General features: G+C 46.2%; 6 protein-coding genes across 6 annotated transcripts; 3 read left to right on the top strand and 3 right to left on the bottom strand.

The window, feature by feature from the left end:
* Positions 1-6,585: 6,585 nt before the first annotated feature.
* On the bottom strand, positions 6,586-7,548 carry LOC132583235 (olfactory receptor 4Q3-like). Its single transcript, XM_060254903.1, has one exon. It carries the CDS (start codon positions 7,534-7,536, stop codon positions 6,586-6,588), a length of 951 nt encoding a protein of 316 aa, XP_060110886.1. The 5' UTR covers positions 7,537-7,548.
* Positions 7,549-19,708: 12,160 nt separating this feature from the next.
* On the bottom strand, positions 19,709-20,656 carry LOC132583234 (olfactory receptor 4Q3-like). The gene has a single exon (XM_060254902.1). It carries the CDS (start codon positions 20,654-20,656, stop codon positions 19,709-19,711), a length of 948 nt encoding a protein of 315 aa, XP_060110885.1.
* A 12,451-nt stretch (positions 20,657-33,107) lies between these two features.
* LOC132583233 (olfactory receptor 4Q3-like) lies at positions 33,108-34,046 on the bottom strand. The gene has a single exon (XM_060254901.1). The coding sequence runs from the start codon at positions 34,044-34,046 to the stop codon at positions 33,108-33,110; it is 939 nt and encodes a 312-aa protein (XP_060110884.1).
* A 12,741-nt stretch (positions 34,047-46,787) lies between these two features.
* Positions 46,788-47,738, top strand: LOC132583231 (olfactory receptor 4D5-like). Its single transcript, XM_060254900.1, has one exon. The coding sequence runs from the start codon at positions 46,788-46,790 to the stop codon at positions 47,736-47,738; it is 951 nt and encodes a 316-aa protein (XP_060110883.1).
* Positions 47,739-55,544: 7,806 nt separating this feature from the next.
* Positions 55,545-56,474, top strand: LOC132583230 (olfactory receptor 734-like). The gene has a single exon (XM_060254899.1). The coding sequence runs from the start codon at positions 55,545-55,547 to the stop codon at positions 56,472-56,474; it is 930 nt and encodes a 309-aa protein (XP_060110882.1).
* Positions 56,475-65,133: 8,659 nt separating this feature from the next.
* LOC132584089 (olfactory receptor 4N5-like) lies at positions 65,134-66,069 on the top strand. The gene has a single exon (XM_060255883.1). The coding sequence runs from the start codon at positions 65,134-65,136 to the stop codon at positions 66,067-66,069; it is 936 nt and encodes a 311-aa protein (XP_060111866.1).
* Positions 66,070-70,955: the final 4,886 nt, after the last annotated feature.

The raw sequence follows: 70,955 nt of genomic DNA, 5'->3' as shown, positions 1-70,955 counted from the left end.
GCCTTTCTGGCGTTGGCTTCATGATCAGGAACTCCATTGCCTCCAAACTCGAAAACCTGCCAACAGGTCACTCAGATCGCATCATGTCCATGCGCCTCCCACTTCAAAACAAGCAGCATGCAACACTCTTCAGTGTGTATGGCCCAACCCTTCAAGCAGATCCTGCAGAAAAGAACAAGTTCTATGCTGATCTACGCAACCTCGTACGGAAGACCCCTACAGAGGACAAGGTGATCATCCTTGGCGACTTCAATGCCAGAGTAGGTAAAGACTCGGAAGCCTGGAAAGGAGTACTTGGCAAACACGGCATTGGCAACTGCAATGACAACGGGCGCCTCCTGCTAGAATTCTGCATGGAGCACCAGCTCACCATCACCAACACTATCTTCCAGCAGAAGAACAGTCTGAAGACAACCTGGATGCACCCACGGTCCAAGCATTGGCACCTTATTGACTACATTCTGGTGCACCAGAGAGACCTTCGAGATGTCTTACACACCCGAGTAATGCCCAGCGCAGAATGTCATACGGATCATCGTCTTGTACGCTGCAATCTCCGTCTTCACTTTAAACCCACACCCAGGAGAGGAGGTATCCCTCGGAGGAAGTTTCAGGTTGGCAGCCTCCAGTCAGCCGAAGTTAAAGCTGCCTTCCAGGCAAAACTCCAGTCAAGAATTGAGGACCCCAGTTGCCCCACAGACCCTTCTCCAGAAGCACTCTGGGAACACCTAAAAACTACCGTCCTGCAGATCTCTGAAGAAGTCCTCGGGTTCTCCACAAGGAAGAACAAGGACTGGTTTGATGAGAACAATCAAGAGATCCAAGAATTACTGGCAAAAAAGAGATCTGCCTACCAAGCACATCTTGCTCAGCCCTCCTGTCCTGGGAAAAAAGCAACCTTTCGCGCTGCATGTAGCAACCTCCAGCGCAAGCTTCGAGACATTCAGAACGAGTGGTGGACCAAGCTTGCAGAGAGAACCCAGCTGTGTGCAGACACTGGTGATTTAAGAGGGTTCTACGAAGCCCTGAAGGCAGTATATGGTCCATCATATCAGGCTCAGAGTCCCTTGCATAGTGCAGACGGCCAAGTGCTCCTCACAGACAAGGCATCCATACTGAACCGGTGGTCGGAGTATTTTCAGGTTCTCTTCAGTGCCAACCGCGTAGTTCAAGATTCAGCAATCCACCTCACCCCACCTCAACCGGTGAAAACAGAGTTGGATGAGATCCCCACCCTAGAAGAGACTGTTAAAGCCATCAAGCAACTGAAAAGTGGCAAGGCAGCGGGAGTTGATGGAATTCCACCAGAGATCTGGAAGCATGGGGGCACAGTACTACATAGCTCACTTCACAAAGTACTTGTCACCTGCTGGGAACAAGGCAAATTACCACAGGACTTTCGCGATGCAATCATCATCACCCTATACAAGAACAAAGGGGAAAAGTCAGACTGCTCCAACTACCGGGGGATAACCCTGCTCTCCATCGCAGGCAAAATCCTTGCCAGAATACTCCTGAACAGACTGGTGCCCACCATTGCAGAAGAACTCCTCCCAGAGAGCCAGTGCGGCTTCAGAGCTAACAGGAGCACCACTGACATGGTATTTGTTCTCAGGCAGCTCCAAGAGAAATGCAGGGAACAGAACAAGGCTCTGTATGTGACTTTTGTCGACCTTACCAAAGCTTTCGATACCGTTAGCAGGAAAGGCCTGTGGCAAATCTTGGAACGTTTAGGATGTCCCCCAAGGTTCCTCAGCATGATCATCCAGCTACACGAAGACCAGCGAGGCCAAGTCAGACACTGCAACGACCTCTCGGAGCCCTTCCCAATAGGCACAGGTGTAAAGCAAGGCTGCGTTCTCGCGCCAACTCTCTTTACGATCTTCTTTAGCATGATGCTTCAAAGAGCCGCAGTAGATCTAAATGATGACGATGGTGTATACATCCGCTATCGCACCGATGGCAGCCTGTTCAACCTGAGGCGACTAAAGGCACACTCCAAGACAATGGAAAAACTCATCCGAGAGCTACTGTTTGCTGATGATGCTGCACTCGTCTCCCACTCGGCATCAGCTCTGCAGCATATGACGTCCTGCTTTGCAGAGGCTACCAAGCTATTCGGCCTAGAAGTTAGTCTGAAGAAGACAGAAGTTCTCCACCAGCCTGCACCCCAGGAAGATTATCACCCTCCCTGCATCACTGTGGGTGAATCAGTTCTGAAGACAGTCCAGCAGTTCAGCTACCTGGGGTGCATCATCTCCTCAGATGCCAAGATCGACAAGGAGATTGACAACAGGCTGGCAAAGGCAAACCGTGCCTTTGGCCGACTGCACAAAAGAGTGTGGAGCAACAAGCATCTGAAAAAAGGCACAAAGATCAATGTTTACAAAGCGGTTGTGATGACAACCCTCATCTACGGCTCCGAATCGTGGGTTTTATACCGTCATCACCTGCGACTCCTTGAGCGCTTTCATCAGCGCTGCCTTCGCACCATCCTCAACATCCACTGGAGTGACTTTGTGACCAACACTGAAGTCCTCAAGAGGGCGGAGGTTACCAGCATCGAGGCACTGCTGTTGAAGACGCAGCTGCGCTGGGCAGGGCATATTTCTAGGATGGAAAACCACCGCCTTCCCAAGATTGCCCTGTATGGCGAACTCTCCACCGGCCATCGAAATAGAGGGGCACCAAAGAAGAGGTACAAGGACTCCTTGAAGAAATCCCTTAGCACCTGTCACATCAACCATCACCAGTGGTCTGACCTAGCCTCAGATCGCAAAGCATGGAGGCACACCATCCACCAGGCTGTCTCTTCCTTTGAGAACGCACGCATAGCTGGTCTTGAGGACAAAAGGAGATTGAGGAAGAATCGCACTGCTACAGGACCAACCCTAAATCAGACTTTTCCCTGCAGCCGCTGTGGCCGGACCTGCCTGTCCCACATTGGTCTTGTCAGCCACCAGCGAGCCTGCAGCAAACGTGGACTATTGCACCCTTCTTAAATCTTCGTTCGCGAAGCCAAGCCGAGAGATGAATGACATGATGGTTTGTAAAGGCACAAGACAAGGATGTCCGCTCTCACCATTGCTGTTTATGACTCTTGAAATTTTGTTAAGGCAAATACAAGATGATAAAGAAGTAGAAGGGTTGAAAAGTTAGAGGATTTTCTTACAAATATAAAGCATTTGCTGTTGACATTGTGTTTATAACTGAAAATCCTATACAAGTAATACCTTTCTTGCTGGCTAAGAGAAAAGAATATGGAGAACTGGCAGGACTTTACATTAGTAAAGAAAAATCGAAATTTTTATGCAAAAATATGCAACCAAAGAAACATAAGGAGTTGCAGAGATGGACGGGTGTGCCTCTAAAGTTAAGTATTTGGGCTTGGAGATAACAATGAAGAATATTGATTTGTTTAAAAACAACTATGAAAAGTTATGGCATAAGATGGATGAAGACATGTTGAATGGAATAAACTTAATTTGTCATTGTTGGGCAGGATAGCTGCAATTAAGATGAATATTTTGCCAAGAGTAATGTACTTGTTTCAAACTATTCCGATTGTGAAAGATAGTAAACAATTTAATAAATGGCAAAGAAAGATTTCAGAATTTGTATGGGCTGGGAAAAAACCAAGGATCAAGATGAAAATTTTAACAGATGCTAAAGAAAGAGGAGGATTTCAGTTTCCAGATCTAAGACTATATCATGATGCAGTTTGTTTAGTATGGATAAAGGATTGGGTGATGCTGTCAAATAAAAAACTTTTAATGCTGGAAGCTCATGGAAATAAATTCGGCTGGCATGCTTATATGTATTATGGGAAGAAAAAGATGGATGGTCTTTTTTCTCACCATTATATTAGAAATAATTTGCTAAATACATAGATAAAGTACAAGAAATATGGTGATGAAAGAAAGCCATTATGGATAGTGCCAGCGGAAGTAATAAAAATAACGGCTGAAACTGATGAAGAGAGAGGGTTGTCGTATAATCAGTTATTAAAAATACAAAGTGGCAAAATAGAACTGAAATCTGCTGAAGAGCTGAATAACAAATATGATTGGTTTCAAATGCAACAAATAAAAAGTCTGATGGGGAATGATATTAAAACTGAAGGAAATAGACGTGAATAAACAGAAATGGAAAAGGTTTTGCTTGGAGATAATGAAAAATTAATTTTGAAAATTTATAAGTTATTGCTGAAATGGTCTACAAAAGAAGAGGTAGTAAAATCCCAAATGATTAAATGGGCAATCAATGTAAATAAGGAAATACAGATGGACACATGGGAATATCTTTGGAAGAACTCTATGAAAATATCAATATGTCAGAGTATTAAAGAGAATTGTTTTAAGATGATGTATAGGTGGTATATGACTCCTAAAAATTGGCAAAAATGAGCAAAAAGGTGTCGGATAGATGTTGGAAATATAAAAAACACGAAGGTTCTTTCTATCATATGTGGTGGACGTGTGAAAGGGCGAAAAAGTTTTGGCAGATGATACAACAAGAAATATAAGATCTTGGGATATGAGTTGAAGAAAGTAGCAGAGACTTCTCTGTTGGGATTACAAATGGAAAAATTTCCAAAAGAAGACAGAACTTTGATCTGGTACTGGCTTTCAGCGTCTAGAACATTATATGCGCAGTTATGGAAGCAGGAAAAAATACCAGAAAAATGGGATTGGATTGTTAAAGTTTTATCATGCAGTGAAATGGACAAACTAACAAGAATCTTAAGAGACTATGATTTGGAAGTGTATAGAAAGGAGTGGAAGAAGTTTAGATGTTATGTAGAAAAAGAATGGAATGTAAAAAGACATTGGACAATTTTCTAATAATGATTAAGTATTAGAAAAAGGTAGAATATGGTTTTAAGCTTTTACAGTTAAGGGTACCCTTAATAGTTAATTTTAAGTATATAACTTTGGTGGGAGTCAAGTAATGGAGGGAGGGGGGATTAGAAAATAACATATGGGATAGAGAAAGAGAGGATTTAAATGGATATTGTTACCATATGTTATCAATAAAAATTGTTTTGACAAAAAAAAGGGAGATCCATCAGTGAAGCCATGGAACTAGAAGCCCTCCCAGTATTGCGCCCCCCCACCCCAGCACCAAGAATACAGAGCATCACTGCCTCAGACAGAGAGTTCCATCAAAACATACAGTGGCTAATAGCCACTGATAGACCTCTGCTCCATATGTTTATCCAATCTCCTCTTGGTGCTTTCAAAGCAGAACCATAAATAAGTTGAAAACCCTCAGCCTTGAGAAATGTTTGTGTGGAGAACCTACAGTCCACCTTGTTACTCCAAATGCTATGCGTTTCCCAAAATGGGCTGCCTCCTATTTTTGTTGGGGGAATTAGCAAGGAGACAGAACTTGCAAGAAGGTAATCTAGCAACACCCTCCCATCAGAGTTTATGGGGATCTTTTCCTTAGGGAAACTCTTAGAAATAAACCAGGCAGTTGCTTAACCATGAAAAGGCTGTTTTATTGAAAGAGGAAGTAACAAAATAATGCACACATATGGAAATAAATACACACTGGAGGGCAAACACACAGAGTAATAAAAATATAGGAAGGAGCAGGAATCCAGGAGGGCTTTAGGGGGATTGTAGTTACCAATCCAGAAAAAGATGTCCAGTATCTTGGGTGTGTGCATATGATACAGAGCACTCCCTCATGTCCCTGCCCCCCACCCCAATCCTGCTGGTTGTCAGGCATGGACTGGAAATTCTAACCTGAGCATGCTTGCCCACTCAATCTGAATGCAGTTCAAGTCACCCAGTATTGCAATATCCTTCCTTCAGTTACCTCCTTTATCTCCTCGTCCATCTCAATATCTGAGTTTTGATCAGAGGAGTGACAGTACACTCCGACTTTTAAGTAGCCATTTGGCGATTGGGGTCTCCACCCATCGAGATCTTGAATATCTGACTGAGACAATTGATGGTGATGATGATGATGACAATGACGACGGTGATGATGATTAAAAACCAAGTTACATTTTATGGACACATGAAGCTGTCTTATACTGAAATCAGTCAGGCAGTAGCTCTCCAGAGTCTCAAGAAGACAGAGGTCTTGTGCATCACCTACTGCCTGTTCCTTAACTGGAGATGCTGGGGATTGAACCTGGGACCTTCTACATGCCAGGCAGAGGCTCTACTCCTGACCTATTGCCCCTCCATATACACTAGTTAATTTTGTGTCATTTTTATTTTGTTGCCCTGATAAAAAGACTATTTCTTCAAAAAAACACGATTGACTGCAAACAGATACCACGTGGTACATAGCTAGTGGTGTTTAGAAGTACTACTATTTGTACAACTTTTTAACACCAGGCCTGGAAGACATTTCCCCCCTTTCTCCCTCTCCCTGTCATCCTTGCTCCCTCACTCCCTCCGCCTCTCCCCACTCTGTTATTTTTCAAACAAGCACTTTGCTGATGGTATTCAGCTTATAAATATACCCTACAAAGATTCTACTGAAAACCAACTTGTGGCCTTCAGCCCCATGACCAATTGGACATTAGTTAGGTAAAACTTGGGATATGGTACAAGTCACTTTGATTCATCCCTTTTGTTCTCCCTTCACACAAAGACAGGAGAAAATCCACTTGTTCTTCAACCGCCCCATAGCCTCCTTCATTTCATGATTCCTTAGAGTATATATGATTGGATTGAGGGCAGGTGTGATGACTGTGTAGAATATGGAAGCCATCTTGTCCACCCTGGAGCTGGAGAATGGTATGAGATACACAAAGAGGCAGGGGACAAAAAATAGGCTGACCACCATCAAGTGAGAGCTGCAGGTGGACAGGGCCTTCCCTCCCCTTTCCTTGAAATGGCCCTTAAGAGTTGCGATGATTACACCATAGGAGACTAGCAAGATGAGGAAGGAGACCAGGGAGAGCAGACCACTGTTGGCCACCATGAGGAGTTCTGTAACATAGGCATCAGCACAAGCGAGTCTGACCAGCTGCGGAACATCACAGTTAAAACTGTCCAGCTCGTTTGGGCCACAAAATGGAAGCCGGAGGATCAGAACCAACTGGGTCGATGAATGAATGAAGCCTCCAACCCAGCACAGAGCGAGTAACCTGACACAGCGTGGGCGGTTCATTGTGGCCATGTAAGTCAGCGGTTGGCAGATGGCCACGTAGCGATCGTAAGCCATGAGTGTGAGGAGCAACATTTCTGAACCACCCAAAAAGTGGAGAAAGAAGAACTGGGCCATGCAGCCCCCAAATGAAATGGTCCTGCCACAGGTCACAAGGTCAGCCATCATCTTAGGGATAGCCAAGCACCCTAGGGCAGCATCAATGATGGACAAACTGGCCAGGAAGAAGTACATGGGGGATCGATGGAGGCGGGGCTCTGTGTTCACGGTTACCATGATGAGAAGGTTGCCACACAAAATGGTGGCATAGCAGACCATGATCAGGATGAAGAGAAGGATCCAGATGGTATGGGAGCAGGAGATACCATGGAAGATGAACTCAGTTACAGTGGAGTCATTCATGAAGATGACAGAACCTAGAAAAGAGAAGACGGTTAGAGGACTGTGGTGGTCTGACTAGCCGTTCAAGGGCAACACAACAGCCATAGGGCATTCGGAATACTTAGACACTGGAGAACAAAGTTCACAAAGCTTATTTTATGACATTATGAGGCCATAGATGCTATTGAAATGAGCTTTAATCAAAATTTCTTTCTTTAAAGACATTCTGAGTCAAAGAATTGGTTAATCAAAGGCAGTATTGTCTATTCTGACTATGTTGGTTCTTCAGGGTCTCAGGCAGATGTCTTTCACATTACCTTCTGCCAGATCCTTTTTATTAACTAAGAAGGATTGAGCCTGGGACATGCAAAACAGATTCTCCACCATTGAGCCATAACTCTTCCCTAGATGGTGGACTGCGGAATGAGATGTTCTGTTTCTACTCAATGGGACAAGAAAGAAAGAAGAAAGGATTAAGGAAAGAAATTATTTCCAAAGACTTGATAGACAAGGATGGAAAACCAAATTGCCTGCCCATGATTGGTTAGTAGTTAAGGCACAATTTATCTCTGTTAAATGAACCGGAGAGTTTACACTCTCGCATAATAATGGATTGGATTGGATTGGATTTATATTCCACCCTCCCCGCCAAAGCAGGCTCAGGGCAGAATGCAATCCCAAGCAGGTCTACTCAGAATCCTACTCAGCAGAATTTACTCCTAGGAAAGTTTACTTAGTATTGTACTGTAAGAAATAGATTGCTGGTTTAGTCCAAGATTCATCTAGCTAGCATGTTTCAGAAGAACCCCGGTACTGGGTAGACCAATGACCCAAGAGCAGACTGTGGTCTGCCTTCCACCAACCTTTGTCTTATACTCCTGATGATAGGTTCCTTAGAACACAGTATAGATGAAAAAGAGAAAATCAATCTTCGGCTGTCCTAAATTCTGTATGAGGAATGATACTCATCCTTAACTTCTTGCTACAAATCTCAGGCTGTGTTTTGCAACTGGATCTCCAGAGGTCTTTTTCAAAACAGGAATCTGACCTTCAGTCAGGGCAATGTTGAAAACACTGCCATGATATCAGTTTAAACAATCCCATATAGTGAGCTCTGAGGAAATCTCCTCTCTGACCAGAATAGCTCAGCCTAGCCTGGCTCATCAGAGCTTGGAAGCTACAGAGGGTTGGCCCTGGTTAGTACTTGGATGGGAGACCACCAAGGAAGCCCAGGGTTGCTACACAGGGGCAGGCAATGGCAAGCCACCTCTGTTCATCTCGTGCCATGAAAACTCGACAGGGTCACCGTAAGTCAGCTATGACTTGACAGCCTTTTCCACCACCAGAAAATTGGTGGTACTAACCACCAGTCCCCAATCTATAGCCTCACCAAAGCAGCTGCTTTTAAACATACAGTGAAATCTCTGTTTTCTTCCCTTGTGAAACTCAAGGCAGAGCATGTAGGGCTGCAAGGAGATGGCTCATATAGGAATTGAGTAGACACAAATTGGAATGGCTTGAATGTTTTAAATGCCACTTTAACAGTTTAATTTTTTTGATGTTCACTGCCTTGCGGACCCTATTTGGTTGGAATGATTTCATAGAAATATTTTATGACAGACAGACAGACAGACAGACAGACAGACAGACAGACAGACAGACAGACAGACAGACAGACAGACAGACAGATAGACAGATAGATAGATAGATAGATAGATAGATAGATAGATAGATAGATAGATAGATAGATAGATAGATAGATAGATAGATAGATAGATAGATAGATAGATAGATAGATAGATAGATTCTGGAATCTGATGAGCTGCTCACTAAGGAAAAAAGATCATAAAATCCTAGAATCATAGACTTGGAAGGCCCCACAGCCTGTCTAGTTCAACCCCCTGCTCAATGCAGGATCAGCCTAGAGCATCCCCAACAACTGTTCATCCAGCCACTGCTAAAAGACTGCCGGTGAGGGGGAGCTCACCACCTCCCTCAGTAGCTGATGCATCTCTTGATGCTTTGCTGCCCACAAGAAAGCCTCAGACTCATTTCCAGCTGCCTGAGATCCCTCTCTATCCAGGTGTGATGCAGACCAACTATGACTGGACAGCCCAACTCTCATTTCTTAAAGTGGGTATAGTGGCTTCCATAAATTCATCTATGGGAAGGGTTTAAAACTTCCACCTTTTCATTCCCTTTCTTAATTCCCCACCCAAACAGCCAAAATAAATACAGATAACTTGTACCATGCTTACTTTCCTCTTGTAGCTCCTCCCCAGCATCCTTGGGTCTCAATGTTTTCTGTGGCAAAATGCCCCATTATCTATCAGACTTAACCATTCCAAGTCATCGCAGGGCATTTCAGTTTCTTTTTGATTTTATCTTCAATATTTAAATGTTTTATATCTTGTGTATTCTGATTTGCAACTGTTATGCTATTAAAGGTTTGGTATGGGTGACCTCTTGTGGAGCTAACTGAGGATTTAATTGAAATCAAGCAAATAGCATCAGAAAGAAAAGATAAGCAGTCCTGCCTCAACACTGCTGCTCTGATGGGAACGGAAGCCCCCAGCAGCTTCTTTAGAGTGACTCTCTCCATAAAAGTTGGAATATTCAGTTTCATATCTCTTGAAACAGGTGTGCTTTATACCTAAGAGCCTCCTCAAGCTGGACAGATACAGAGTTGAAGACTCACCTTCTGTCCCCTGTTCAACCAAGCTCATTGCTGAATTCTTGGGTTGTGAGGCAGCGTTGGTCTGTCCTAAGAGGTCCTGCAAGTTTGTTGGTCTTTTGAGGTTTCATAAGAAATGCAGAAACCAGAGCAAATACACTAATAAAGAAAAGCTACCTCCCCCACTCCCATCGTTGTCAGTATGGGACTCACTAGGTCTTGTGGAAGAACTGTGGTTCAGTAGTAAAGCATCTGCTTGTCACGCAGGAGATCCCAGATTCAATCCCCAGCATCTCCAGTTAAAACATCTGGCAGTAGGCTATGTGAAAGACCTCTGCCTGGGACCCTGGAGAGCTGCTGTTAGCCTGAATAAATAGTACTGACTTTGGTGGTCCAACGGTCTGATTCAGTATAAGGCAGCTTCTTTATATGAAGACTTTTTTTCTGTCTGTAGGCAGCTAGATTCGTCTGGGGACCTCAGAAACAGAGCAGGAAAGCAGGGATCTCCTGGAATACAGTCTCAACATATCTTACAAAATCTCTCTAACTGAGCAACCCATAGCTCAAGACCATCTTCATTCATGGTGCCAGGTCAACCCCAAAAGCTATTTCTGGAGAGGCTGGCAGGAACTCTTACCCTTCTCTGCTTGCGACAGTGAAAATCCCAGCAGTCTCTTTGATAAGGGAGCGGGTTCTATTTTCGCACTTTTTCTTTACTGCAAGCCCTGGACTATTTCATTGTCTTGTCCTTGAGCCTTAGGGGAAAAGGGAGTCGCAGAAGCTCTTCCCAGATCCCCATTCAGATAATTATTTCCTCCTGCTCTGAATGGAAAATGTGGATAAGGGGTTACAGCCTGGAGAGACTTTCTGGTTAGGATGACTTCAACAAAACTTCCGTAAATGTGCATAAGTCGAGCTGATTCACCTGATATCTCCAATGCCACCATATTCCGAAGTAGGGAAGCTTCCAGGGTCCAGAACCTCTAGCAGGGCCCACTGCTGCCAACTCCCTGCTCACATGTCTGCATTGCCACCTATTGGCAGGGGTCGTTTTAGAACATAAGAGAAGCCATGTTAGATCAGGCCAATGGCCCATCCAGTCCAACACTCTGTGTCACACAGTGGCAAAAGCATATATATATATATATACACACACACACACTGTGGCTAATAGCCAGTGATGGACCTCTGCTCCATATTTTTATCTAAACCCCTCTTGAAGGTGGCTATGCTTGTGGCCGCCACCACCTCCTGTGGCAGTGAATTCCACATGTTAATCACCCATGGAATTCTGTTTTGTAGAGAAATATGTGGCAGAGCTTATAGGCATAACTCATTAGCAAATGCCCCCCGGCCAAAAGCAACCCAATGCAAGAAAGGAGAGCCCCAAGTTAGCAAGGTCTGCTTGGGCTGGCTAGAAATTCAGGCAGCCAAAGCAGGCCTCACTCACCTGGGACTCTTGTGGGTTGCCCCCCTCAGTCAAAGGATCAGCAAGCCACCCGCTGCCCAAAATCACATAAGAAGTGGAGAAAGGGTTGTGCAGGCTTCTCCAGGGGTTAATGAGGGCTGCTGGGGGCGTGGCAAAGCCCCAGGTGGCTGGTTGGCTACCCGCTCTCCTCATCCAGGGATTGTTATGCAGCTGCACCTACTATTCAATGGACAAGGTCGGTAGGCAGGGAGGATGAGGGAGAACCGTCAGAAAGGTTCAGGAGCTGTGCTTCTGTGAACTCCTGCTGAATTTGAGACCTGCCTATCAGTACACATTTCCCCATCCACTTAGATTTCCCCTGCTCTTGGCTGCATGTACTTCCCAGTGCTGTTGGAGAAGGTCACACAAATGGCACATGGGGTTATGCGTTGGGCAGCCACAGCGGTGGCAATCCTAGTCATGCATTGCTTTGCACCATTGGGAAAAGGGACTCCGGGCAGCTGTGAACAGGCACAGTGGGAGGGGTTGTGATTAACACATGGAATTCACTGCCACAGGAGGTGATGGCAGCTACATGCATAGACAGCTTCAAGAGGGGATTGGATCAACATATGGAGCAGAGGTCCATCAGTGGCTACTGGTGGAACTCTCTGTCTGGGGCAAGTGATGCTCTGTATTTTTGGTGCTGGGGGGCAACAATGGGAGGGCTTCTAGTATCTTGGCCCCACTAATGGACCTCCTGATGGCACCTGGTTTTTTGGCCATCATGTGACACAGACCGTTGGACTGCATGGGCCATTGGCCTGATCCAACACGGCTTCACTGATGTCCTTAGTAAGCAGTGTTGGAGCAAGAATCTACATAAACCCAGTCCGACAGCTACAGTATGACAGCTGGTGATCTAGCTGCCAGGCTAGGTCACAGTGACCTGATCAGCAGACCGGCTTGAGCCGGCAGAAGCCAAGTGATGCAATCTGCTGAGTCAGCACGGCCAGGATTGGCTGCTTGGACTATATATGATCTGTGTGTGCATCACACAGGTCTCTCCCTGTGAGATGGTGGTTAGGCGAAGCACTTTGTCCGTGGAGGTGATATTGTATAGACTGCACAAGAGAGCACTTGTCGTGTATATATGTTAATACACCTTTTGGCACTAGTTGCACGTGTCTGCCTGATTTTCTTTCCTGAAGCCCTGTGTCGGGCAAGTCATCTCCCTCACTCTGCTACTCCCGCTCCGACAGGGTTATGGGCCCAGGGCGCTTCCGCTGCGCGGAGGAGAGAGTTGAGAGTTGAGCTGACTGTGAGTTTGGAAAGAGCCGGAGGCGAGGAACGCCGGTGAAGGACACAGAAGCACCACCGTTCTCTGTTTGAGAGCCAGAGGGACGTCGGCAGCCGGCCGTGAGGAGGAGTCGGCACGATGGCTCAGCAACAGCTTGGAGTAGCCGTTGAGAAGCTCACCTCAGCCAACTACGCGGTGTGGAGCCTGAGAATGCAACACTACCTCAAGCGTGAAGGGCAATGGCTGTTCGTGAGTAACCCCCCTGCTGACTTATCTCCTGCCGAGACTGTGTTATCGGATAAGGCACTGGCCAACATAGTGCTGTCTATAGGAGATGACCAGCTGGTTTATGTGCGAGGGAAGGACACTCCCAAGGCTGCCTGGGACGCGTTGAGTGCGGTGCATGTTAGCACCACTGCTGGTTCCCTCGTGGCCTTGACAAGGAGGATGTTCCGCACCGTTATGCCGGCTGGAGGGTGTGTGAAAGATCACATCAAACGGCTAACGGACTGTTTCGTTGAGCTGGAGGCAAGAGGCAAGACTGTAGCTCCAGACGACAGAGTGTACATTTTGCTGTCGTCGTTGCCACCTGAGTACACTCCCCTGATAACTTCTCTGGAGACGGTGGACGTAGCGACCCTGACCATGGAATACGTCTGTGCCCACCTGCTTGACTTCCAAGAGAGAATTGCGGCCGTGAGCTGTCCGGGGGTGTCGGCCGGGCAGCGTGCTGTTATCGGTGTGTCCGGGAAGACAGCCAAGAATGAGCCAGCTTTTGCTGCTGGCAGGCGTCCGAAGGTGGAGGAAGTGGAGCCGACTGCGTTTGCAGTCCGTCGCTGCTATGGATGCGGGTCGTCGCAGCACCTGCTCCGAGCTTGCCCTGAGAGGGAGAAGAGGCGGGGGCGTGTGCGGCGAGAGCGGAGGACCGCCAGCCCGTGTGAGGAAGCAACCCGGCTGGTCACGTCTGCAGTAGAGAGCACAGGGTCTGCTTGGATTTTAGACTCCGGGGCAACGAGCCATCTCTGCTGCGAGAAGGAGTTGTTGAAAAACATTGACAGTCCTGAGCATAAGTATGTGAGATTGGCTGATGGGACCACTGCCAATTCTGTTTGCTCCGGCAATGTGGAATTTCCTGCACTGAAATGTATGTTGCAAAATGTGTTGTATGTACCCTCACTGCAGTCTAACCTGTTGAGTGTTAGCACACTGTTTGACCAGGGATACCAGGTGAGATTTGAGAAAACCTGCTGCAAAATCCTGGGAGGTGGGGGAAAGTTGCTTGTGACAGGAAAGAGGGAAGGTAAACTGTATGTGGTCCAGAGTGATTGTGCCCAGGTGGCTCAGGTGTCGAATGAGCCTGTGCACAATAATTGTATACATTTGCTCCATAGGAGACTTGGGCACTGCGGATTTAGGGCGTTAAAGAAAACCCTGGAGCTTGTGCCTAGTTGGAAAGTAAATCCTTGCAAATGTTACTTGGATTGCCAGGTCTGCAAGAAGACCAAAAGCAAGGCGTGTGCTGTTGCTAAAGAAAGCTCAAGGGAAAGCACACGAGCCCTGGAACTAGTCCATTTAGACGTTATTGGCCCATTGCCAAAGAGTCTGTCGGGGAGGAGATACTGCTTGGTGGCCACCGACGACCACACGAGGTACGCGTGGGTTTTCACCATGGTGCATAAGTCTGAGGTGTATAAGACATTCACCAAGTGGGTCAAAGCAGTGGAGAGACAATTAGGGGTTAATCTCCTAGCTGTACAAACCGACAGAGGGGGGGAATTCTTATCTAACCAGATGAAACGTTGGCTGGAGAACAAGGGCATTGCCCACCGTCTGACGAACCCGGCAACGCCCCGAGAAAATGGGCATGGGGCTGTATTGCAGAATGTGATGTATTGCATGTTAGAGGATGCACAACTGCCAATGACCTATTGGGCAGAAACCATACATGCAGCTGTTTTTTTACAAAATAGGGTTTGGTGTAATACTGTGAAAAATGTGCCTTACAGGTTACTGTTGAACAAGACCCCAGATTTGAGTTCTTCAAAAGTCTTTGGGTCACGGGCTCGGGTTGGCATCCACTCCACGAGTAGCGGGGAGGGGGATGTCCGGGCAGAGAGCCTAATTTTTCTGGGCTACAAGCCAAGGGCCAGGTGTTATCGTTTCTGCAATAGCAAAAGCAAGATAACACTTAGTAAGAGTGCCCAGTTCAATGAAGAAAGCAGCTGGCCAAGGTTGCACTCCTTGCAGAAACAATTTGTCCTGCTGCCAAGTAGCGATAACGATGTTGGAGCGCAGCCCAGAACTCCAGCCCAGGAGGTGGCACCCAGTGGGGCTGGAGAAGGTGAGCCGAATGCTGGCACAGAGCCTGACGAGCAGAGTCAGGAGGCAGAGCCTCAAATGCAGGAACTGGAGGTAAAGTGTGAGAGTCAGGAGGTTCAACACCCAATTACAGGGGCAGAGCAACCAGCCCAGGAGGTGGGAACAGAGCAACCCGAAGAAGACAAAGCTGGTCCAAGCACAGGGCCACGGGTGTCTGCCAGGTCCACCAAAGGCCAACGTCCCGCTAGGTACAAGTGTCCCTATGTCACTCTGACTGTCAATCCAGACCCACCCGGATTTGAGGAAATGTTAAAAGAAAAGGCTAAGAAATGGAAAGCCTGGGTGGCAGAGTGCGAGGCAAGGGAGAAGGAGGCTGAAGCCAAGCGTCTGAAAGAGCTGGCTGAACAGGAACACGATGATGTGTTTTACAATCATGATGAGTTCCTGAACGAATTCCGGAAAGGGTTCCGAGCTACGTAAATATGAACTGTAATGTTGCTGGTGGACATGTATGTAAACTGTGTAAAGTGTTTTGGTGCACTGGGTTTAAATAGATTAGGAGGTGTGTTGGAGCAAGAATCTACATAAACCCAGTCCGACAGCTACAGTATGACAGCTGGTGATCTAGCTGCCAGGCTAGGTCACAGTGACCTGATCAGCAGACCGGCTTGAGCCGGCAGAAGCCAAGTGATGCAATCTGCTGAGTCAGCACGGCCAGGATTGGCTGCTTGGACTATATATGATCTGTGTGTGCATCACACAGGTCTCTCCCTGTGAGATGGTGGTTAGGCGAAGCACTTTGTCCGTGGAGGTGATATTGTATAGACTGCACAAGAGAGCACTTGTCGTGTATATATGTTAATACACCTTTTGGCACTAGTTGCACGTGTCTGCCTGATTTTCTTTCCTGAAGCCCTGTGTCGGGCAAGTCATCTCCCTCACTCTGCTACTCCCGCTCCGACAAGCAGAGGAAGAATTCAGAGGCAGGGCATGAAAGTAGGTGGGTAGGAAGAATGCTGTAAGTTGGAGGCTGTTGGTGGACAGAGAAGGGGAGAAGACCTTTGGGGGCTTTTTTTGCACACGATCCCCCCAAAGCTGGCAGTAACATAATGAACATGTAGGTTTGGTGTTGGAGTGACCCATCTGAAAAGAAGATTATGAAGCTAGTGTGAATTTTCTAAGCTGTATTCACCTTCCATTTATACTTGAGCATCACTGGAGACAAAGATCCATCTTTTGGGTCGCCTCCTATCACACACCTTATCCCACTGAAGATACTTTCAGGTGGATAGCCTTCTTGGTCTGCAGTAGAACAGCAAGTAGCACCATAAATAACTACAAGATTTCCAGGACAAACGCTTTCGGTTCCTCAGTGGAACAGGCTTCCTCGGGAGGTGGTGGGCTCTCCTTCCTTGAAGGTTTTTAAACAGAGGCTGGATGGCCATCTGACAGCAATGAGGATCCTGTAAATTTAGGGGGAGGTGTTTGTGAGTTTCCTACATTGTGCAGGGGGTTGGACTAGATGACCCTGGAGGTCCCTTCCAACTTTATGATTCTAAGAGTCAAAACTCTGATTCTCAAAAGCCTCTACGCTGAACATCTTGCTGGTCAGGTGCTACCAGGCTCAAATCTTTTAATTCAATGGATATTACTTAAAGTGGAATTGCTCTCGAGTGCTTTTGCAGTGGCGGGCTAATCTTTCTTGGGGCTGCTACAGTTTAGTGTGTTGTTCTTGTCCTCTGCCCAAATTATGTTGAGTTTTAATGATGTAACGTTTGGTTTTTATCCAGCTTCAGACCAGTTTTCTCAACTGGAACCAGATAAACCCCAAAGGATGCTGTCTCGCAGAGCTTTTTATGTAGCAGGAACTCCTTTGCATATTAGGCCACACCCCCGTGATGGAGCCAGTCCTCCTGGAGCTTGCAGGGCTCTTAGTATGGGGCCTACTGTAAGCTCCAGGAAGATTGGCTACATCATGGGGGTGTGGCCTAATATGCAAAGGAGTTCCTGCTACAAAAAAGACCTGCTGTCTCCTCCCATGAGGTGCTTCAGATTTATGTTCAGGCCAAAGTTTGGTTTTGGCTCAAATCCTTTCTAAAATGTTTTCACCACCACCCACCCCACAGCCTACTTTTGGCTTATTTGGACCTCACGTATATCAGAAGAACTGACTTTTGCATTTATTTAAATTTGAATCACTCAGTTGAGTTCTATGTCCATATTATGGCACAGAAGCCAGTGAAGTAACCAGTGAAACTGGACCAGGAGCTTTTTGTTGTGTGCTCTTTCTCAGTGCTACAAATCTTTCCCGAGCTCTGTTCGTTCCCTATGAAAAATGCCCATCAGCCTTTGGGGTTCTTGCCGCTGGAATCTGATTCCCAAACACTTTGAGGGAACTCTGGGGAAGAATTGTTTTAAACATGTTTGGCCAGAGCCTTGGGCTTAATTATATGACTTTGAAATTAATGAAGGAGATTTATCATACACATAAAAAGCCAGATTTCAAAAACAAAAAATGAAGACCCAAAATTCCCCCAAAGAATTGGGAATTTAGGAAACTGCTTCTCACCTGCTTCGTGTTGTCACAAATGAACACACACAAGCTGCCTTACATTTAAGAAGATAGCTGGGCCATCGGGGTCAGAAATGTGTACTCAGATTGGTTTTTCAGGGTCACATGATCTACTACTTGGTCCTTTTAATTGGAGGTGCTAGGGATTGAACCTGGAACCTTTTGCATGCAAAGCAACAGCCCCTCACCTATCTAAGGGAGGTTGGGATAAATTAGCTTGGTCCTTGGAATGGTTAGACCATAATTAGGATGGTGAGAATAGGATAAGATGCTCATTATAGGTAGGGTGAATCAGAGATCACCTTGAGGCATCACACAATAATGGTCCATTTGTGTAACAGACCATCATTCATTGTACAGTGGGACAGGCTGGAACAACCTTGGTGCTGAGCAGCATCAACCAGATCTTTCATTGTGTGTGCAGCAGGCTAGGGAAGGGGAAGATTGCCATTAGCAGTAGGCTACCTAGCACATTGTGTCGTTAATTTGGCTAATAGCTTCTGATGTAAACCATCTGTTTAAATAAACCAATTAAACTCATGTATGGTGGTCTTGTGTCTTCATTTGGGGAGGGTGTTGAGGACAAGCCCTTCTTACATCCCAGAATCTTGCAATTTGAGGTAACCCGCTCTGAATATTGAGGTTTCATAGCTACAGTTGACCTTTCCCCACAAGGGTGCCCAAGTTGTCCCACGTCTTTGGGAACTGAATTCCACAAGTGAATAATATCTTTGTAACTTTTATGTTGCGGAACCTGCATCAAGAACGGCCTCCTGTTCATAGCCATATGCACTTGAAGCACCATTATATAGATAGAAAGTTCTTTGACTTTGTTGTGAGGGAACATAAGAGAAGAAGATGTTGGATTTATATCCCACCATATACTCTGAATCTCAGCATCTCAGAGCGGTTACAATCTCCTCTACCTCCCCCTCCCACAACAGACACCCTGTGAGGTAGGTGGGGCTGAGAGAGCTCTCACAGAAGCTGCCCTTTCAAGAACAACTCCTGCCAGAGCTATGGCTGACCCAACGTCATTCCAGGAGCTGCAAGTGGAGGAGTGGGGAATCAAATCCAATTCTCCCAGATCAGAGTCCGCACACTTAACCACTACACCAAACTGCCTCTGAAGTCCTTGTCCTTCATTCAAGAGAAGATTATGTATAAAACAGGATTATAGTTATGTACTTAATGGGGTACACCGCTTTGAGTCTTCAAGGGAGAGTGGTTTATAAATTAAATGAACAACAACAGACCCAAAATCTGATGTCCAACATTCTTTTTTTTACAGACATTTATGTACCACAACTGCTAATATATATTTTATCCTGGCTTCCCTTCAAGTAGCCTGGAGCCGCATGCTTTGTTCTTTCTCCGTTTTATCCTCACCATAGTCCTGCAAGATAGGTAAGGCTAAACAAAAGCAACGGGTCCAAAATCATTCAGTATAGTGAGCCCAGATTTCCTAGCTCCAGCTCTCTAACGGCTATACTGCTCTGGCTCTTGTGGTGAGGGCCAGCAATTTCTGACTGTCGTATTCATGTCCATCACACACTCAGTGGAAACAAAGTTTTCATCCATGGAAGCCATTCAGTCTGATGCTACTGAACTCACTTGCCAAATATATGGACAGTACATTCAAGATGCTTAAAGGGCTCTGGCATCTTGTCCATGAACTTAGAAATCTCCTAGGATTGCCTGATTCAGGTTGGCAAACTCCTGGAGATTTGGGGATTGAACTCAGGGAGGACAAGGACTTCAGTGAGGCACAGTGCCATAGAGTCCACCCTCCAAAGTAGCCTTTTCCCCCAGAGGAACTGATTTTTGTAGTCTGGAAATGAGCTGTAATTCTTGGGATCCCTAGGCCCCACCTGGTGGCTGCCATCCATACGAACAACAATTTTGACATTGGAAGAAATGTCACACATGTACTCTATTTGCAGCAATCGGGAATAGTTTTTGCTTGCTCTTCCATTTCCCCATGGCCTCCTTAATCTCTTGGTTCCTCAGAGCATAGATAAGGGGATTGAGGGCAGGGGTGCCCACCATGTAGAACACGGAGGCTATCTTGTCCACCTGGGAGCTGGAGGAGGGCTTCAGGTACACAAAGACACAAGGCACGTAGAAGAGGCTGACCACCATCAAGTGGGAGATGCAAGTGGAAAAAGCCTTCCTGCCTGCCTTCCCAAAGCGGCCACAGAAGGCGACCAAGATTGTGGCATAGGAAACCAACAAGGCCAGGAAACAGGGCAGAGTTAACAGGCTGCTATTGACCACCATGAGAATCTCAACAGCGGAAGTCTCCGTACAAGCTAGTGCGATCATTTGTGGGATGTCACAGTAGAAATTGTCCAGCACGTTGGGCCCACAGAATGGTAACTGGGCAACTGCCACCATCTGAATGGTGGAATGAAGGAGGCCTCCTGCCCAGCAAAGCAGGAGGAGCCTGAAGCAGAGTTGCCGGTCCATGATGGCCATGTACCTCAGTGGGTGGCAGATGGCCACGTAGCGGTCGTAGGCCATGAGCGTGAGGAGGAGCATCTCAGCACCCCCAAAGAAGTGGAGGAAGAAAAGCTGGGCCATGCAACCCCCATAGGAAATGGTGTGGCCGCAGTTTAACAAGTCAACTGCTAACTTTGGAGCAGCCACTGAACCCAAGGACACATCTAGGAGAGACAGGTTGGCTAGGAAGAAATACATGGGGCAGTGGAGGAGCCGGGGCTCGGATCGCACCGTCACCATGATCAGGAAGTTGCCCAGAAGAATGGTGATGCAGCAGACCAAGACCAAAGAGGAAAGGAAGAAGTGAGAAATGCCGGAGCAGGAGAAGCCCAGCAGAATGAACTCTGAAATGGCGGATCCATTCATGATGATGGCTGGTTCTGGCAGGAGAAAAAGAGTAGGGATAGTGTTTAATTTTCCCTCAGGCCTGCTCTTCTATCCTAGTATACTACGTTCTACATTCAACAGTCTGAAGAGCCCAGATGAGTCCAGGTTGCCGGAACTTGGAAGCTATACAGGGTTGGCCATCATGAGTACATATGAACATATGAAGCTGCCTTATAGTGAATCAGATCCTGCGTCCATCAAAGTCAGTATTGTCTACTCAGACTGGCAGCGGCTCTCCAAGGTCTCAAGCTGAGGTTTTTCATGCCTGCTTGCCTGCACCCTTTGTAGTTGGAGATGCCGGGGATTGAACCTGGGACCTTCTGCTTACCAAGCAGATGCTCTACCACTGAGCCACCGTACTTGCATGGGAGGCCACCAAGGAAGACCAGCATTGCTATGTGGAAGAAGGCAAACCACCTCTGCTTATTGCTTGCCTTGAAAGCCCCTTGAGGGGTTGCCATATCAGTTGCAACTTGACAATATTACATCCTTATGCTACTTTAACCTCGGGGAGCTGTGAATGGAATCCAAGAGTTTTCTCCTTCATTTTATTCTGTTAAATTGTAGAGCTCGCTCCAATCTGCTCTCCCATGTTTCTTTCTACAAGTAAATGTTTCTGGGGGAACCCACCTCCTGTGTTAACGAGCTGTATAGATCAGGCAATTTCATTTCACACAGTTTTTATTGAGCTACTTTTATGGTTCACCTAATTATAAAGGAGAGGAGGCAGGGCAGAGTACAGAAGCATCGCACCCCGGCTACATCCTTTCCAACTGCAGCTCCTGAGATTTCAGTAAGCATTTCAAATCTCTCCATAACCGTAAGGACAAGAGACTTGCTTTTGTTTTTAAGGAAAAGTTTATCCAGGAGCTGAATTCTGTGCCTAGGCTGAAATTCTTATGAAATGTGGGTATTTCACAGCAACTGGCAGAAGAATAACATGCCTTCCCGCCTGGCATCTTCTAACTGGTAGACTTTCAGAGGCGGATTAAAACTATTTTTTAAGTGATTTCTGGATTTTAAGGAGTTACTAGTGAGCAAATGATATCTTGCTGTCCTTTGCTGATTGACTTCTTTGTTTTAACAATTTTAATTAATTGTGGTGTTTTATATTCAGTTTTGACTTGGTTGTACTTCACACGGGGTGCTCACTGAAAAGTGGCTCGGCTTTTAGAAATGCTTGCTACAGCAATTTCATCTACACTGATCTGAATCATGACTAATTGTTGCAGATTTTGATCTTAAAATAACTAGGAAATTTGCAAGAAAAAGGAATACAGTGCTAGGGGGAATGGAGATTAAAGAGCCATTCATAGAAGTAACTGTTCTAGTCAATATAAAGCTGATTCTTGACTGGTACCTTGAATCTCAGGCTACTGAAATGCCCTTCCAAGACAACCCTGCATCATTCAGGCTTTAGGATCTTTCAGAAAAGTCAAGCAAAAGTGGGAAAAGGAGAGGAAAAAAAATCCAGATCAGCAAAAGGAGAAATATAGGCAGGCTGTGATCCAGTTATCCTTGAGAAAAAATGAAAACAGATAGCTTGTGTGAATAGGTTCTCTGTGCAGAGATGAGAATTGAGTTCGCTTGGACACTTCATCCTCTTCCCCACCTAGTTCCCCTCAGCTTCTCTTGAAGCCAAGAGGGGGCAAACCTTGCTGTTCCACTTTATATGACTTCTGCATCAAATGCTCGTGGATCCCAGCCTTGGCAAACAAAGCCTACGGCTGTTTGTCTTGTGTTCACAAGGGTTTCAGGACCTTGGAGAGCACCAGCTGCTGTTCTGTCTCAAATGGGGATTATATCAATCCAAAGGGGTTCTGAACTTGTTTTACGTGGCAAGGGATCTTTGCAAAGGCCCATGCGTCATCAGGGAGGAAGGGAATTTTCTTTCTCAGAAAGAAAGGCCTATGCCAGCAGAGGTTAGTGCCATATACGAAACTATGGTAAGGCCACACTTGGAATACTGTCTACAGTTCTGGTCACCACACCTGAAAAAGGTATTACAGAGCCTGAAACAGTGCAGACAGGAGCAACTAAAATGATCAGGGGCTAGAGTAACTGTCCTATGAAGACCAGTTAAAATATTTAGAGCTGCTTAGCTTAGAAAAAAAGGAGAGCAAGGGGAGACATGATAGAACAACCACCACCACCACCACCACTTTTATTGGCATAACAGCATAGATGTGCACAATCAGCAAGGGAGAAAACATATTTTACCCCAACATTTGAGACATTCCTCTCCTCTTAGAAGCACAGCACAGATGTTTAGCCACAGTCTCAATAATCTCAGGGTTATGAGAGGACAATAGGAAGAGAGTCTTACCACCATCAGATTGTCCCTCATGATTCTGAAGAAGAGGAGCTAAGTAAATGGCACAAATATCACAGTAAAATGTACAATTCAGGAGAACATGTTCAGTACTTTCTATAACCCTTGAACCACAACCACAAAACCTGTTGATAGAGGTCTATGAAATTATGCATTTTATGCATCCTCCATTTTAACCTTACAACAATCCTGTGAGGTAGGTTAGGCTGAGAGGGTGTTGACTGGCCCAAGGTCACCCAGTAGGCTTCCATAGAAGAGTGGGGATTTGATCCTGGGATTTGATTTCCCAGGAGTCTGACACAGTTGATATCTACACCACATTGGCTCTCAAGATATAATAATAATAATAATAATAATAATAATAATAATAATAATAATAATAATAATAATAATAAATTTTATTTCTATCCCGCCCTCCCCACCTTAGCGGGCTCAGGGCGGCTAACAGCATATTACAAAACATACAGTGATATTATAAAAACATTTAAATCCAACAATATAAAACATCAACAATAAAACTACTAACATTAAAAACCAGTTCAATGATATAATTATTCTGCGGTGTGAATCTTCAGACCGCATTGGCGGCTCCTTAATTCTTGATCTTCCTAACAGTCCGGATGTGCCAGTTTAAAAAGGACGGTCTTGCAGGCCCTGCGGAACTGCTCAAGGTTCCGCAGGGCCCGCACCTCCTCGGGGAGTCGGTTCCACAGAGTAGGAGCCGCACTCGAGAATGCCCGTACTCTGGTGCTCTGATGTTTAATCTCCTTCGGCCCGGGGATGGTCATCAGATTTTTCCCGACTGACCTCAGTGCTCTCTGGGGTTCGTATGGGGAAAGACGGTCCCTCAGGTAGGTGGGTCCTCGGCCATATAATACTCTTTCCCCCAACACTCTTCGAGTATATATCCCCACAAGGAGAAAACCAGCACATCAAGGACAATGTTTCTGATCCCCTGAGGTGCTAGTTTTCTATTTGCATGGCTTTTTGGAAAACAGCCAGCCTGGGGTTAGAGCACTGAATGAGGACAAAGTTGAGCCACTCTCATATCCTTGCTCAGCCACTAAGCTCCCTTAGACTAGTTGTTTTTACTCAGCCTTGTCTGCTTCTAGTTTGGAAGGTTAAATGGATGAGGGTAGCCACTGCGAGGGAAGGCAGAATAAGGATCATATAGACTGACAGAAATAAATACAGCAGATCACTAAACAAACATAACTGCTCCTCCTCTCGATGTGGTGGTAAAATCCAACTACCGTCTTGACTCCTGGTAACAGTGGATTGACTTCAGTGAAATTGACTAGTTGTGGCTTCCTGGACTATGAACATATGAAGCTGCCTTTTACTGAATCAGACCCTCGGTCCCTCAAAGTCAGTCTTGTCTACTCAGACTGGCAGCGGCTCTCCAGGGTCTCAAGCTGAGGTTTTTCATGCCTATTTGCCTGGCCCTTTTTTAGTTGGAAATGCCAGTAATTGAACCTGGGACCTTCTGCATACCAAGCAGATGCTCTACCAACACTGAGCCACCATCCCTTCCCAATGCAGTAAGATCAAGTCTATGGCCCAGAAAATTCTATTTATGTGCAGGTCTAGGGGAAGTCAGATACACAGCATGTGCTTTCTTGGCAATGTTCTGCTTCTTTCACAATGTTCTTTTTTTCAGTCTGGCTTTTGCCCGGGACATGGGATGGAGACGGTGCTGGTTGCCCTAGTAGATGACCTTCAACGGCATCTGGATCGGGGTGGCTCGGCAGTGCTGATGCTGTTAGACCTGTCGGCTGCGTTCAACACGGTCGACCATCGGCTACTGAAGGGTCGCCTCGCCGACGCGGGGATTCAGGGGTTGGCCTTACAGTGGCTTTCCTCTTTCCTGGAAGGTTGGGGACAAAGGGTCGCAGTTGGGGGGGAGCTATCCCGGAGGTGCACACTCGATTGTGGTGTGCCCCAAGGGCGGTTCTCTCCCCGATGTTATTTAACATCTATATGCGGCCTCTTGCCCAGATTGCCCGAAGGTATGGGCTAGGGTGTCACCAGTACGCTGATGACACCCAGCTCTATCTATTGATGGACGGCCAGCCAACCTGCGTCCCGGAAAATCTAGATCGGGCATTACATGCCGTGGCTGAGTGGCTCAGACTGAGCGGGCTGAAGCTTAATCCTGCGAAGACAGAGGTCCTTTGCCTGGGTCGCCGTGGCCCGGGAGGGGGAATCCCCCTAGCAGTCTTTGACGGTGCGCCGCTGATAGCGGCGGACAGGGTCAGGAGCTTGGGGGTGCTATTGGAGCCTTCCTTAAAGATGGAGGCTCAGATAGCAGCCGCTGCCAAGTCTGCGTTTTTTCACCTTAGGCGGGCAAGGCAGTTGCCCCCCTTCCTGGAGCGCGACGACCTAGCAACAGTGATCCATGCTACGGTCACCTCGAGGTTGGACTACTGTAATGCCCTCTACATGGGGCTGCCCCTGTCCCAAACTCGGAAATTGCAGCTGGTGCAGAATGCCGCGGCCCGGCTGTTACTGGGTCTCCCAAAGTGGGGACACATTCAGCCAGGTCTCCGGACCCTGCACTGGCTCCCAGTGATATACCGAGTCTGGTACAAGGTGCTGGTTATCACCTTTAAAGCCCTATATGGCTGGGGACCTGTCTATCTGGAGGACCGTCTTTCCCCACATGTTCCCCAGAGAGTACTGAGGTCGGGAACACAAAATCTCCTTACTATCCCTGGGCCAAAAGAAGCCCGCTTGAAATCCACCAGAGAAAGGGCCTTCTCTGTTATGGCCCCTACATGGTGGAATCAGCTGCCGGAGTAGGTGAGGGCCCTGCGGGACCTTGTTCAGTTCCGCAGGGCCTGTAAGACGACCCTCTTCCGGCTAGCTTACACCTAGCTTGAGAATTTAATGCAAGTTGCCAGATTTCTTTTATATATTTGGAATATTTATTAATTTTTAAGGTTTTATCTGTTTTTAAATGTTTAATTCCTTACATGTTTAAATATTGTTTAATTTTTGTGTCGGATTTATTGTTGGAAGCCGCCCTGAGCCACTTGTGGGAAGGGCGGGATATAAATTCTAAAATAAATAAATAAATAAGCCGAGGAGGAAAGATAGTTTTGAATTACATGGATTATTTTAAAAAGAAAGAAAGAAAAGAAGAATGCATTTTGAGTTTTGTTTATTTAGGCTGTCAGAACTCTAAAAGCAGTATAATAACATTGGAAAATAAAATATTAACTTTAAAAAAATAGAACAGTATTAAAAAATCTTGCAAATTTGCAAGCTCAACATCCATCTAAAGGAATCACCATAAGAACATAAGAGAAGCCGTGCTGGATTAGGCCAATGGCCCATCCAGTCCAACACTCTGTGTCACACAGTGGCCAATATATGTGTGTATACACACACACACATATACATACATACATACACACACACACACACACACACACACACACATATATATATATATATATATATATATATATATATATATATATATATATATATATATATATATATATATATATATACTATGGCTAATAGCCACTGATGGACCTCTGCTCCATATTTTTATCCAATTCCCTCTTAAAGCTGGCTATGCTTGCAGCCGCCACCACCTCCTGTGGCAGTGAATTCCACATGTTAAATCACCCTTTGGGTGAAGAAGTACTTACTTTTATCCATTTTAACCTGACTGCTCAGCAATTTCATTGAGTGCCAGCGAGTTCTTGTATTGTGAGAAAGGGTGAAAAGTACTTCTTTCTCTACTTTCTCCATCTCATGCATACTCTTGTGAAACATGATGCCCATTGAACCCTCAACCTTCCAAAGTCACCCCAAATTCATTTTCATAATGCCTATACACAATACTTAGATTGTAATGGCGGCGGTAGAAGCCTTGTGCTAGGGCTCCCGCAGACTGATAACAACTTAACTATAACAGCTGTTACAATAGCTGTTATAACTATAGCAACTACTAACAACAACAACGAGCGAACTAAAAACAACAAATCACCATAGAACCGAGGTCCAGGCGGCGGCTGTCGGCTGTTGGCGGAGTTGGAGGCGTGAGCGGCGGGCTGCAGGGGTCCACTGAGACAGGGCCGGGACACAGCCGTGGGCTGGCGTCCAGCGGAAACCGGGAAGGACTGAGCCGGTGCCGGTGAGGAGAACGCAGAGGCGCAAAGAGAACGGAATGTGGAGCCGACGGAGGTCATGGCGGGGCTTCTGCTTGCTTGGTTCTACTGAGTGCAGGAAAGGAGCGTGGCTGTTCCGAGCTGCTGAAAACATCGCTACCGCCGGCGACGCCGAGATTGGGAAGGAGTGGGTGCGGCCATAGGCGAACAGCTGGAGCAGCCCTTCGCAAGAGGACTGGGGTGCGGAACTGACACAACGAGGAGGGAGAGGGGTGAGTCGAGTGAGTGGGGTAGCTGTGGAGGGTGACGGAGCTGAGAGGGTGTGAGCGAGCGGAGGAATGGACTGCCCCGGGACGTAGGTCTCGGTGGACACCCCGGTCTCTGTCCTCGCCCCCCCTTTCTTCTTCTTGCTCTTCCTCCTTGCTCCCCTCTAGCCCCCCCCCCCGCTCCCGTATTCTTCCGCCCCCACACCCCCCTCACCCGAGGCAGGGCCATCAGCCAAGAAGCTCTTCCATCCATGCTTCAAAAAATTATACTAAGAACAGCACCCAAAAACTGTCTCTATACCAGAAAACAGCACCTGCACTTTAAAGCCGCCACAAAGCGCCGAAGACGCCTAAAACCTGGACATTCGTTTCTAAAAATTTTTACACCAACTAACAGCACTTTAAGAACTACACCCTTGTTGGTTAAGGAATCTATCTTAACCCAGGTTGACAGCTCTGTAATGACAGCTGGTGATCTAGCCGGCAGGCTAGGTCACAGTGACCTTATCAACAGGCTGGTTTGAGCCGGCTGAAGACAAGTGAAGGAACCTGCTGAGTCAGCATGAGAGTGGACTGCCAGGATTGGCTGACTGAACTATAAGTGGACTGTGTCTGTAATGCACAGGTCTCTCTTTGAGAGTGGACGTGCTGGCAAAGCATTTTGTTCCTGTGATTAATATATTGGACTGCACTAGTGAGCACGAGTTGTATATACTGTAAATACACTACTTTGGCACTAGCTGCAGGTGTCTGGCTGATTTCTTTCCTGGAGCTCAGTGTCGGGCACATCTCACAGCTCTCTCTGCTAGCACCCGCACCGACAACCCTACCTCACCTCCTTAATTTCATCTTTGTTGCCTAATTAACTATTGGTCACCTATTAGAATTATTAACAATGAATTAATTTTAAATTGATTAGAAATTGGATTAGAAATTTTAAATTGATTAGAAATCGGATTATTATTGTGTATTTTATGTATTTAAATGCATATAGGATTAATTAATTAATTGATTATTTATTCATGTTAGCACTTTAAAAATTTTAAGAATTAGGTTTTAGTACTGTGCTAAGTAAGAATTCTTTATTTACTAATCAATTAGGAAAGATTTTGGTGAACTAGACAATTGGGAACTGAGGACAGGGGTGGGCCGGGGATCTGTGCTGTGCATGTAAACTAGTCAGCCGAACTTAATATAACCATCAAAGAATAGGCTTGGGATGACTGGTCAGGGGATTCCAGTGCTCCTGGGGAGGGGAAGATATGACGGTGGGAATGGACGGAGATATGAGAGAAGGAGACAGAGACAAAACAGTGCTCAGCCCCCTTCTAGTCTACTTCCCATCCCAACGGTGACAAGAAGGGGGGCCAAGAGAAATTGCCCGCGTCCGACACTGGTGTTATGCAACGCCAGGTCTATAAATAATAAGATCGAGACCATTAGGGACTTCCTGCTTCGGCAGGATGCAGACCTGGCTTGCGTGACCAAGACCTGGGTTCAAGAGGGAGAGACAATGGCACTCTCCCAGATGACTCCCCCGGGTTACTCGGTCTTCCACCAGTCGCGGATTGGGGGGGCGGGGGGGGGGCGGTATTCATATGGGAGGCTTACTCCTTCCGGGCCCTCCCGGCCCCAAAGATCGACGGTGTTGAATGTGTCGGCCTTGCGTTAGATGTCGGGGAGAGGTTGGCGATCTGGCTGGTGTACCGTCCGCCTAACGCACCGGCCAGCGCCTTACCATCCCTGATGGAGGCGGTGTCCGGCTGGGCGTTGGAGTACCCAGGGCTTCTGGTCCTGGGTGACTTCAATGTCCACGCCGATGACGCGGCTTCCACTCAGGCGATGGACCTAGTGTCTTCCATGGCGACACTGGGACTCTCCCAATTTGTTACGACTCCCACACATCAGGCTGGGCACACATTAGATCTGACCTTTGCGGCTGGGATTAAAGTGAACGAAATCGCAACGGAGGCGATACCATGGTCGGATCACTTAGCCCTCAAGGCTCGTATGGAGACGCTACCACAACCCTGTAAGGGTGGAGAGCCTATTTTGGCTCACCCGCAGAGCCTGATGGACCCGGAACAGTTCCAAACGGCTCTTTGGGATCCTTGGCCCCCTTGCGATTCCCTTGATGCCCTGGTTGATGCCTGGCAAGACCGGCTATCTGGGGCAATCAATGAGATCGCACCCCGACGTCCTCTGCGCCCTCGTTCAAGGCTGGCTCCTTGGTATACCCTGGAGCTACGCCGGTTGAAACAAGGACTCCGGCGACTAGAGAGGCAGTGGCGGCGCACTCGTGGTGAAGCGGCGAGAACATCCTACAGAACGTTTATGAGGTCATATGAGATGGCAGTCAAGGCCGTGAAGAAGAAGTACTTCGCAGCCAAGATTGCGTCTGCAAATTCGCGCCCGGCACAATTGTTTAAAATAATTGGACATTTAACTACACTGCCCCAGGGCAGACCAAACGTTAGAGAATTAGAAATAGGCTGTGAGGCTTTTGCGAAATTTTTTGCAGACAAAATCACGTTGTTCCGCCAGGACCTGCCCATCACCTTAGATACAGTACATGAGCCCGAGGCCCTATGCCTGTCTTCTGATTTAACTCTGGATCATTTCGACCCGCTCAGCCTGGAGGAAGTTGACGGAATTCTCTCCTCTGTGCGCCCTACAACTTGCGACCTGGACCCATGCCCCTCCTGGCTAACTAAATCCTGCCTGAGGGAGCTTGAATGTCCTCTACGGGACATTATAAATAGATCCCTCTCAGAGGGGCGCTTTCCATCACCCCTGAAAGGGGCCTTGGTCCGACCCCTCTTGAAAAAAAGTACAGCAGATCCGGCCGAATTGGCAAACTACCGACCGGTCTCTAATTTACCGTTTTTAGGTAAAATAATAGAGAGGGCAGTGGCGTCGCAGTTGCAGAGCTTTCTGGATGACGCTTCCATCCTAGACCCTTGCCAGTCCGGCTTTCGCCCGGGTTATGGGACGGAGACAGTACTGGTCGCCCTGGTAGATGATCTCCAACGGCACCTGGATCGGGGCAGTGTGGCGGTGCTGATGTTGTTAGATCTGTCGGCCGCGTTCGACATGGTCGACCATCAGCTACTGACCCGCCGCCTCGCCGATATAGGGGTGAGGGGGTCTGCCTTACAATGGCTCTCCTCCTTCCTCGAGGATCGGGGACAAAGGGTGGCAATTGGTGGCGAGTGGTCCCGGAGGCGCACACTGGATTGTGGAGTGCCTCAGGGGGCAGTTCTCTCACCAATGTTATTCAATATCTATATGCGCCCTCTTGCCCAGATTGCCAGGAGATATGGACTTGGGTGCCATCAATATGCAGATGACACCCAACTCTATCTGCTGATGGACGGCCGGCCTGACTGCGTCCCTGAGAATTTAGACCGGGCCTTGCAGGATATGGCAACGTGGTTGAGGGGGAGCGGGCTGAAACTGAATCCAGCGAAGACAGAAGTCCTTTGCCTGGGTCGGGGCGCCCGGGAAAGGGAAATACCTCTTCCGGTCTTCGACGGGGCACCACTGAAAGTGGCGCACCGGGTTAGGAGTCTGGGAGTTCTACTGGAGCCTTCATTATCAATGGAGGCCCAGATTGCAGCCACTGCCAAGTCAGCCTTTTTCCACCTGAGGCGGGCAAGGCAGCTGGCTCACTTCCTAGAGCGCCAAGATCTGGCAACAGTACTTCACGCAACGGTCACCTCGAGACTGGATTACTGTAATGCCCTCTACATGGGGCTGCCTCTGTACCGAACCCGGAAGCTGCAGCTGGTGCAGAATGCAGCGGCCAGACTGTTGCTGGGGCTCCCTAAATGGGAGCACATACAGCCTGGACTGCGCGAGCTGCACTGGCTGCCAGTTATATACCGGGTTCGTTACAAAGTGCTGGTCATTACCTTTAAAGCCCTATATGGTCGAGGACCTGTCTACCTTATGGACCGTCCTTCCCCATATGAACCGCAGAGAGCACTGAGGTCAGCTGGAAAAAACTTGTTGACCACCCCCGGACCGAGAGAGGTGAAGCTGCAATGCACCCGCAATCGGGCCTTCTCCTCTGTAGCCCCGAACCTATGGAACCAACTTCCAGAGGAAATGCGGGCCCTGCGGGACCTTGAACAGTTCCGCAGGGCCTGCAAGACCTTCCTCTTCCGACTGGCTTTCGCTGACGAAGAAAGTAATTGCTAATGATTACCGCCATCATAAAAGAACAAATAGCATTAGCACTTTTATCACTTAATTAATTAATTAATTTTAAATTTATCAGAATTTTAATGTTAAATGTAACTTTGTTTTTTGTATAACTGAATGATGTTGTTAGCCGCCCTGAGCCTGCTCCGGCGGGGAGGGCGGGATATAAATAAAATTATCTATCTATCTATCTATCTATCTATCTATCTATCTATCTATCTATCTATCTATCTATCTATCTATCTATCTGTCTGTCTGTCTGTCTGTCTGTCTGTCTGTCTGTCTGTCTGTCTGTCTGTCTGTCTGTCTGTCTGTCTGTCTGTCTGTCTGTCTGTCTGTCTGTCTGTCTGTCTATCTATCTAATGCAGAGTCCCATAGAAAGGGAATTCCGTGCTTGATTTAAAAGGTTCAGATGGATTCTTCCATCCCCCACCTCTGGCCATCACAGACAATGGGAAGAACACAAAAAACTGACTGATTATATGGACATAGGAAATGACCTCACACTGACACAGCCCATTGCTAGCCCAGACTTGTCTAGTTTGATTGGCTGCAGCTCTCCAAAGCTTTAGACACGGGTCTTTCCCAGCCCTACTATTTGGGATCCCCCTCTTTTTTTAAAAAAAGGAAATAGTGGAGATCTATTGTACAACCAGGGCTTTTTTGGTAGCAGGAACTCCTTTGCATATTAGGCCACACAACCCTGATGTAGCTGGTCCTCCTGGAGCTTACAGTAGGCCCTGTAAGAAGAGCCCTGTAAGCTCTTGGTGGATTGGCTGCAACAGGGGTGTGGCTTAATATGCGAAGGAGTTCCTGCTACAAAAAAAGGCCCTATGTACAACTTTCTGCACATGCTGTGGCACTGAGCTGTGGTCCAACTCACATCTGTAAGCAAGGGTCAAACAAACACATGACCCTCACTGATGCCTTCCTTCTTGAATTCTGAAAATGTAAGAGGTACATATAAACATACAAAGCTACCTTATACTGAGTTAGACATTGGCCTATCTAGGTCAGTATTGTTTACTCAGACTGGCAGCAATCTTCCATGGTCTCAGGGTCTTTCATTACCTGGTTCTTTCAACTGGAGATGCTGGGGGTCAGAACCTCCACATACAAAGCAGATACCCCATCACTGAGCTATGTAAATGTATCTGAAATAAGCATTTGCCAAAGTTTCTCAAGGAAGAAGAAGAAGAGATTGGATTTATACCCCACCCTTCACTAGCCATTAGAGTCTCAGAGTGGTTTACAATCTCCTTTCCCTTCCCCTCCCCACAACAGACACCCTGTGAGGTAGGTGGGGCTGAGAGAGCTCTCCCAGAACTGCTCTTGAGCAGAACAGCTCTGAGAAAACTTGTGGCTGACCCAAGGTCACATCAGCAAGTGTATATGGAGGAGTGGGGAATCAAACCCGGTTCTCCCAGATAAGAGTCCATGCATTTAACTACTACACCAAAATGGCTCTCCAGCAAATTCCAGCAAAAGCCAATTCATGCATGTTATCCCTTTACTCGAAGAGGAAACAATATACACCTGTTCCTCAGCTTCCCCATAGCATCTATCACTTCTTGGTTCCTCAAGGTGTAGACAATTGGGTTGAGGGCAGGTGTGACAACTGTGTAGAACATGGAGGCTATTTTGTCCACCCAGGAACTGGAGAAAGGCTTGAGATACACAAAGATGCACGGCACATAGATGAGGCTGACTACAATAAGGTGGGAGCTGCAGGTGGAGAGAGCCTTCCCACCCCCTTTCCTGAAGCGTCCTTTTAGGGTGGCCAAGATCACAGCATAGGAGATCAGCAAGATTAAGAAACAGGGCAGGGAGAGGAGGCTGCTGTTGGCCACCATGAGTAAATCAATGATGGAGGTCTCTGTACAGGCCAACCGGATGACCTGTGGAATGTCACAGTAGAAATTGTCCAGCATGTTGGGCCCACAGAATGGTAGCTGGGCAACCACCACCATTTGGATTGTGGAATGAAGGAGGCCTCCTGCCCAGCAAACCATAAGGAGCTTGAAACAGCGCTGCCGGTCCATGATGGCCATGTACCTCAAAGGGTGGCAGATGGCCACGTAGCGGTCGTAGGCCATGACGGTGAGGAGGAGCATCTCTGCACCGCCGAAGAAATGGAGGAAGAAGAGCTGGGCCATGCAGCCCCCATAGGAAATGGCATGGCCGCAGATCACCAGATTGGCTATCATCTTAGGCCCAGCCACCGAACCCAAGGACATATCAATAAAAGAAAGATTGGACAGGAAGAAATACATGGGGGAACGGAGGAGGTGGCGTTCTGCGCGGACGGTCACCATAATGAGGAAGTTGCCCAACAGGACAGTGGCATAGCAGGCCAAGACCCAGGTCAACAGGGTGAGCTGGAAAGTGCGAGAGCAGGAAAATCCCAGCAAAATGAACTCGGAAATGATGGATCCATTCATGGCGAGCCTGGGACCTGGGGGGGGGGGGGGGGGAGAAAGGGACACCATATCAAGAACCACGGCTTTTTTTGAGCAGGAACGCACAGGAACACTGTTCCAGCTGCCTTAGCATTGGGGTGTGGCTTAATATGCAAATGAGAATGTTAAAGAGGAGTTGGGGAGGGGTGCTTCCTTGGAAGCCCAAACAACCATGAAGAACCATTGTTCAGTTTTGCCCTGTCTTGGAATGTAAAATCACCACTGACCTCTTAACTCTCCTTGGCATTTTTCTCCAGCCTTAGCAAAGGAAGCAGGAAGAGGCAAAAATGGCAGGCTGGTCTTCTCCTTGGAATTCCTCATTGGTGAAGCCCTCAATCCAGCCTTTGGGACTGCCATGGGCCAGCTGAGTATGGAAACAAAGTGGGAGTGGAGGTTGGCTGGTGGGGGAGAAGGCCAGGCTGAAGAGCAGCCACACCATTAACACCACCTACCCCCACCCCACCCAGGCCACTTTGAATGGGCTAAGTTTCCTCATTCTCCATCAGTGTTGGGGCCTTCTTCCAACATCCTAGTCCAAGCAGCATGAGGGAGATGTGGCCAGTCAGCTGGGAAGGTCAGTCAGCCAATATATGGACCCTCATCTGTTTCCTCGCTGGGCCCATTCCTCAGCCAAACTACAGCCAAACTTCATTAGCTGTTTGCACCTCCCAAATGCTGCTAGCTGTACATTTCTGTTGCAAGCAGATCAAGGCCTAAGAGGGTACGCTCTCTTTTTTCCTTTTTCAGAATTATCATCTTCTCCACCTTGACTTCATTTTGGTACGAGATACGTGTTGGCATGTCCTGTTTCTTGCAGTAGGGTTATTCCACAAAGGCAGTTTCCTTAACTCTGTTGCATACACACATGAACACTCACAGCCTTTTTAGAATGTGCCCTGCTTGGTCAGTGTCCTTTTGCTCCTTGCAGCTTGCTTGTGAGCCTTAAGACATTCCATGGTTCTCTTTCAAGTTAAAACAGCACCATATTGCAGGGGTGGCCAACGGTAGCTCTCCAGATGTTTTTTGCCTACAACTCACATCAGCCCCAGCCAGCATGGCCAATGGCTGGGGCTGATGGGAGTTGTAGGCCATACCATACCAAACCTTTAATGGCATAATAGATTCAGATAAAAATACGCAGAATATAAAAATTTAAACATTGGAGATAAAATCAAGATAAAACCGAGCTTACAGATGCATTCAAACATGGTCAGAATTAAATTTAAGGATGTCAGCCAGAAATTTTGCCACAGCCTCACTAACCACCCCCTCTGTATCACTCAATAAATAATAACAGGGTGGCAGAATGGACAAATCTGGAGAAAAAGAAAGCTTGCCAAATAAATCTTTACGGAGGTTATGTTATAAAGAACAATCAAGCAATATATGCTGGATTGAGTCAGGGGTATTTGCTCCACAGGAGCAAAGTCTGTCGGCTAAAGGGACTCGCTGATATCTCCCTTGTAAAACTTTGGAGGGAAACGCGTTTAGTCTAGCCAACATAAACGCCCTGCGATGACTTGGAGTGGTTAGGTCTGATAGATAATTGGGCATTTTGCCACAAAAAGCATAAAGACCTAAGGAAGCCGGAGAGCAAATATAAGGGTCAGTTGGCCGTAATTTCGTATCCTCCGATTCCCATAGTCTCAGTTTAATACATCTGAAGATATATGACTCATCAGCGGTAGAAAAATCATCTACCTCTAACCCCAATTGATTGAGTTTAGACAGAAGCACTGCTGTCCAGGATGAAATATATGGGTCTCTTTTCATACAATCAAGAAGGCTGTTGGGATCTGTTCTAAAATGAATTTTGAGCCAGAATTTAAACACTGCAATCCAGGCTTTTGTCTCCACCAAAGACTGACCCACTTCAGAGCAGAGAGCAAAGTAGGACACACATTTTGGCAAACCAAGAATTTGTCTAAAGAATGAGGCTTGAATGCCCTCCACTTTCCTGGTAAAAGCTGAGATCCAAATAGGGATACCATAGAGGATTTGGGCAAGCGTTTTGGCTTTGAACACTTTAATAGCTGCTGGAACTAATTGGTTGCCCCTTGCAAAGAAAAACTGTTTAATTTGAGCAGCTGAACATTTAGCCAAGTTGACGGTGTTGTTACGATGTGAAACCCAGCTTAACTTGTGGTTAAAAGTGATCCCCAAGTATTTAAATTTTTTTGTTTGCTCGATTGTTGAATTGCCAATAAACCATCTCTGTGGGCGCCAGCAGTTTGAAAAGACAACTACTTTAGATTTGGTGTAATTGATAGTAAGTGAATTACAATTACAGTAGTCATAAAAGGCATTCAAATACCTTTGCAGGCCCACTCTTGTACAAGAGAGGATGGTAGTGTCATCGGCATAAAGTAATAAGGGGACCGCTCGGCCTGCAAGTTTAGGCGGATGAGTTGTAGGCAAAAAACATGTGGAGAGCTACCATTGGCCACCCCTGCCATATTGTAATGAAGCTGGAGGAGAGGAGGGGACACACTTGTTGTCTGTCTTGTTTTCTATAGATGTCCTTCCAAAAGGAAAAAAACAACAGCAACCCTGTGGATCTGGGCACCAGTTCTGCCCCAGAGGTTCCAGGTTATTCTCATTAAGATGCTACTCATCAGCACTTGAAGGCCCTCCCAAGACCAGCAGCAGAATTCACACACTGTTCTTGGTTTGGGCGTGCCCTTATCAATATCTGCCTTGACTAATCTGTTCGTTTTTATTACAGAGTGACCCAGTTAGTGTCTGTAAAGCTCCCTTTATTAAATTATTTATCTCTCAGTGACATACACTCCCAACATGCTGATCCCAACATATGTTACATCCAGGCTTGTTGTTTGGGTTGTGGCTGGGTGTCTCAAGAGCTAAGAAGGTTTTGTTTAATTACATCTCATAACCCCAGTTCACCTACTGTATCTTTAAAGCACTAACCCCAGATAGGATATGGAGCCTTGTTGCCCTCTTGATCATACCTCAAGCTCAGAGAGGGTAAGGCTTCTACCAAGCCCTGGCTACCTGTTTCCTGGCACTGAACGCTTCTAGGGTGGACTAGGCACCATGTTCTCCTCGGGCATATTTTTGTATTCTGTTCTTGGAATTCCTCAGCAATGTCTTTTTCAGCCTGTATCCTCACACTGGCTTGTTTTGTTTCCCCATCTCCTTTTCCCCTTGACCCATCCCTTTACTTTCCCCCAAGGATCTCTCAACTGAGAGGAAACCTTTCTGTTTCTGGCTTAGCTGTTCTCAGGTTTCCTGACTGTGAACCTTTCCAAGCTCATCTGCTTTCTCTCCATCCAGGTAACATGTCCATATCTCTGCTTGCCTCTGGACATGTGAATGGTGGGAACAGGTAACACAGAACCTTCCTCTGGCTGAATGGGTTTTCCCCAAGAGGACAGTTTGGATTCTGGCCAAATTTGTGATTCATCCTCGTGCCCTCAACAAAATCACAAGCTTGAACCTGTATTTTACTGCTGTCTCCTGTTAGGATTGTGTCCCAACCCACCTCCTACATTTTGCCTTTATGTTAACTTCTTGCAGCAAACAGCCTGCCGTGCATTCATTTCTAAAAGGCAGTGAGAAAGGAAACACTTTGAAAAATCAGAAAAGTGGTTGCAGAGACTTTTCTGCTAGGACTACAAATGGAAAAATTTCCAAAAGAAGATAGGACTTTAATTTGGTATTTGCTCTCAGCTGCTAGGACATTGTATGTGCAGTTGTGGAAGAAAGAAAAAATACCAGGAAAATGGGACTGGATCGTGAAAGCTTTATCATGAAGTGAGATGGATAAATTAACAAGAACTTTAAGAGACTATGATTTGGATGTGTTTAAAAAGGAGTGGAAGAAATTTAGAGGATATATAGAGCAAGAGTGGAATGTAAAAAGACATTGGACAATTTTTTAATACGAATGTGGGAAAAGAAAGACATTGAACTTTGATTGGTTAAGGGTACCTTTATAATTGAATTTAAATATATAACCTCAGCGGGAGTCTAGTAACGGAGGGAGGGGGGATTGAAAATATCATATGGGTTAGAGATAGCAAGAATATAATTAGATACTGTAACTATATGTTATCAATAAATTGTTTAAAACAAAGAAAAATCAGAAAAGTGAAACTAAAGGCTAGCTGGCATTCTTTAGCTAAGCGGTAGGTAGACACAAGGAATGGGGTGAAAGATTCTTCTATGTAAATTCAAGGAGCAAGACTGGATCTAAGGGATTTAAGAAACAGGAGGGTGAATTTCAGTTGACTATAAGGAGAAATAACAACAGGGTTCAACAGTGGGTCCAATTATCTAGGGGCAGAGGAAACAGGACAGCTATCTATCAGAGATGCCCTGGCTATGGATTTCCTGTATTGGATAGCTTAGACTGCTGGTCCTTAGAAATAAAAATTGAAAAAACCTAGAAGGAAGTTGCTATGCCAATAGATCACATTTTCAAACATATCTTTTGGACATGTCCCAAAATTCAAGCTTTTGGGGGACTGATGTTCTGAAATAACAAGCCGTGGATTGCCTATGAAATCCTGGGCTAATATAAACTGAAAGGCTGAGGTGTTAGAAAAGATTGTGCGCCACTTCAGACCCTGTCGGTGGGGAATCATCTTTTAAAATCTCCTCCTACACAAAAAGCTCCCTGAATATAATAATCATCATTGATAATCCCCCACTCCTTCTCTATCTGTATGTAATGGTTGAGGAAGTCTTGTTTCAATGTATCTGATGAAGTGTGCATGCACATGAAAGCTGATCTCATGAATAAAACATAGGTGGTCTTAAAGGTGCCACTAGACCCAAACTTTGCTCTGTTGCTTCAGACCAACACAGCTACTCACCTGAATCCATCATAGTTCAGGCTTTCCTATTACCTGCTCCTTGATATCCTAGTTTTTGACTTGCAACAGAGGGCTTTTTAAAATCATCCCTGATCAGAGTCCCATTCAGCTCTAAAACTACCCAACAGAACCTGAAAACTAAACTGAATGGAACTAAGACCAGAAGTTGGAATCCCTTGGTCCAGTGCCGTGGAATTTTCGTTGCAGTCCTGGAAGGTTCAGTACAGTTAGTGGCTGAAATCAGCACCAGCATCCCTGGCGCTTACATTCTCTGCCCTCACTCAGGGAAGACGATACATGTAACCCAAGTGCTTGTTTTTCATTGAAGATTTGGATGAAATTCATGACACTTATCTCTGAGTAAGCATGGAGGTGTCAGCATTTTAAAAATTATGTAGATGTATTTCCCAGCATGGGGGAAGGCAGCTTAGTGTAGCCTGATCAAATCTTGGAAGCTAAGCAGGGCCAGTACTTGGATGGGGGACCACCAGGGAAGACTCTGCAAAGGAAAACGATAGCAGGCCACTTCTGCTACGCACTCACCTGGCAAGCTACTTGCTGGGGTCATCAGAAGCCGACTGTGACTTGATCGCACTTCACACACACACATTTTCCACCAGCCCCCCCATTCTATGTGACTTAACTACACACCTAAACACAAGTGTATGTTGTTACTACCAACCATAGTAAAGGAGCTCTCTGTGTGCCAGGAAATCAGAGGTGCCCAGGTGGGGACTCCTGAGGAAGTCTCCCTCCTTTTGCTTCCAGCCCTTGAAGAAGAGATGAAGTCATCCCTGGAACTTCCCTTTGCATCAGTTCGGATGAGAGCTCTGCATCGCAGGTGTGTGTGATTTTCTCATCTTCTCTGAGCTGCCCCCAGGCCTTTTCTGAACCTTGGTAAGGAAGGTCTTTGATCTCTGGAGGACCATCACCTCCAGCATGGTACCACTGGAGAGTGATTAAAATATTCTAAGGAGCTTTTGGAAATATGTCAGCACCAAAAGGGCTTGTCACAATCCACGTGGAGCCAATGCAACTAGATGACTTTTCCCTTGGGGCGTCACCACTGAATACCAGGTCCTAGTGGATCTTGTTTATTTCGAACTGGATTTTAAAGCTACCTTAAAAATAATCTCCCAAGATATATATTTTTTTAATTTGGAGCTGAAATGAATGTTGAGAATGATCCTCCCCAAATTCATTGTTGTTGTTATTAATTATTATTAAAAATTATTTATTATTATTTATTGCCATCCAGTTGCAGCCAACTTATAGGGACTTCATAGGGTTTAAAAAGAAAATTGATTAAAAGCAGAGGTGGTTTGTCCCTGCCTGCCTCTGCACAGTTTTCCTGGGTGGTCTCCCATCCAATAAGGTTGCCAATTTCCAGGTGGGGGCAGGGGATTTCCCAGTTTGGAGGCCCTCCTCCCCCCAACTTCAGGGTCATCAGAAAGCCGGGAGGGGGGAGAGAAATGTCTGCTGGGCACTCCATTATTCTTTATGGAGACTGATTCCCATAGGGTATAATGGAGAATTGATCCATGGGTATCTGCGGCTCTGGGGGGCACCCAGAGATAAAGGAACCAAATTTTCAGCATGGCATCCAGTCCCTCTCCCCAACATACCCTCCAAATTTCAAAAGGATTGGAAAAGGGAGTCCAATTCTATGAGCCCCAAAAGAAGGTGCCCCTATCCTTCATTATTTCTAATGGAAGGAAGGCATTTATTTAAAAGGTGTGCAGCCCCTTTAAACATGATGGCCAGAACTCCCTTTGGGGTTCAATTATGCTTGCTGCACCTTCGCTCCTGGCTTCACCCCCAAAGCCTCCAGCCTCTACCCCCAAAGTTCCCAGATATTCCTTGAATTGTACTTGGCAACCTTACTGATGTAGCCAATCCTCTAAGAGCTTACAGAGCTCTTAGTACAGGGCCTACTGTAAGCTCCAGGAGGATTGGCTACATCAGCAGGGGTGTGGCCTAATATGCAAAGTGATTCCTGCTCAAAAAAGCCCTGCTGCCCAGCATTCGGTAGGTCTGGTGCATGGCACAGGACTGTGTCTCAGCATTCTCCGCCTTGCACTTTTAGAGCACTCAGCATTGCACTTGGGGTGGGGGGGAGAGGTACAAAGAGAGGCCTTAATTCTGCTGATGGAGGACTTGACACTTATTCCCAAGAGGGAGAGCAAAGCCCACATTGTCTGGCTAAGGTGTCTCCTTTCACAACCTTTGTAGGCAGCCCATCTCAGAAGCCTGAACCTGGAGGCATGACCATGCACCAACAGGTGAGCAGGGGCACCTAATTCAGAGCCCCCAGAAGGCTGGCACCCTAGGTAATTGCCTAGTTTGCCTAGTGGTAAGGCCAGCCCTGATGCCTACTCCCAGGGAAATCTACCGGGGAGAGCTGACTTCGAGGGGGGAGCAAGAATGCTGGTAGTGCCATACTGGGCAGTTAGAACATGCCTTTGCCGGGGCACTCTCTGGATTCTGAAGGTGCTACTTTTCTTGCTCGTTTCTGCTGGAGATCAGTTGTAATTCCAGGAGATCTCCAGGCCCTACCTGGAGGCTGGCAACTTTATTTATGTATATCGAGTTTTTACACACAAAGCCTTGCTGGAAAAAAAGGTTGCTTTGGGCATGGTCTTTGGTCTTGCTACATCATTTTGACATGGTTTGTCTCCCCCCTTTTCTGCAAAGGCCATCGGATTAAATGGATTCAGTCAAATGAGACATCTCACCCAGAATAAAATCAGAGCCATTCGTCGGAAGAGCAGGGTATAAATCAACAGAAATAAATAAATAAGATAAATAGCTGAGGCCTCAGGCAGTGAGCCCTGGGAACTGTAGTAGCGGGAAGATTTTGTAATGGCTATTGTTGTTGTTGATAATGAGCCATTCTCTGTTTTTACAGAGCTGAAACTCCCAGAGTTCTTTGCTTGGGATGATGTTGACATGTTAAAAAGTAATTAGGTAGACAAGAATATCACTATCCAATGTATTTCTCTTTCAGCTGTATTGACACACTCAAACAGGGACTTTGGTTGCTTATCCCATTACATATATTGAACCCATCTCCCATTGTCATTGACAGAGAATCTCACATTTTGACATACTACTGTTTTGTTGCTTTCGCATGCTCATGCTACTCAGAGCAAAGGTTTGCTCAATTTGTTAATTTTGCTATTCTGTCATTGTACCATTTTACATTCTAAACCACTACCTACCAGATAATTTTACTTCACTGTCATTGGTTCTTAAATCTGTACCATGTTGCATTCTGGGCCACTGCCTCCCAGCTATGTATGGCTCTGCTCAGCTATGTATGGCTTTGCTCACTGTGCTGGATTCCTTGTCTGATGAAGTGTGCTTAAGAGCACATGAGAGCTTACGTTCTAAATAAAAATTGGTTGGTCTTAAAGGTGCCACTTGACTCCTGCTTTGTTCAGCTGCTTCAGACCAACACAGCTGCCCGCTTGGATTTAAGTTTGAAAATAGTTTGCAGCCTTGACTCCACCACTTCCTATCATCCAAATATGTCTTGCCTTCTATGCAAGAAAGTAAACTTTCCTTCTCTGTTCCCTGGAGGACCCTTATGTGAATTCTCACTCCCACTTCCAGGCTACAAAAGAGCAGCTGAGAGTCACATTTTAATAATTCTCTTCTCAGCAAAACCTCTGAACATCACATCATCAACTCCTCCTGAACATCTAATCCATCTGCTGAACATTGTTCCTTGTGCCTGCTCTTTCTCTGCCTCTGATGGTCCACAGCAGAACATACACCTGATGGATTCTGTTTTGTGCTGGACTGGATGAAACCTTGGGAAATCGGGTAGCTTTGTGATTCTCTATTAGGCTGTGTAAGTTAGACTGAAACCCACAAGAACTGTGGAAGCCAGAAGGCAGAAAGTCTCGGAATGACCCACTGGACAGTTTCTGATAGACCTTTTTAGTTGCTGATGCTCTTGCCCTCAAAAGGTCAGTGTGGAGGACCTTGATCGGATTTAGTGTTCTTCAGCAAGATCTCCTTGCGTTCTTCAACAAGAACTCCTACTCAGGGTCACTCAACACGAATTATTCTAACCAAGATGGTAGCAGAAACTGAATCTGCATTCTTACTTAGTAAATATGAATAAAAGACATCTGGAGAATCATGAGGAGCCCAGCAGACTGTGTAAAACCGAACCCTTGAAGTAAGGAAATGGACATTTGCAAACGGTAAGGTTGAAATTAATCAAAGCTACTAAGTTATAGAATCAGAACTGCTGTTTCTCACATACAGAGTTCCAAATGGAAAGGAGTGCAGATGTTCTGTGTCTCTTTTGAAAGGCAAAAAGATAACTGGATGATGGACAGACTGAGAGGAGAGGCAGGGGGGACAGAACCGAAGTAGTAGACATAATACCATGGCTAAGAAAAGGAGCTGGGGTCTGTGAGGACTCCCATTCACATCTTGCCCGTAGGCGACGTTAGGCAAACCTCCTTATCTCAGTCTCAACTATCTGAAATATTGGAGGAATAATACTGGCCTACCTTGCAAAACTGTTGTAAAGGTTTCAACAAAACGATGCTCTAGACAGAGAACTTTTTCCTCCTGAGCACCATGTAAAGCTATATGAGCTGCATGTCTTGTCTGTCCGTCTAGATCAGGGGTCCTCAAACTACGGCCCGCGGGCCAGATGTGGCCCGCTGAGGACGTTTATGCGGCCCGCCGGGTTATGGCAAAATCAGACCGGAAGTGACGTTTGACCTAAACTCGCGTTAGCAATGCACACTTCTGGCACTGGGCTGAGGCGGCAGAGACAGAGTGTGAGGCGATACCAAGGTGAGGTGAGTTCCCACGCTGGGGTGTGTGGTGTGGGGAAGGGATTGAGATGCAGAAAACGGAGAACTGATGGCCCGCGGCCTTGTACAGTAACGGCAGCCACCACAACAGTCCGGCCCTCCAACAGTCTGAGGGACACTGAACTGGCCCCCTATTTAAAAAGTTTGAGGACCCCTGGTCTAGATGGTAATCAGATGAAAGAGAAATCCTAACCCTTTGAATGTCTGTGCATCACTGATCCTGGCATGGCGCTGACATATCTTTATGTCACTTTGGTGCAGGCCTCATTTTGGGCATGAGCTCGCAGGAGTGCAGCTCCAGAACCTCTAAATTTTACTGTGCTCTTTCTTATCCCCCCCCCTCTCCCAAATAATTGCTTCTGGTCTCGATTGTTCAGCCCCCCCCCCTTGTGAGAATTTTGATGAGCTCTAAGAGATGACAAACTTTCTAATATTTTTTCCCCACCAAAAAAAAATGTGAAAATAACCAAAACATCTAACGCAGACAGTTGGAAATGTTCATCATGCCGTTGTAGCCACATAGGAGAAAATCATTTTTAAAAGTATGATGGGACTCCATTAGTGTTCCCTCTAAGCTGAATGAATGTGAGCCAGCTCACAGTCTGTTAGCCTCTGGCTCACACATTTTGGTCTTAGCGCAGGGAAAATGGCCCCAGAGCACACTGATTGATGCAGCAGCTCTCAACTTCCATGCCAGCAGCTCACAAAGTAGAATTTTTGCTCACAAGACTCCACAGCTTAGAGGGAGCATTGGATGGAAGTAAAGTTTTATTATGACAATTATAATTCCAGAAGCATTTTCAGGTCCATGCTGGGCTGATATTTAGTATACCTTCCAGTGTGTGGTATATGTAAATGAGTTCTGCAAATGAGTTGTGCCTAATGAAACCCAGCGCCTCTTTTTCTACAAAATGACCCTTGCTTTGGTACCTGTGTATAAAGCTTGCAATGCAACCCTGACAATATTTTCCTGGGAATCAACCCCATTGCCTAGGCTGTAATAGGATTCTGAGTTGACCTGCTAAGAATTGGTCTCTTAGTTGCCACTGGGAGCAATGAACATACTAGGTTTCTACTGCTGAAATCTGCCTTTCAACAGATTAACTGTCTAAATGGAAAAAGGAAAGGTCCCCTGTGCAAGCACCAGTCGTTTCCGACTCTGGGGTGACGTTGCTTTCACAACGTTTTCACGGCAGACTTTTTTACGGGGTGGTTTGCCATTGCCTTCTCCAGTCATCTACGCTCCCCCCCCCCCAGCAAGCTGGGTACTCATTTTACCGACCTCGGAAGGATGGAAGGCTGAGTCAACCTCGAGCCGGCTACCTGAAAACTCAGCTTCCACCGGGGATCGAACTCAAGTCATGAGCAGAGCTTAGGACTGCAGTACTGCAGCTTTAACACTCTGTGCCACGGACCTCTTAACTGGTTAAATAGCATGAGATTAAATTTGAATGGGTCCAGAACCTTAAAAGGAATGACCACAAAAAGAAAAAGTCAGTCATGGTTAGAAAGTACAGTTATTATTAGCACATGCACACACACACTTGTACTTTTCATGCAGTTTGACATAATGGTTAAGAAGAAGAAGACTGCAGATTTATACCCTGCCCTTCTCTCTGAATCAGAGACTCAGAGCGGCTTACAATCTCCTCTATCTTCTCCCCCCACAACAGACACCCTGTGAGGTGGGTGGGGCTGAGAAGGCTCTCACAGCAGCTGCCCTTTCAAGGACAACCTCTGCCAGAGCTATGGCTAACCCAAGGCCATGCCAGCAGGTGCAAGTGGAGGAGTGGGGAATCAAACTCTTCTCCTGGATAAGAGTCCGCACACTTAACCACTACACCAAACTGGCGGACTCTGCATGCATTCAAATTCACTTTGCCTTGCATTTCCCATTACAAGGAGCAGCGTTGTATAGAACAGACTGCGTCTTCAGAGGGAAACCAGGAAGCCTCCTTAGATAAACAGATCCCCTCAACAGGATCACGGATTCTGAGGTCCAAACTGTGCTTTGAAGATTAGGTCCAGGGAGCCTTTACATGCAATCCAACAGCTGCTTTGTGATCCCAGAGAATGTTAAAGAGGAGTTGGGTAGGGGAGGGGAGCTTCCTTGGAAGCCCAAACGAACAATGAAGACACCCAACTTTTGCCCAGTATTTCCAGGGTCATAATGAAATCCAGCAAAATGTACCAGAATCTACATTTGCCACAAATATATAATGGGTTTGATTCAACCGACTTTTCTCCTGGTTGAGAAGGGAGGAGGGAATTCTCTGTGTTGTTAAATGCCACCAAGTCAGGGCTACCCTCCCCCCCCCCAAAAAAAAATAGGGCTTCCAAGGCAAGTGATTAAAGACAAATAAAATCAGGGCTCAGACCAATTATTCAGTCAAAGCCCAAATGAAATAACCACATTTTCACCTGGTGCCTAAAAACAATCAAGGAAGACTTCAGGCAAATTTCAGGGAAGAAAGAATTCCATCATTTTGGTGCTACCACCAAGAAGGTCTTGCATATTCCTAAGGAACATTCATAAGTAAGTTTTCATAAGAAACAAAGTATTTACAGGAGACTACTACCCCACAATTATTCTGTTTTAATTCTGGGGAAAGATGTGTGTCTACTTCAGTCTGATCCTCTGCTCAGCTACATCTCTAATACCAGTGCAGTCCTAAACCATTACACTTCATATTGAATCAGTGGCCACAGTGAATATATGATCAGTGAGTGTAGATCAGTCCTTCCTTCCTTCTTTCCCTCCCTCCCACCCTCCCTTCCATCCTCCTTCCTTCTCAGAGAGTCACTGATAACTTCGAGGAGTAAAGGAAAGCATTGCCTCAGCAGGTGGAGCCATGAGACAGCAGTGCGGCTTTACTGATCCTGGACTAAAGAGGGAATGGGGCTTGTAAGACTTTTCTGTCACATGATTTTTTTTTTAAAAAATGGCCTCTTTAACACTCACATGCACACAGCAATGCATTTTCCTTTAACCTCTGTTCTCTCCTCCCTCCCCAGTGTCCATCAGTAGAGGCTGAGCTGACCAGATGGAAGGGAAGAACCACACCACAGTGACAGAGTTTATCCTTCTGGGGCTGGCCACCAATCAAGAGATGAAGCTTCTGCTGTTTGCTATCTTCTTAACCGTGTATGCCGTCACCGTGACAGGCAATCTTTTGATTGTAAGCCTAGCGGTTTTGGAACCCAGCCTCCACACTCCTATGTACTACCTGCTGGGAAACCTCTCTTTCCTGGATTTCTGCTATTCCACTATCACAGCTCCCAAGATGCTGGTAGGCTCCCTAAAGAAGACGAATACCATCACCTACGGAGGCTGCGTTTCCCAGATCTTCTTCTTCCACTTTGTCGGAGGCATCAAGATCTTTCTCTTGACCATCATGGCCTACGATCGCTACGTCGCCATCTTCTACCCCTTGCGCTACATGGCCATCATGAACGGGACCATCTTTGGTGGGCTGGTATGGGCCTCTTGGGTGGGTGGCTTTGTCCACTCCATCGTTCAAGTGGCCATCATTGTCCAGCTGCCCTTTTGCGGTCCCAACATTTTGGATAATTTCTACTGCGATGTCCCCCAGGTGGTCAAACTGGCTTGTACCAACACATTTGTGGTGGAGCTGCTTATGGTGTCCAACAATGGCCTGGTGACCTTGATGTGCTTTGTGGTGCTACTGGTATCGTACTCCATCCTACTAGCCAAGCTGAGAGCAGGTTCTGCACCAGGGCGGAGCAAGGCTGTTTCTACTTGTGCCTCTCACATCACTGTGGTGACCCTGATTTTTGGGCCCTGCATCTATATTTATGCCCGTCCCTTTCGTAGCTTCCCAATGGATAAAGCCGTTGCTGTTCTCTACACTCTCATCACGCCTGTCCTGAACCCTTTCATTTACACACTGAGGAACAAAGATTTCAAAAGCGCCCTGGAGAAGCTCAAAGGAAGGAAGCAGAAATTAAGTCCTTTCTACCCGGCGACAAGCTAGATCAGGGCTGTTGAACTCACCTGTTATGCAGGCCGGATCTGACATAAATGAGACGTTGGGTCAAGCCGTGGGTGTCATAAAATGTCATGCCAGGTAGCAGAGATATAAATTTTATAAAGGACACAGAAAAAAAACACAAAGATTTTTTTAAAAACTTAAAATAAAACATGCTTAAAACATGAGCACTTGTTGGTCTTAATGGTGCTTTCTTTGTATCCTTCCTGTGCAATCCAGGGAACTGGGCAAAGGAAGAAGAAGAATTGCAGATTTATACCCCGCCCTTCTCTCTGCATCAGAGACTCAGAGTGGCTTACGATCTCCTATATCTTCTCCCCCCCCACAACAGACACCCTGTAGGTGGGTGGAGCTGAGAGGGCTCTCACAGCAGCTGCCCTTTCAAGGACAACCTCTGCCAGAGCTATGGCTAACCCAAGGCCATTTCAGCAGGTGCAGGTGGAGGAGTGGGGGATCAAACCCGGTTCTCTCGGAAAAGAGTCCGCACTACACCACTACACCAAACTTGTTCTCCACACCAAACTGGCTCTTTCCTTCCTTCCCCAGGGGACGAGGAGAGGAAGGATCCTCAGCCAATAGAAGGAAGAGAGGCTTGGCTCAGTAGCTCTGCTGTGCGATTGAGCAAGCCTGGCAAAGCAAGCTGTGATGCAGAAGGAAGCGAAAGGGAGGGAGAATGAAGCAGATGACAGCCAGTTGCTCAGGGGCCTGATAGGAACCCTCCAGGGGCCTGATTCTGCCCTTAGGCTGCATGTTTGACACCCCGAGCTAGGTTCTTGCTTAAATTCATGATGAGAGCTAGTGTGGTGTAGTGACTAGCACATTGGAATGGGACTGGGGAGATTCAAGGATGAGATCTCCAGCATGGAAGCTTGGTGGGTGCCCTTGCGCCAGTCACTCTTTCGCTCATCCTAATTTAGTTCACAGGGTTCTTGTAAGGATAAGATGGAGGAGGGCAGAATGATGTTGGAAGCTGCTTTTGATCTCCACTTGGGAATGGGCAGGTTTCAATTGTCCACCTTTACTCCACCTTTACTGCCATTCTCACTCGTGCTCACAATTGCCTGCAGCCCTTTCCCCAGTGTTCCTGGGTAGCGCTTGTTGCAGGGGGGCGCATGGAGGGTGGAGCTCTAATCAGTGAGTGTGTGGGGGACATCAACAACAATGGGCCTTAGTAGATGCTCCACCTCAGAGTATGCCAAAGTTGGTCTTTGGCTGGACAAAAGAGAGACTTCTACAGACTAGGGACCACAGCATTTCCCCTTCACCCCGCCAAAATCTTCTGCCTGAAGGAGACCCTTTCACCCCATTGAAAGGCAGAGCTGGGTGTGAACAGCGTTTCCCGTCTCAACCTTTTTGCTCTAGAGCGTACCCCTATGGCCATGTTTTCTTTTGCAGGGGTGCAACTTTGGGTTTCCTAAAACCCTCACAGTTGTTATAACTGTTAGATGATAAAGGCAAAAAGTTTTGGAATACTCAATGTTTACGTTGCATATAGAAAATGACAAGAATGCCCTACAGGGGGCAGCAGAAAGGACAATTAGTTAGTATCGAGTAGGCCTTCCTACTATTTTCAAATCGTCTCCTGGCTGGCTCAGTTAGGGTTCCTTCCTGCCCCTGCTAAGATCCCTGTCTGCTAAGAGAGGTTGAAACCATAAAGCTCTTTTTTTGTTAGCTGCCCATACTGTAAGGAAGCACGTGATGAGATTGTTAGTCAAAATCTCGAGTCTCACTGAAAAAGTCAAACTTGATTATCTTCTCATAGGGTTGGTAGCCTCCAGGTTAGGGTTGCCAAGTCCAATTCAAGAAATATTTGGGGACTTCGGGGGTGGAGCCAGAAGACTTTGGGGGTGGAGCCAGGAGCAAGGGTGTGAAAAGCATAATTGAACTCCAAAGGGATCGCACGCCTTTAAAATGCCTTCCCTCCACTGGAAATAATGAAGGAGGGGGGCACCTTCTTTTGGGGCTCATAGAACTGGACCCCCCGGTCCAATTTTTTTTAAACTTGGAGGGTCTTTTGAGGAGAGGCATCGATCCTGACAATTTGGTGCTTCTACCTCAAAAAACAGCCCCCTCTGAGCCTCTGATATCCGCAGATAAATTCTTCATTGTACACTATGGGAATCGGTCTCCATGGGAATAATGAAGTGCCCAGCAGACATTTCCCTCCTCCCTCCCCACCACTTTCTGATTACCCTGAAGCGGAAGGAAGGCCTCCAACCCAGGGATCCCCTGCCCCCACCTGGGGATTGGCAACCCTACTGGATATCTCCCACATTCACAACTGATCTCCAGCTATTAGAGATCAGCTGCCCTGCAGAAAATGGCTGCTTTGAAGGGTGGACTCTGTGGCCTTGTACCAGGCTGAGGCCCCTCCCCTCCCCAAGCCCTGCCCTCTCCAGAATCCACCCCCAAAGTCTCCAGGGATTTTCCAACGAAGACTTGACAACCCTGTAATGCCGAGATTACTCATAAAGCAGCTAGATTCTGTTTGGTGATTTTTAGGTCCTGGAAGCTATACTGTAATTAGATCTTAATTTTAAATTTTTAAAATCTGGTTTATTATACGCCTTGAATTTTTAATGTGCAAATGTGTTACATGATTGGTCAAGTAACAAAAGGAAGGAAGGAAGGAAGGAAGGAAGGAAGGAAGGAAGGAAGGAAGGAAGGAAGGAAGGAAGGAAGGAAGGAAGGAAGGAAGGAAGGAAGGAAGGAAGGAAGGAAGGAGCTCTCAGTAAACTGAGAACAGTTTACTGACTCTTTCCTAGCTAGTAAGACAGCAAGACTTCTGTCTCCTCTTCTTGTTCTCTTTGTTTGTTCTCTTCTTAATAAGCTGACTTTATTCTTGAAGCAGCTTATGCTCTACGTTACTGCATAGCTACACTTTGCCAACAAAAAGTTCTCTGTTCTGCAGTCTCATGGGAACCCCAAGTTGCACTTTTAATAACTCCCCTTGGGTCAGGTGTGTGCCGCCTGTCTGTCTCTGAAGCTCTCTTGGGCCTGCCTGCTCCAGAACTTCTGAGCCCCTTAAGATGCTTCTCTCTTGTAGACTGAGTTATATGTTCCCAAGAAGATGTTCTGCTGGGCAGAAGAAACCCTTTGCAGGAGGGAGGTCAATTCCTCTCCACAACCTCCCTGTAGCTGGTAGGTGTTGACACAAACCTTGCTAGTCCACAGTCAGTAACATAAGTTCTGAGATAGAAATGCCCTAGAAAGACTTCCAAGATGTTTGCTTTTTCAAGGTGTCCCTTTCATCGCAGACTATAATATTTCTCTTTTGTTTTCAGCGCTCTCTTTCTACAGCACAATTTGTGCTGTGCTTCTACAGTCTCTTCCTAGGATAATTTTATAACTTGTAATTTAATGCATTTATTCAGTAGCAGAAACTTTACCTAAGGAAGAACAAAAAAAAATGTTTGGCTAAAGAGTGAGTATTGTAAGAGTAAAGTGTGAGCAAGCTGTGAGTAAAGGCTGTCAGTATTGCAATCATTCTGATTGAAGTATATCAAAAAATGATGTCCTCCAATAACTTTACAAAAATGATGTGTGTGTTTCAAGATGGACAGCTAGAGACATGATTTGTTTGTACAAGATAAATACTTTAATTGTGATGGAAATATATCACATAAATAATAACAGGTTTTTAAAAAAACAAAACAAAAAAGTAATAATAAAGGGAGGCCAACACTGATTTAAAATGTTCTGTAATTTATAGGCAAATTGGAAAGATTTTGTGGTGTGATCCCATTTCACCCATTTTCCAAAATAGCTGTGCCATTTTCCAAAATAGTTTTGTGTCTAAGAACGTTTCTTCATGTTTCAGCCTATTTAGAGAGAGTAAGTCAATCTTGGGTAAAGAACATGAATGATGTAAGCAGGTTGTTTCTTTATGGGCAGGCCATATTTTCCCATAGAAAGCTTTTCAGGAAGAAAACCAGTGAATTGTAGGAATTAATTAAGCTCTAAATCATTAGAGTGTGTTTAAGAGGAGGAGATTGGATTTATACCTTCCCTTTACTCGGAGTCTCAGAGCAGTTTACAATCTCCTTCCCTTCCTCTCCCCACAACAGGCACCTTGTGAGATAGGTGGGGTGGAGAGAGCTCGAGACAACATCTCTGAGAGAACTGTGACTGAGCCAAGGTCACCCAGCAGCTGCAGGTGGAGGAGGAGGGAATCTGACCCTGTTCTCCAGATTACAGCGCATTGCTTTTAATCATTACACAAAACTGGGTCTAAAGTACTGTCGAGTTGCAGCTGATCTATGGTAACCCCAGAGGGTTTTCAAGAGGTGGTTTGCCTTCCATGAAATTGCCCAGCCCAGTCTGGTGTAATTCTTAGAGTGTCAGATTAGGATTCTCCGGTCTGAATCCCCATTTTGCCATAAAAGCTTGTGGGTTGATCTTGAATTAGTCTCTCTCTCTCATAATAATAATATATATTTTTAAAATTTATATCCCGCCCTCCCCGCTGAAACAGACTCAGGGCGGCTCTCTGACTCTCTTTGACATCATAATCTACCTCAGAGCATTGTTGGGAGGATAAAATGGAGGTGGAAGTTTTGTAAACTTCCAGCCAGTTTGCTGTAGTGGTTAAGTGCGCAGACTCTTATCTGGGAAAGCCAGGTTTGATTCCCCACCTCTCCACTTGCAGCTGCTGGAATGGCCTTGGGTCAGCCATAGCTCTCACAAGAGTTGTCCTTGAAAGGGCAGCTGCTGTGAGAGCTCTCTCAGCCCCACCCACTTCACAGGGTGTCTGTTGTGGGAGAGGAAGCTAAAGAAGATTGTAAGGCCCTCTGAGACTCTGATTCAGAGAGAAGGGTGGGGTATAAAACTACGGTCATCTTCTTCTTCTTCCTTGGCTCCCTGTTGGGAAGAACAACGGGATATAAATCAATACAAAAGAAAAGCCGCCTAAGGTAGAGGCAATCCCCACATCTTGGGGCAGTGAATTCCATAAGGTAACTGTGCCTTCCCAAAGGCTGTGTGTATACATTAATTCTTCTGTTTGTCCCATTCCTACCTCCAGAAAAAAGCAAACTGGCTTCAACCCGCTGGCTAATTTTTCAGCTATCCTCAAAATCTATTTGACGGCCACACCATGGATGCCTGTATGCTGCTTTTCTTGCTTCTCTGTTTCCATCTCATCATCTTCATCTCATGCTTTCCCAACAATAGCATATATATTGAGAAGTCTAAAGATTCTGCTACTCCCTTTTTATGCACAGATCTGCACCTATAATAGTCTTGTATCCTATAGAAACTAACCCACCATGTGCAGCTTTTGCTGCCGTAGAGAAGCAGTGATGGGAAATACTCCACCTAAGCCTAACGGTATCCATAAATGAGAATATTTAGTTTAGGATCAGGGGTGGAATTCTAGCAGGAACTCCTTTGCATATTTTGCATTAAAAAGAGCCTTACAAGCTCTTAGAGGATTGGCTACCTCAGGGATGTGTGGACTAATATGCAAAGGAGCTCCTGATAGAATGCCACCCCTGTTTAGGACAATATTATGAGATGAAGATTTTTGGGGAAATCAAAATCAAGTTAGAAGATGCCTCTCCCCCCCCCCCCCCTTCTGCTTTCCTCTCTGTTTTGCCCTCTCGTCTTCATGGTTCTCTCTTGTTTTTCTGGAACTGCTAGATTCAAATTGAGGAGCACTTTAAGGGACCAACAACATTTTCTGAGTCTGTCCCTTAATCAGATACAACGAAAGGAGCCTTGACTCTTGAAAATTCAGACACCCAGAATCTCACTGGTCTTTAAGGAGCTGCTGAATTTGAATCAATCTGTTCCACTTGGAGATGAAGCCTTATGAGGAAAGACTGAGGGAACTGGTGACATTCATTCTGGAGAAGAGGAAGTGTGTGTGTGTGGGGGTGGGTTAGGATTACTCTTAAGTCTTTGAAAGGCTGTCACTGGCACTTAGGGTGTTTTTACACTGACAGTTTGGACTCACTATCACCGCATTGGAAACTCACCTTTTACATTACCTAACGTTCTCACAACTGTTTTGCACCTACATTTGTTTAGGAGAGATGAGTTCTGGTGCTGCTGCTGCAATGTTTTCTCAAAACTAGTTTTGATCCGGTCATTTCTCTACAAGCGTTTCAAACTTGTATTGTAAAAGTTTTCATGCGTTTTAAAAGACTCCTCCAAAAGCCACCACAAGGTGCAGTAATTTGCGTGAGAACTGACAGCACTTGAAATTTTTACATATCATTGCTTGCCTCATCTTGCAATTTACATGTGTATTGTTTTTGCAGTGTTGACACCATCTCCAAGCTATCGTATACATTTAACAAAGCACTGGTATTCTGGCTGCCCTCTGATAAGAGACACCTCCCCCCCAAAAAAATTGAAATGCTTTCAGCAGGAAATATAGAAGTTTGGCTATGCAAAAATGAACGCAGCAAATCCAAAAATGTAAAAGGAAAATAATTAAAGCAGAACGGTGGCAGGCGATTTGAAGAATCTAAAACTCTGGATCAAACTGAATGTAAAAACACCCTTAGAGGAAGGCAGGGAGCTGTTCCTGCTAGCAGTAGAGGACGGGACTTTCAACAATGAACTTAAATTATGGGCAGAAAGTTGCCGGCTGGATATTAGGATTTTTTTTTTTTAACAGTAAGGGCGTTTTCGCACTTACCTTACGCCGGAGCGACGTCCCTCTTCACCGCGCAGCGTCTGCGTGGATTTCGCACTAATTGCTCCGCAGAACCTGGAAGAGCCGCAAAGTCCCGCGGCTTTTGCGTCGCAAATGTAAACCGCCAAAAACCAGTTTACATTTGTGACGCAAAAGCCGCGGGACTTTGCGGCTCTTCCGGGTTCTGCGGAGCAATTAGTGCGAAATCTATGCAAACGCTGCGCGGTGAAGAGGGACGTCGCTCCGCCGTAAGGTAAGTGCGAAAACGCCCTAAGAGTAGGTCAGCAGTGGAGTCAGCCGTCTAGAAGGATGATGAGTTCCCCTTTCCCAGCCATCTTCAAGCAGCAGCTGAATGAATGAACAGTTGTCAAGGATGCTCTAGGCCAGCCTTTTCCTGTGGCTCGGGAGCTGCCCACATGTGGCTCTATCACACCTATTGTGTGACTCTCGAAGCCCCCCACTGCCCCATTGGCCAGCTTGGAGAAGGCATTTCTCTCTTTAAACCACTTTCCCAAGCCAAGCCAGCTGGCAGCTTGGAAAATGCATTTAAAATTAAAGTTGCTTTCATTCTACCTTCCTTCCTTGTCTCAAACATCTGATGTTTCTTCTGTGTGGCTCTTATGTTAAGCAAGTTTGGCCACCCCTGCTCTAGGCCGATCCTGCATTGAGTTGGACTGGACGGCCCTTTCCAGCTTCACACATGTTAAATAATGCACTTTCAATCCACTCTCAATGCACTTTGCAACTGGAGTTTACCATATGAAATGGCAAAATCCACTTGCCGGTGATCACTGAAGTGGATTGAAGCTGCATTATTTAGCATATGTGAAAGCACCAGATTTAATTATTCTATTGCAAATCAGCATGGCTATCCCCTGAAACGATCTTGTTTTTCTATTACAGGATGGATAAGCAAGTCTAGATGAGTAAATGGATGTGCCTGGCTCAGGGTCACTATTCTCACTGTTAATCTGATGACAAAGAGAATTCCTGATCTCCTCTTTCCCATCATTCCTCTCTTCTTTCTCTCAGCCTTCCTTTCCTATCCAGGTGCCCCCTGCTCAGATCTCCACAGAATGGAGAATGGTAGTGGAGTGGCCGTAGTTATGATGGTAGAATCACCTCCCCTTCCCAGACACCCTGAAGGGATGAGAAACAGCAGTGAAGTGACAGAATTCATCCTGACAGGACTGTCCCATCAGCGTGGAGTCCAGCTCTTCCTCTTTGCCGTTTTCCTCACTTTCTACCTGATTGTCTTGCCCAGCAACATCCTAATCATCATCACCATCCGCAGTGAACCCCATCTCAGCTCACCCATGTACTTCCTGTTGGCCAATCTCGCTTTCTTGGACATCTGGTACTCTTCCATCACCGCTCCCAAGATGCTGGTTGACTTCTTTGCTGAACGCAAGATAATTTCCTTCTGGGGATGCATCGCTCAGCTCTTCTTCCTCCATTTTGTGGGGGCCTCTGAGATGTTCCTGCTCACTGTCATGGCTTATGACCGCTATGCCGCCATATGCCGACCCCTGCACTATACAAACATGATGCCCCGTCGTCTGTGCATCATCCTGGTGCTGTTTTCTTGGTTGGGGGGCTTTGTCCATTCCACCATCCAAGTCGTGTTGATTCTTCGACTCCCGTTCTGTGGGCCCAACGAGCTGGACAACTACTTCTGCGACATCACCCAAGTGTTGAGGATCACCTGTGCCAACACCTTTGCTGAGGAGTTGGTGATGATCTTTAGCAGTGGCCTCATTTCTGTGGTCTGCTTTGTGGCCCTCTTGGTTTCCTATGCCTTTTTGCTCACTGTGCTGAAGAAGAACTCTGGCGAATTGGCCAGCAAGGCTTTGTCCACTTGCTATTCTCACATCACCATAGTCATTTTCATGTTTGGCCCTGCCATCTACATCTATGCCCGGCCCTTTGATGAATATGCCCCTGACAAGATAGTCTCTGTTTTTCACACAATCATCTTCCCCCTCCTGAACCCCATTATTTACACTCTGAGGAACAAGGAGATCACCACGGCCATGAAGAAAGTGGTCCATAGGTACTTCCTCTGTAAGAAAAACTAAGGCTGAAAGAATGGCAGCCATCTTGGATTCTTCATTTTAGGACCAACTCAGCAGTGAACTCCAATGACCAAGAGTTAACAAACACAATTGGTTTGGGTAACAAAGATGTCAGTAGGAGGTACTGTTAATCATTCTTCAGTTCTTATTCATGCTGTGAAACAAAAATCCAACTATCTTGGGTGTGATAGTTTTTATTGGTTAAATTATCTATGGTGGTATTTTGACTGCATCAGCTGGATTCCCATTTGTAAAAATAGAAGATGACAAAAGAATTATGAAGAAATGTCAATTTGCTATAATTGTTTTTCATTGTAAAACTGATTATAACTTATTTCTTGTGTACTTTGTCACAATTTCTTTCTTGGTGAGATAAGGACTTGTAATGAGAAGACGGTGGAGATATTCTTCAATAATTATATTTATTTATTAAACTTTTAATCAGTCTTACTTCCTTTGTAGAAATCAAAGGCATCTAAACAAGATTCTCCAATTCCTGTCATATTTCATAGTCCGTAGCTGTGGAAATCTCAGCTTCTGTATGATGTAAACATTCAGTAGTATGAAGTCCAAACTCTTTATGTTTTTTGAATGTCCAGCAATAAAACCCAGAATCAATTGTCCAGTTCTTGTTGAAGTATTACAGAATTCTCTTCATGTCTGTCAGTGTGACGTTCTCAGGGCACAGGCAGGCAGGAGTCCAAAGCCAGTCCAAGGTCAAAGTCCAGGAAGTCAAGCAGGAGCCAAGTCACCAATGCAGAATCACAAACCGGAATCAGAAGTCAATGGCCAAAAGCCAAAAGGTCAGGGTGCCAAGGAAATCAAGCAGGTCAGGATCAGGAAGGAGCGTGGATGCAAGCCAGAGAATAGACTTGTTGCTTCCACAAGGTTACCAGGTCCTGGGTGGGAGCTATATGGGAGTCTCAATCAGCCTGCTCCCTGGGTGACAGTGACTCTGCTAGAACTCAAGGCTGAGAGATCTGAAGCATTGGCGTGCCTCATGTTTTCACTCGGAAAGTTCTTTCCGGAGCCTGCTTCAAACTCATGAGATGGGAGGAGGAAAGCTTGGAGGAGATTGATGGTCAACAGTTGACACTGGTGCCTGGAGACTGATTGATGGGCCAGCTGCTGTTTGTTCAGCTGAGGAACTGGCTGGCAACTCTTCCAGGTCTGTTAATCCTTCCAGCTCCTCCTCGTCAGGGCTCATGACAGTCAGCAGCCAAGCTCAGAAAAAATTGCCCCTTCCAGTTCTTTACCACAGTATGGAGAATAATAAAATTAACCAGGAGGACAACATTTTGGCTGGTTCTAACAATGTTTGCTTTTGAGTTAAAGGCATTCACAACAAAAAAATTGTATGTCTTGAATGTGTGTGAGGATAACTAAGGAGGAAAAAGCTCATGAGAACAAACACCAAGCTCCAGAAAAATCATTTCTTATCTAACCAGAACCGGGGGTGCAGCCAGACGTACCATTAGTGGCGACACAGCTCTGTCTCGCTGACGGATTAAATGTGTTTGTTCAGACATCCACATCTGGCAATCGAGCATCATCCAGGGTCATTCCGACTTGCTGCGGATCAGCGCCACATTAATTTGACAGCGCAGAAAGTCCAGCCCTTTTTCAAAACAGCGGCACAAAATCGGCTTTTTCCTGTTTGGACAGCTCACGCACGATACTGCCCCTTGGAATGTTTACCGCCACTCCCACCCTTTAAAAAAAAAAAAAGCCGCAGCAGACATGCTCATTGCCAGATCATCTGGGAATCTGAGGTGACGCTTCTGCTTCTCCAATCAACACAGGATCGGAGGGGGAGGGGAATGTTATCCCACTCTTCAGAACAGGGGAAAAAATTTTTTTTTTTCAATGTGGAGGATTTCCAGATATCATCGTCACTGCCAATTTCTAGGAAATTAATTCCTGGCAGTTCCCTGGTTTGAAACCGCAATGTTAATTCCGGAAATTTCCCCCCTTCTCCCCTGCCTCTGAAGCATTGTTTGATTTCCCACCTCCAAACAGTTGGGCGCATGTTCAATGGACCCCCCCCCTCCCAGAAATCAACATCTGATCACGCATGCTCCAAGAAAAGAGCGTGATAGTTTTGGAAGTGTGATCGCTCAACAACAGAATGAGTCGCATTCTTGGATGCTCGTCTGAACAGCCCTGCATCGAATCAATATTCAACGGTTCAAATTTGAGCGCTACACACCCGCTTTTAATGTGAGGTGTGGCCGCACCCCAGAAGTAGCATTTGGGTGAGGCTGCAGCTCACAGGCAGAGCATCTGATTGGCATTCAGAAGGTCCCAGGTTCAATCTTCAGCATTATCAGTTGAGAAAAATCCCGCAGCGGGTGATGTGAGGACCCACACTTGAGTCCTGGATGAGATCAGGCTAGCATGGGCTATCCAGGTCAGGGCTTTGGCCATGATTATGCAGACTTTCAGGGGATTTTTTGTAGAAAAAGCCCAGCAGGAACTTATTTTCATATTAGGCCACACCCCCTGATGTCACCATTATTCCACACAGGGCTTTTTTGTAGAAAAAGCCCAACAGGAACTCATTTGCATATTAGACCACAGCCCCTGACACCAGACCAGCTGGAACTACATTCCTGCTTTAAAAAAGAACCCTGAATACTTTAAATAATGGGGAAAGTGAGCTGCTTGCTGAAGGCCCCTGAGCCTAAACAGATTTCCTTTTGCTCACCACTGTAGAATGACCACACTTCTTGAAATGGAAGGATGTAGGATGTAGGCTTGCAGATCAACTTGCGCCCCACCTCCTTTTATTTTTAAAATTAAGCTACTGGGAAATGGAGAGCTGAATTCAGAACAACTCAGAATGGGGTCCTAGGGCAACACAGCTCCTCCATCCTCCATGGTTACCTCAGGTGTCCCCAGAGCTGGGCAAGGCATGTGGTTTGCATTTTGTCTGTTTCTGGATTGGATTGGGCTGGTGTGAGGTGTGGGGCACAAAAGGAGTCTTTGTGTGGAGACCCGTAGTGGGAGGGAGTGTCAACTGCCCTGGGTAAATCCATACCCTTCATCCTTTATTTAAAAAAAATAGAGATTTTTAATAATATACAAAACAGCATACAACATCTGGGCAGTCACCAAAGGGACATTTTCATATCTGTTGGTTATCTACAAGATAATGCATGGGATGGAGAAAGTAGAGAAAGAAGTACTTTTCTCCCTTTCTTACAATACAAGAACTCGTGGGCATTCGATGAAATTGCTGAGCAGACAGGTTAAAACGGATAAAAGGAAGTACTTCTTCACCCAAAGGGTGATTAACATGTGGAATTCACTGCCACAGGAGGTGGTGGCGGCCACAAGCATAGCCACCTTCAAGAGGGGTTTAGATAAAAATATGGAGCAGAGATCCATCAGTGGCTATTAGTCACAGTTTGTGTGTGTGTGTGTATATATATATATATATATATATATATATATATATATATATAAATTTTTGCCACTGGGTGACACAGAGTGTTGGACTGGATGGGCCATTGGCCTGATCTAACATGGCTTCTTTTATGTTCTTACGAATATACCAGAAATCTGTTTTAAAAAATAACATATATTGATACAGCGTATCACCCTTCATCATTTCTTAATAGGTGACAGGGCTTTTTTTGAGCAGGAACGCAGTTCCGGCTGGCTTGGTGTCAGGGGTGTGTGGCCTAATATGCCAATGAGTCCCTGCTGGGCTTTTTCTACAAAAAACGCCCTGTCAGATAGTGAATACCTTCCTTAGGACTGTGAGGTTCCCCCCTGCCCTCTTAATTCTGTTCAGAACTTTCTTGAATTTTTTGTTAAACCACATGAACAAGCAAGTAACTGAGACAAATGATCCCGCTCTTTCACGTTCCTCCTCCCCAAAGGAAAACTAATGACTGTTGTCTTTTGGGGGTGGTGGGGAGAGTGATTTGATGAAGTTTTGAAACTTAGTTCTCCGAGTGTTCTGTCTTTGCAACCTGGGTAATGTCAAAGCAACAAGTTTGGAGGGGGGGTGGAATAACTCCCTCTGGGCCACCAAGATTTCCACCCCCTTATTGCCATCAGCTCCAGTTTCCCTTACCAACATCCAGAGCAAGAAATCAAGAATCATCTTTCACAGCTTGACTTGCCCGTTTGGTTTTATTTTGGGAGTCCAAGACCTGGATGCCAGAAAACTTGGGGCTTCGCGATGTGAAGGGCTGGGGAGAGGCATTCATGGAGGCAACTTCAGACCCAGTGAGTGAGTAGAGCAAGAGGGGTGGTGAGGCCTTTAACTGCTCAATGCAAAACCACTTGTAAGAATCTGAACCTGCATCCTCATAAAGGAATGTTTCTTGATTTTTTTAAAGTATAGATGTTGTATTTAAGGGGTGAGAAAAAAAATAGGCTGTGGAGGGGCTCCTCCACAGTTTTGTGAATCGTCCAATGATTCCTTTTAAAGTCAACTAGATTCGAGTCCAGAAAGCACCTTAGAAACCAACAAGATTTTGGGGTATAAGGTTCTGAGAGTCTGAGCTCTCTTCAACTTGTATCCGAGGAGGGGAACCTTGATTCTCAAAAGCATATACTAAAAAAAAAACCCGTCTTGGTCTCTGAGGTGATACTGGTCTCAAGTCTAGCTGTTCTTCTACCGACGAACACAGCTACCCTCTGAAACTTTCAAAGTCAGAACAAAAACCTCTTCACTAAAAACAAATGAACAAAAAAATCTATCAGGCAGGATTCTGCTGCCAGTCTGAATTGACAATACTGACTTTGATGGACAGAAGTTCTGTTTCAGTGTAAGGTGGCTTTACGTGTTCATATGTGTCCAACTCAATAACGCTTAGCCTTTTCAGAGACTTTTCGTATTCAAAATGCTTCCTTCAGTTTTCGAAATGCTTCCTATCACCCCCATTCACCAACTAATCCCACTCACCCTTGATTTTTGTGAGCTGTAACACTGAGAAGAAGCAGAGACCTGCTCCTAACAAATCCTGCAGTCTCAATTCACCTTTTGAGAGCCCACCTTTGGGTTTAGAGCCTGTCTGGTGGTGGAGAGCAAATGCTTAGGAATACTGTATATGCAAGTCCTGCTAGAGGAAAAAAATGTTAGTCTTTTTAGAATTTTTTTTTTAATTTTGAGAACTAATAAGCGAACAGGAAAAGAGGGGATAATAGGGCATTGAAATGGAAATAATTTTGTAAGAATATTACATTGATCGAGGACATTCATATTATATAATACATTACACAAAAAGAAAGTATGTTCTAAGATGCTTCGTTTCTCAACTCCCCTTTTACAATTTTAATGTAATGATTAAAGTTGCAACATCATTGAGGAAAGATTGCTAATGCAATTCAATTTATTGTTAAATCCTGATTGGGCAGGCCTTTATTCAGCAGTTATCGATGCCACAATACATCTGGTTTTGTGCTGTAGTTCGTGTGGTTCCACAAAACTGTTAGTTTTCAAGAAAGGGGAGGAGTTGTTACACCAGCTAAAATGGATTCTGCCGCAGAGCCCTTGCAATTACTTAATAAGTTTGAGAGCCAGTTTGATGCAGTGGTTAATTGTGCAGCCTCTTATCTGGGAGAGCCAGGTTTGATTCCCCACTCCTCCACTTGCAGTTGCTGGAATGGCCTTGGATCAGCCATAGCTTTCAAGGAGTTGTCCTTGAAAGAGCTCACTCTGTGAGACCTCTCTCAGCCCCACCTACCTCACAGGGTGTCTGTTGTGGGGGAGGAGGGTAGAGGAGAGTGTGAGCCACTCTGAGATTCAAAGTGGAGGGCCGGATATAGCTCCAATTTCATCATCATCTTCTTCTTCTGTATAAACATGACTTTTTCTGAGCATGAACGCACAGGAACGCAGTTCCGGCTGGCTTGGCACCAGAGGGTGTGGCTTATTATGCAAATAAGTTCCTGCTGGACTTTTCCTTCAAAAAAGCCCTGTGTGAAACAATGGTGACACCAGGGGTGTGACCTAATATGCAAATTAGTTCCTGCTGGGCTCTTTCTACAAAAAAAGCCTTGTGTATAAATATTTCATTTCTAAAAAACACCTATGTGAGGGAAATGGAGATGAACACGCAGGACCTTGCAATCCTGTGTCCTTTGATCTGTTGGGCTTCACTTTTCAATCTGATCCCAGATGCACATGAGATTAATCTGGTACATTTTCCCCAGGATTGTTTTAACTTCTAATTGCAGTCCTCTGGTTCGGTGTCAGTAGGGTTGCCAGCTTTGTGTTGAGAAATTTCTGGAGATTTGGGGGTGGAGCTGGGGGAGGGAAGGGTTTGGGGAGGGGAGGGGAGGAATACTCAGCAGGCGTTTGATGACTGAGAGGCCATCATCCAAAGAAACCGTTTTCTCCAGAAGAACTGATCTCTGAAGTCTGGTGATCCCAGGAGATCCCCAGGCCCTACCTGCAAGTTGACAACCATAGAAGAAAAGCAGTCCTCTTTTGAGATTTCTTCCATGTAAGGACCTGGCTCGAGTCACTTAAATTTCATGGATCTGACCCCCAAAATGTTGTCTAAATAGCCTGCCTGACAGGTAGTTCTTGGGATCTGGGGCTTGGAAAACCTCTCTATACTTGATGAGATTTTCCCATCTGGTGCACAAGCCCAACAGACTTTCTCAGCCCCTGCACCTCTTCTGCAGCCTGCTCCTTGGCCTGTGCACAGTCTCAAAGTGCTGGATGACATAGTTCACTGCCTTGGATCTTTTTCTGGGGTGGGGGGAGGACATTTGCATAAGCCCCTCACTTTCTAACTGGTCAAAGATTAACGTCCTCCTTCCTGCTGAGCCTCTGAAATAAGGACTGGTAGGGTTGCCAATGCCTAGGTGGGGGCAGGGGATCCCCTGGTTTGGAGGCCCTCCCCGATTCCCATAGGGTATAATGGAGAATTGATCCATGGGTATTTGGGGCTGTTGTGGGGGCTGTTTTTTGAGGTAGAGGCACCAAATGTGCAGCATAGCATCTGGTGCCTCTCCTCAAAGCACCCTCCAAGTTCCAAAAAGATTGGACCAAGGAGTCCAACGCTATGAGCCCCCAAAGAAGGTGCCCCTATCCTTCATTATTTCCAATGGAGGGAGGGCATTTAAAAGGTGTGCAGTCCCTTAAATGCCCAAACTCCCTTTAGAATTCAATTATGCTTGTCACAACCTTGCTCTTGGCTCCATCCTCAGTTTCTCCTGGCTCCACCCCCAAAGTCCCTGAATATTTCTTGAATTGGACCTGGCAATCCTAAGGACCATCCAGAAAGGGACCTTCATCAGCTTTGGCTAAGGGCTGTAGGATGCTTGGCCTACCTTGCAGGGAAGGCATAAAGACCAGAGCATCTTTGCCAGTTTTTTAGTTAGTTAGAAAATAAACTTTGCCTTTATTTCTAATCTGTATTTCCCTTTCATAATTCCTTGACTGATCTGTCTGTGCTTGCGATAAGCATTTCAAAAACTGAATATAGCAAACTTTCTGTGCTCGGCTTCTCTTAAGAGTTGGTTGCCAAGCTCATGGTCCTGGAATACGGTTGCCAACTATGGGTTGAGAAATTCCTGGAGATCTGAAGCCTGTGGAAGGTGAGGTTTAGGGATGGGACGGGCTTCAGTGCTGTAGCATCCACCCTCTAAAGCATCCATTTTTTCCATGGGAACTGGTTTGTGTGGCCTAGCGATGAGTTATAATTCAAGTAGATCTATTATGTACTGTGAAATGTAACCACTATGTGTGATTCATGTTTTCTATTCCATTCCATAAATCTAGGTTCAATTCTGGATTCATAGTCAGGCCTATGATTTGGGGTGAACGGACCACCTTTAAAGAGCCTTTGCAGAAGCTGACGTTCTGGAATATCAAAACTAGTTCACACAAAGAGGTCCCGACTTCAGCCACTAGGTATGAAACATTTCGTAAATGATAGCGATAAATCCAGCCTGTTCTTGACTGCTCAGGGTAGCCCAATCTTGTCAGATCTCAGAAACTAAGCAGGGTTGGTCCTGGTTAGTATTTGGATGGGAAACCGCCAAAGAAGTCCAGGGCTGCCAGGCAGAGGCAAGCAATGGCAAGCCACCACGTCTGTCTCTTGTCTTGAAAAACCCATGGGGTTGCTATAAGTCAGGTGGACTTCATGGACTTTTCCACCAACAAAGGTAAGCTTAGTTGGTCCAGAGATATCTTAAACCAGGGGTGCCACACTCATTTGTTACGAGGGCCAGATCTGACATAATTTGTTATGAGGGTCAGACTGACATAATTGAGACCTTGTTGGGCCGGGCCATTAGCACTCTTGCAATATTTTGTTTATTTAATGGTCTGTGATAAGTGGCACCTCTTGTTCTGAATTACTGCATCAAAAACTGGAGACTGTTTCTGTGCTATAGCAATCCTGAGTATGCTGTTCAGGTGTTGTTCATGTTTGTATCCATAAGTTGCAAACCTACTTTTAATGTACTCGTGGGCCTGATAGGACCCCTCTGGAGGCCTGATCCATCCCACGGGCTGCATGTTTGACACCCCCATCTTAAACCATCAATCTAAGCTGACACCATTCAATCACTCTTTTCTGGGTTATTTATCCTTTCATTGGCTATATAACGATGTGTCAACAGAGAAGAAAAGATTTCTTAATACTTTACAGCTCTGGTATTATTTAGTTGCAAGGCTACTCAGTCCAAGATGGAACACAAGAATTTCACTGTGGTAAACGAGTTCGTTCTCCGGGCATTAGCATGGAACTGGGAACTGCAGCTGTTCATGTCTGCTCTCCTCCTAATATTATATGTCATCATCTTACCTGGGAATATCCTCATCATTGTAACAATTAGGACTGATGTCCACTTAGAGTCCCCCATGTTTTTCTTCTTGGCCAATTTGGCCATCATGGATATTTGCTACAGCGCTGTTACCCCTCCAAACATGATGGCCAACCTCTTCAATGAACAAAAAACTATCTCCTATCAAGGCTGCATGGCTCAGATGTTTTTCATCCATTTCCTGGGCGGGGCTGAGTTTTTCCTACTCATAGCTATGGCTATTGACCGGTATGTGGCCATCTGCCACCCTTTACACTATGCAACCATGGTGACCAGAGCCGTCTGCTGGGTGTTGGTATTATGTGCATGGTGTGGAGGCTTCATACACTCTATGATCCAGATTGCTCTCATCCTCCAACTTCCGTTCTGTGGTCCAAATGAATTGGATAACTTCTTCTGTGATGTTACCCAGATTATCAGGTTAGCCTGTATCAACACCTACTCCTTGGAGTATGCCATGTTTATTAACAGTGGCCTGGTCACCACCGCGTGCTTCATTCTCCTCCTCATCTCCTATGGTGCCCTGCTTATCAAGGTGAAGATGGGCTCCAGCCAAGGGAAGAGCAAAGCTGCCTCCACTTGCGTCACCCACATTATCATCGTCTTCATCATGTTCTGTCCTGCCATTTACATTTACTGTCATCCTTTCTGGGACTTCCCCTTTGACAAGTTGGTGGGATTCTTCCACACTGTGGTCTTTCCCTTGATGAATCCCATGATCTACACCTTGAGGAACAAGGAGGTCAAAGTTGCTATGTTCAGAATGCTCAGGAAATATAAACTTAGGAGGAACAAGTGAAAATAAAATCAGAGGCAGTAATATATTATGATGGTTTGGTTTATTGTATAATTTTGTGGACTGTTTAGTACTGAAGTAAATTATAAATAATTCTGTAGTAACTTTTTATTTCATAGAACTTTAGGGCTAGATAGATCAATCACATGCCTTCAACTCATAAGGACTTGGAAGAATTTAACCTATATAATGGGGGAAAAGAAATCCAAATGATCCAAAGTCGTCTGTTAGACTAATGAGATTGCAATGCTGTAGTTTCTCTGTGGTAACTTGCTAAGTCATCCATTATCAAGGATGGTGAGTTCTTAAATCACCTGTACTTCACTTCTCTTTATTCAACACAACTTGCCTTAAATCTTTACCAATGTAAGCAGAGATATAGAATATACCCCACAAGCTCCTAACAATGAAGAGTATTTATAGTAAACTCACACAATACAACAGGAAAGTTAATGCTGTTCCGTTCAATCCTATGAGCCATTTTGTTAGGAACTTTCATGTGTAATCTGTGAAGAAGCTCCATAGCCAGGCCTTGAATTCAGCAGGATCTCACAGGAGCTCAGCTCCTGAACCTTTCTGAGGGTTCCCTCTCCTCCCTCTCACCTATTTTGTCCATTGAATAGTAGGTGCAGCTGCATAACAATCCCTGGATTTGAAGAGTAGGCAGCCAGCCCTTCTTATGTGATTTTGGGCTGGCCTTTTGACCTGGGGGGGCAGCCAAGGAGAGCCTCAGGTGAGTGAGGCCTGCTTGGGCTAGCTGAATCTTTAGCCAGTCCAAGCAGACCTTACTCACCCGGGGCTCTCCTTTCTTGCTTCAGGTTGCTTTGGGCTGTTGGGGTGGTGGTGGCATATACTAATGAGTTATGCTAATGAGCTCCACCACCTATCTTTCTAAAAAAACAACCCCTGCCCATAGCATTAAGTATAGCACCAGAAGCTGATAATGTGCTAGGTTTCCCAACCCTCCCGCCCTGGCGGGGGACCCCAGGATTTCCAGCCTCTTCCCCCGCTCCCCAAAAAAACGGAAGCGGGGGGAGGGGGAAACGGTGCCAAGGAGCGTGGCCCGGTAAGTGGCAGGGGCGGCGGGACCGCAGCGATTGTCCCGGGCTGGCCGCCCTCTGGTCGCTTTTGGCCTTGCTCCCCCCCCTTCAGCGGTTCCCACGGGGAGGAGGGGGTGTCTGGGCCGGGCTGGGCTCCAAGCCCCCTTCAGCGGCTGACCTGGCCACCCCCTTTCTGAAGTTGCTATGCTACTTTCTGAAGCCAGCTGCTATGCTGCCTGGCTGGGCTGGGCTGGCCCCCCGAGGGGCTGAGCGGGCGGGCGGCCAATGACTGGCAGCAGCAGCTGGCCTGGGGCTAGGGTGGAGGGGATGTGGGCAGTGTGCGTCGTGGTGCCGCCAGAGAGAACATGGCCCGGTGAGTGGCAGGGGCGGCGGGGCACTGTGGGGCGGCAGGCTGGCTGGCCGGGCTGGCCGCTTTTGGCCTTGCTCCCCCCCCTCCGGTGGCTCCCGCGGAGAGGAGGGGGCATCTGGGCTGGGCTGGGCTCCGAGCCCCCTTCGGCCGCGCCCCAAAAGAAGGTGCCCCTATCCTTCATTATTTCCTACGGAAGGAAGGAATTGAAAAGGTGTGCCGTCCCTTTAAATGTGATGGCCAGAACTCCCTTCGGAGTTCAGTTATGCTTGTCACACCCTTGCTCCTGGCTCCGCCCCAGTGTCTCCTGGCTCCACTCCCAAAGTCTCCTGGCTCCACCCCCAAAGTTCCCAGATATTTCTTGAATTGGACTTGGTAACCCTATAATGTGCCCCTATGTTGACCAAGCTAGGCATGCTAGAATCATACTTTTCACTCATGCAAATGTTGCCTTGTTAAACTGAAGAAGAAAAATGGTATAAAGTAAAGTCATTAGGCCGAACATTTCTACCATCTTCCACATGAAGCAGTCAAAGAAGTGAACAGGTGTACTGATCACCTGTCTGCAGAATAGCTATTCTGCCCACATCTGACATGTTGGGCTTGCAAAACACATTTCTAAAGCTGTCCTGCTGGTCTGCACAGAAGACTTTGGTGACTGAGGTTCCATGGGAATCTTGAGCATGGTTTGAACTACAAGTGCCATTCTACTGGCAGAGGAGTCCTGTCATGATCTAACCAATCCCAGGTTTCTGTGCTGACAAGGAATAGCAGTGGACATGTTCTTACATATTTCTTTCCCATTTTCAGGTCCTCAATAGGGTTGCCAAGTCCAATTCTAGAAATATCTGGGGACTTTAGGGCTGGAGCCAGAAGCAAGGTTGTGACAAGCACAGTTGAACTCCAAAGGGAGTTCTGGCCATCACATTTAAAGGGACCACACACCTTTTTAATCCCTTTCTTCCATTGGAAATAATGAAGGATTTTGTTATTGTTCAGTCGCACAGTTGAGTCTGACTCTTTGCAACCTCGTGGACAAAGTCACCCCAGGCCCTCCTGTCTTCTACCATCCTCCGAAGTCTGCTCAAATTCGTGTTTGTTACATCAGTAATACTGTCCAGCCATCTCATCTTTTGCCATCCCCTTCTTCTTTTGCCTTCTGTCTTTCCAAGCATCAGGATCTTCTCTAGGGAGTGCTCCAGAGAATGAAGGATAGGGGCACTTTTTGGGGGGAGGGGAGCTCATAGAATTGGATCCCCTGGTCCAATTTTTTTGAAACTTGAGGAGTATTTTGGGGAGAAGCATTGGATACTATGCTGAAACTCTGGTGCCTCAAACTCAAAAAACAGCCCCTCAGAGCCCCAGATATCCACAGATCAATTATCCATTATACCCTAAGGGAATTGGTCTCCAAAGGGAATCATGGAGTGCCCAGCAGACATTTCCCTCCCCCCACCCTGCTTTCTGATGACCCTGAAGTGGGGGGAGGGCCTCCAAACTGAGAGATCTCCTGCCCCCAACTGGGGATTGGCAGCCTTATGACCTAGGCCTCATTCTCCATCACTACTCAACAGTGGAAAAAATAGGAGGAGCTCTTTAGTGTCACACCGATATGCAACATTATTCCCAGTGCAAAGCTGGGAAGTGGTTTTCATCATGTTGGCACACTGCTCTAGGATTCATCCAGAAATCTATGGTTTAAAGGGTTGTCTTTAAAAAAAAAAGGCCCCTATGTGTGCACTTAATCGGAGAAGTGCACAAGTGCACATCTGAGAGGAGTTGGAGGGGAAACCCCTGACTTTGCTGGAAACAGCTTGGCGCGATCACACAGCTCTTCCGCTTATGAGTCGCCCCAGAGCATTTAAACAGCAGCCGATTATGTGACCTACGTCCAATTCAGGGATATGGTACCGGGAAAATCCAGGTAGCTTTTTGATGCGGATAGGAGACATCTGGAGACAGGGTGGGTATGGGTGCAGCTCGGAGGACAGATGTGCTGGTGTGATCATGCACTTTTAATCCGAATGGGGGATGGGGGTTGGGAGGGGCAAATCTCCTTTGTGAAACCACCCTCAGAGTCTCAGAGTGGCTTACAATCTCCTTTACCTCCCCACCCCCACAACAGACACCCTGTGCGGTAGATGGGGCTGAGAGAGCTCTCACAGAAGCTGCCCTTTCAAGGACAACTTTGCGAGAGCTATGGCTTACTCAAGGCCATTCCAGCAGCTGCAAGTGGAGGAGTGGGGAATTGAACCTGGTTCCCCCAGATATGACACAAATGAGGGTGATGTGTATCTGACAGGCCACAGAACATGGCAATTAGTTCATCTTGGTATGTCTTAGTCTGTGCCAACTAGTCCTACATGACTGTCTCCAAGTTCCACCCCACTTGGGATAGGATTGAAGGGTTGTGATATTGGTGAGGAAACAAAGCATAGATTTGGTGTTGGGTCTGAAAATCAAGGTTTAAAAAAAAAAAATGTAGAGACATCACCATGCCAACAAAAGTCCTTATAGTCAAAGCGATGGTATCCCCAGTAGTAATGTATGGATGTGAGAGCTGGACAAGGAAGGCCGAGCGCAGAAGAATAGATGCTTTTGAGATGTGATGCTCGAGAAGAATCTTGAGAGTCCCTTGGACTGCAAGAAGATCAAATCAGTCAGTCCTAAGGGAAATCAACCCAGACTGTTCACTGGAAGGTCAGATGCTGAAGCTGAAGCTCAAATACTTTGACCACCAAATGAGAAGGGAGCACTCCCTGGAGAAGATGCTGATGCTGGGAAAGACAGAAGGCAAAAGAAAAAGGGGACGGCAAAAGAGGAGATGACTGGACAGCATTACTGATGTAACTAACATGAATTTGAATGGACTTTGGAGGATGGTGGAAGACAAAAGGGCCTGGCATGACTTGGTCCATGGGGTCACAAAGAGTCAGACTCGACTGTGTAATTGAACAACAACAACAATAACAGCTGAAAATCAGCCCAACGACAACAACTCTCAGCTGGGCTGCATGGAATGTGACCCAACAGCCTGGCTTTCCTTGCAAATAGAAACCTTAGCTGTTGGTTTACAGGGCTTCTTTTTGTAGGAAAAGCCCAGCAGGAACTCATTTACATATTAGGCCACACCCACTGCTGTCACCATGGTTTCAGATGGGGCTTTTTGTAGAAAAGTCCAGCAGGAACTCATTTGCATATTAGGCCACACCCTTGATGCCAAGCCAGTCAGAACTGTGTTTCTGTGTGTTCCTGCTAAAAAAAACCCTGGTTAGGATAATACTTCAAAATCAGCAGCTGCTGAAACAGCCTTCAGTGATGCTTGTCCCTCAGGAGGAGAAGGGTCCATAAGGGGAATGTGTCTAAGGAGAAAAGAGAAGGGAACTTGTACTTGACTCTGTGCCATTTCGACTAAGCATTTGCCATGTAAGAGATGTATTTCTTGTTTTACAGACATTGGTCTCTTAGTGGCAGATTTCCCC

The sequence above is a fragment of the Heteronotia binoei genome, chromosome 15 (genome assembly GCF_032191835.1).
Source record: "Heteronotia binoei isolate CCM8104 ecotype False Entrance Well chromosome 15, APGP_CSIRO_Hbin_v1, whole genome shotgun sequence".
NCBI lineage: Eukaryota > Metazoa > Chordata > Lepidosauria > Squamata > Gekkonidae > Heteronotia > Heteronotia binoei.
This window is presented reverse-complemented; position numbering and strand designations above follow the sequence as displayed.

What these genes read in the sequence shown, in the direction of transcription:
- LOC132583235 (XM_060254903.1), bottom strand. Translation starts at nt 7,536, where the DNA reads ATGAATGACTCCACTGTAACTGAGTTCATCTTCCATGGTATCTCCTGC.
- LOC132583234 (XM_060254902.1), bottom strand. Translation starts at nt 20,656, where the DNA reads ATGAATGGATCCGCCATTTCAGAGTTCATTCTGCTGGGCTTCTCCTGC.
- LOC132583233 (XM_060254901.1), bottom strand. Translation starts at nt 34,046, where the DNA reads ATGAATGGATCCATCATTTCCGAGTTCATTTTGCTGGGATTTTCCTGC.
- LOC132583231 (XM_060254900.1), top strand. Translation starts at nt 46,788, where the DNA reads ATGGAAGGGAAGAACCACACCACAGTGACAGAGTTTATCCTTCTGGGG.
- LOC132583230 (XM_060254899.1), top strand. Translation starts at nt 55,545, where the DNA reads ATGAGAAACAGCAGTGAAGTGACAGAATTCATCCTGACAGGACTGTCC.
- LOC132584089 (XM_060255883.1), top strand. Translation starts at nt 65,134, where the DNA reads ATGGAACACAAGAATTTCACTGTGGTAAACGAGTTCGTTCTCCGGGCA.